Source organism: Lissotriton helveticus, chromosome 1_1 (genome assembly GCF_964261635.1).
Source record: "Lissotriton helveticus chromosome 1_1, aLisHel1.1, whole genome shotgun sequence".
In the NCBI taxonomy this organism is placed as follows: Eukaryota; Metazoa; Chordata; class Amphibia; order Caudata; family Salamandridae; genus Lissotriton; species Lissotriton helveticus.
In genome coordinates, this window is record NC_136057.1 from 1,573,622,651 (window position 1) to 1,573,694,739 (window position 72,089).

Consider the following 72,089-nt stretch of genomic DNA (forward strand, 5'->3'; position numbering starts at 1 on the left):
CTGCCTAAGGATCGGGCCGCCGCGCTGCCCGCGGTGACCCGGAAGTGACTGACCGGCCGGCCAATCCTGTCGCGGCCGGCCGGAAGTCCCGCCCCGCAGTCGGCGGGGAGAAGAAAGGAGAAGGCGCGGAAGATGGCGGCCGTTCGCGGGTCTCCTCTCGGCTGAGGGAGCCCCGAGGAGAAGAGGCGGCCGGTTGGCAGGGCTCCCGTGTGCGAGGGAGCCCTGCAGAGAGGGAGAAGTCCGGCGCGGGAGTAGCGAGGCTCCCACGTGGTCGGGAGAGCCCCGCCTTCACCCCCGCGAGAAGGGACTGCTGCCGGGAGCCTTGCTGGCTCCACCCTGAGTCCCGGTCCCGAGACGGGGGACCGGGCAAAGCGAGGAGAGTCTGCGTGGAGCAGGAGCTCCGCAGATGCCGCCGAAGCCCGCCCCCGCCGCACAGAAGCCCCGGTGAGTGAAGGGCTGCGGGGGGAGATAGCTCCGTGTGGTGCCGGCCGAGGCACTGAGGAGAAGGGCGGCCCCGAATGGCAGTGAGTCGCCCCACCGTGATTACAGGGCCCGCGAGGGGTTCTCGAGGGCCCGCACTGCTGCATGTTGGTGCCGCTTCGAGGCACTGAGAAAGGGCGGCCCCAAATGGCAGTGGGTCGCCCCACCGTGGGTGCAGAGCCTGTTGGCTACATGTGGGGCATGTGATGCCCAGAGCCTGTGTGGCTCCAACATTGGGCACGAGTAATGCCAGAGCCTGTGTGGCTCCAACGTGGACATAGGTGCGTGTAGAGCCTGTGTGGCTCCAGCGTGGCGCAGTTCGCGCCTGAGGGCCAGAGAGGGCCCTGGCGCAGTGTTGATGATTCTCCAGCTGCCCAGCAATTAGTGGGCAGCTGCACCGTTTAGGCGCAAGTTGGAGAGAGAGTCCCTGCGTGGGACAGCGAGGGCACAGTGGTGCCCGGCCTTCACAGCTGCGCAGCACTTAGTGCCAGCTGCAGCGTTTAGGCCCTTGTGAGTGTTCCCAGGGGCCCAGCAAGTAGTGGGCCCCTGCATCGTTTAGGCCCCTGACATTGAGACTCAGGGCGTTCTAGCCCCAACAAGGTCAGTTGGCCTAGGGACTGCCACAGGTGGTGGCTTATGTAGGTTTTGCGCAATTGTATGGTTCTTGCACCTCTGAATGGGATTTCTTGCATCATGTCTTATTCCTGCACCTCTGAATGTTTTTAGACATCATGTGACTATTGCGCTACCGTATTATTCTGGTACCTCTGAATGTAATTGTATTGCATCATGTGCTTTATTCTTAACACCGCTGAATGTGTAGGTTTATGCATTATGTGTTTTTCTCTACTACTCCTCTGAATGTATATTTATGCATCATGGGTAATGCGTTCTCTCTTAGACCCCTAAATGCTGTGTGATACTTAGGTGGTTTTCCTTTACTACTCCTCTGAATGTGTTTTGTACATCATGGGTAATGTGTTCTTTCTTAGACCCCTAAATGCTGTGTGATACTTAGGTGGTTGTTCTTTTAGTACAGGTGGTCCTAGTGAGGTCCTGGTCCCCTGCGTGACAGTCTCCTAAGGGGTTTAGGGTTGCGTAGGAGGTACTTACCTGTTCCCAGTAGTTACTGGATGTGACCTATAACTGTTACTTTGTGTTACAGTGAAGTTTATATACTTTTATTCTAATTTCTGACAAGTATTTCTATATCTGCAACGTGTTGATTCAGACAGGGGCCCATGTGGCCCTGTCTTGTAAATAATCCCTTGTGAATATTACCGTGCCAGTTGGCACAATGTACATGTGTGATTTCTATCAGATATGTTTTGACAATACAAAAGTTATTTTAATATAACCTTGTGTGGAGTCTCTTTTTGTGGTGTGCCTAGTATGTTGTTGCTGTCGTGCGCTGACGCAAATGCTTTACACATCGCCTCCGAGTTTAGCCTAGACTGCTCGTGCCAAGCTACCTAGAGGGTGAGCAGGGGTTATCTTGGCGTGTGACTTCCTTGCCCTGACTGGAGTGGTGGTTTCTGCCTGGCTTTGGCATCAGCCTTAGCCTACCCGAAATAGCCGGTTTCCAACATTGGTGGGTCAGCGGTGCGGATTTGGACTTGCATTTGCCCAGTGCCATAGCGACAACTGGCTACATTACAAAAACTCTGCGTTTTTCAGATAGTCACATATTTGGGATTATTGTTTTTTATTTTGTTTTTCCTCAAGAGTGTCATTTTCAGATGGTGTTCCTGCGCTTGGTTTAGTGGCAGATGAGAGAAAATGACAGGGCGGGACGCCAGTAGAGAGGGGAGGTTCCCATAGATTAGGAATCCCTTACTGGGTCCAGTGTCCAATTCCCGTTCCTGTCCCTGTGTGGGTAGATGGAAGAGAGGGAGGGTGGAGGAGAAATTGCTTGCTCAGGAGGGTGCTTATTCCCTGAGTGTAGTGTGTGTGTCTGGATTCCCCAGTACGGTAGGATCCAGTGGTGGCAGCTTAAATGTGTCCAGTGCGTGAATTCCCATTCCCAGTTCCCAGAGTATGGTGCCTGGTGCTCAGTAAGAGGGTGACAGGTTGAGAGTCAGAGGCAGTGAGGAACTGTCTCACCAGTCTGGAGGGGGAGTGTGTGGATGTGTGGTGTCTTGAACTGGAGGAGTTGGTGTGAGTTTTTTTTAAGGAGCTTGCACGTGAGGTGTACCTCTGGTGGTGGGCAGGAGATCCTGCAGAGGCATTGGACAAGAAAGGCGGATGTCTGGCGGTGTGCTAGATGTCTTGCAGAGGCATTAGGGAGTGATTCTAAAAGTAGTGGCTTGTGTATCTGATGATCCTGTGTAGGTGAAGAGGTTCATGTGTAGCCCAGCTAGGTCCCATTAGGATGGTAGGGGTGTAGGGGCTCGCGTCCTGTCTCAGTGGAGGCGGAGTGAGTGTGGGACGGTGTGTCCCACGTTGGCCCGAAACCCTGTCTCAGGGCCTGGAGGGTTCCCTAAGGGAGCGCCAGGTCTGGGGCCTAGGCTGTACTTATAAGTCATTTGAGGAGGATCTTCCTGTGTCTAGAGGACGGGGAGTGTCTGTAATCAGAACTCCGGCGGTCCTGGTGTTGGGCTGTACCGCTCCTAAGTGGAGGGTGCAGAAGTCCTGGTTCGCTGGGCATTTGACCGTCTAGAGTGCTTGACCATTTGTTTTTTTTTTGGGGGCCTCTGGAGGTTGTTCCCCGAGGAGGGGGGAGGCCAGGTTCAGGTTCAGCCTGACCTGGAGGGAAGGGCATCGGTAATCATTGTCCTGACCGGTTGTTGGCTTCCAGGGGTACCGCTCCCAGGTGGGAGGGTGCAGAACTCTGGAGGGGGGTGCAGAGGGACGGTGTCCTTACTTCTGACCCCGGTGGGAGGAGAGTGTGTCGCTGCTACGCCGCTGGCGTATGCTCTGTCTAGCCTGAGACATACTGTGCCTGTAATCATGGAACTGGAAGGGGGTGCAGAAGGACGGTGTACTTCTGACCCCGGTGCAACTTAAGGGTGTAAATCCTAGGTTGGGAGATTAGGAAACTTCTAGGTCAAGAGGAACTCCACCAAAGTGAATCAGCTGAAGAGACCGAGGGGGCTGCCCTTGCTGTGTGTTCTGAGGCCCGCCTGCAGTTTGTTGTTTCCACTAAGGTAGAGGAAAGGGGACTTTGCTGTGTGCTGTGTCCCCCCACCTGCTTGAAGAGGGACTGTGCTGTGTGCTTTGTACCTCAGAAGTGGAATCGTTTCCAGGTGGTAGACCAGTGACGGAGTGAGGTCCTGATCTGGTAGGAGAGTTGTGTTCTGGTGAGTGCTTCCCTGTGAGGGTTATTCCTTCACCCTGACTGGAAGCAAGGGTCCCTGCTTGGTCTAAGGTACTTACCTCTGCCAACTGGAGACCCCCAGTTCTAACATTGGTGGAGTAGAGGTAGGGTGGGGCATGCTTGCCCGTGACCTCTAGTCAACCTGAGGGTGTGGTCCCTAGGTTGTAGGATCAGTGGTAGTGTAGCTACCCTGAGAGAGAGAGTGGAGATTGGCTATTGTGTGCCAGGGGCTTCTGCCCCCACTCTGTGGATTGGTTAGGACCTGTGACATTTGGATGGCCTAGGGCCTGGTCCTGGCTGTGGATGACTAGTGTGTACCAGTGGGGTATCCTAGTTGTGCCAGAGAGCGTTTGTTGAGGGAAATCTATGTGGGTTCAGAGTGGCGAAAAACTGGAAGGTCCCTGCCGTGCAGGCCCGTGTCCGTGGGTTTTGTCGCCCAAAGCATTGAAGACCATCAGTGTAGTGATTGGTCTACCCTGCGTTTTGGCTGGAAGGGGGATGTGTTGGACCCGGTCCTTTGGGCAGGTTCACCCCGTGACTTTTTGCTTTTTCCTAGCCTGTTTTTGGAACCTGGGTTGGTGATTTTTAGGCCTCTGCGCACTTTTTCACTGTGGTACAGTGTAAAGTGCGTGTGCTCTCTGTGTATGGATGGTGAGCGACCTGCCCTCCCATAGGAATGAATGGGGAATATGTATGCCCATGGTAGATTCCTGATGCGTGGGGAGTGCAGGGTCGAGTTTGATATGTATGAACTCGTGAGAATGAATGCTGCATAATGGTGTATGCGGCATGGCTGTGTCTAGTCTAGGAGCACCACTTTTAGAAGTTGGCATAATTGTGTAGTGAGTCTGCTGGCACGTGATTGGCTGATGGGCCTGGCCCTGGATGCCTGGGCCTGCTGGTAAATGGACTGTCTGGAGGAGGGGGTCTGAGTCAGCCGTAGATGAAAGGCCCCCATCTGCTGTCACGGATGGGAGGGAAGAGCTCTGGTGGTGCCGTGCCGTGCCTGGCAGCCCACCCCTGATGGCTCTCCCTCCTGATGACCCACTGTCACCTCTGACCTGAGGCTGACAGGAGAGGGAAACCAGAAACACCCCGGGCTTAGGGGCTCGCTGACACAAAGACTTCAAAAGACTTCAAAGCCTTTTTTGTGTATAAGAAGGGGCTGTGTTCCCTTCCAATTTGTTCTTGTTTTCTGACTTCAATCTGCCAGGGGCGTGCTGATGCTTGGGCTCAGGGAATCCCTGAGTCCTGCCCAGCCCCTGGACTCCTGATGGACTTGCCTGGATTCCTGGGGGACCCCTCTGCCCTGCCTGGGCTGAGGGGGGGACTTGGCTTTGCCCCCCTGGGAGGTTCTGGGGCTTTTGCAGCGTGGAGGAGCTGCATTGCCCTGTGGATAGCGCTGGAACTGTATTTCTAGCGCCTGGAGGCGCTGAGCTTCCTCCCGAGCGCCTTGGAGCGCTCTGCCGGTTGTCTAGCGCTTTGGAGCGCGTCATTTTCCCCAAGCGCTTGAGGGCGCTTTATCTGGACTTTTCCTAGCGCTTAGGAGCGCTTTATGTCCGCTTATAGCGCTGGACGCGCTAAGGCATCTGGCCCGTAGGAGGAATCAGCCCCCGCCTGCCTGCCTTAGGATCGGGCCGCCGCGCTGCCCGCGGTGACCCGGAAGTGACTGACCGGCCGGCCAATCCTGTCGCGGCCGGCCGGAAGTCCCGCCCCGCAGTCGGCGGGGAGAAGAAAGGAGAAGGCGCGGAAGATGGCGGCCGTTCGCGGGTCTCCTCTCGGCTGAGGGAGCCCCGAGGAGAAGAGGCGGCCGGTTGGCAGGGCTCCCGTGTGCGAGGGAGCCCTGCAGAGAGGGAGAAGTCCGGCGCGGGAGTAGCGAGGCTCCCATGTGGTCGGGAGAGCCCCGCCTTCACCCCGCGAGAAGGGACTGCTGCCGGGAGCCTTGCTGGCTCCACCCTGAGTCCCGGTCCCGAGACGGGGGACCGGGCAAAGCGAGGAGAGTCTGCGTGGGGCAGGAGCTCCGCAGATGCCGCCGAAGCCCGCCCCCGCCGCACAGAAGCCCCGGTGAGTGAAGGGCTGCGGGGGGAGATAGCTCCGTGTGGTGCCGGCCGAGGCACTGAGGAGAAGGGCGGCCCCGAATGGCAGTGAGTCGCCCCACCGTGATTACAGGGCCCGCGAGGGGTTCTCGAGGGCCCGCACTGCTGCATGTTGGTGCCGCTTCGAGGCACTGAGAAAGGGCGGCCCCGAATGGCAGTGGGTCGCCCCACCGTGGGTGCAGAGCCTGTGTGGCTACATGTGGGGCATGTGATGCCCAGAGCCTGTGTGGCTCCAACGTTGGGCACGAGTAATGCCAGAGCCTGTGTGGCTCCAACGTGGACATAGGTGCGTGTAGAGCCTGTGTGGCTCCAGCGTGGCGCAGTTCGCGCCTGAGGGCCAGAGAGGGCCCTGGCGCAGTGTTGATGATTCTCCAGCTGCCCAGCAATTAGTGGGCAGCTGCACCGTTTAGGTGCAAGTTGGAGAGAGAGTCCCTGCGTGGGACAGCGAGGGCACAGTGGTGCCCGGCCTTCACAGCTGCGCAGCACTTAGTGCCAGCTGCAGCGTTTAGGCCCTTGTGAGTGTTCCCAGGGGCCCAGCAAGTAGTGGGCCCCTGCATCGTTTAGGCCCCTGACATTGAGACTCAGGGCGTTCTAGCCCCAACAAGGTCAGTTGGCCTAGGGACTGCCACAGGTGGTGGCTTATGTAGGTTTTGCGCAATTGTATGGTTCTTGCACCTCTGAATGTGATTTCTTGCATCATGTCTTATTCCTGCACCTCTGAATGTTTTTAGACATCATGTGACTATTGCGCTACCGTATTATTCTGGTACCTCTGAATGTAATTTTATTGCATCATGTGCTTTATTCTTAACACCGCTGAATGTGTAGGTTTATGCATTATGTGTTTTTCTCTACTACTCCTCTGAATGTATATTTATGCATCATGGGTAATGCGTTCTCTCTTAGACCCCTAAATGCTGTGTGATACTTAGGTGGTTTTCCTTTACTACTCCTCTGAATGTGTTTCGTACATCATGGGTAATGTGTTCTTTCTTAGACCCCTAAATGCTGTGTGATACTTAGGTGGTTGTTCTTTTAGTACAGGTGGTCCTAGTGAGGTCCTGGTCCCCTGCGTGACAGTCTCCTAAGGGGTTATGGGTTGCGTAGGAGGTACTTACCTGTTCCCAGTAGTTACTGGATGTGACCTATAACTGTTACTTTGTGTTACAGTGAAGTTTATATACTTTTATTCTAATTTCTGACAAGTATTTCTATATCTGCAACGTGTTGATTCAGACAGGGGCCCATGTGGCCCTGTCTTGTAAATAATCCCTTGTGAATATTACAGTGCCAGTTGGCACAATGTACATGTGTGATTTCTATCAGATATGTTTTGACAATACAAAAGTTATTTTAATAAAACCTTGTGTGGAGTCTCTTTTTGTGGTGTGCCTAGTATGTTGTTGCTGTCGTGCGCTGACGCAAATGCTTTACACATCGCCTCCGAGTTTAGCCTAGACTGCTCGTGCCAAGCTACCTAGAGGGTGAGCAGGGGTTATCTTGGCGTGTGACTTCCTTGCCCTGACTGGAGTGGTGGTTTCTGCCTGGCTTTGGCATCAGCCTTAGCCTACCCGAAATAGCCGGTTTCCAACAGTTTCATTAAAGGATTTGCGCTTTGCAGAAGGCTTTCACTAGTCAACATTGATCTTGTGGCATTGGGCAGATACCCATCAGTAGTATTCTGTGATTCCCCGTTTCCTGGATGTCTAAGTTGGTGTCAGAAATGCTGAGAGTGAATGATGTATTAGTATGTTATGTGAGGGTATAGCTAGGAGACAGACAGTTACATGAAGGATGAAGCTATGAGGGAACATATCTTCTGTTTCTGTAACCTAAGGGCCCAACATGAAATAAAGATCTTAATTAAGTGGCTCTTGTATGAAGATCCTGCCCTCTGACTAAAACGTTTTTGCAACATGCCTGAAACATAAAATACAGTAAAAATCTGTATCCTTTGTGCTCCGGTGTCACTGCACCTGCTGCCCCAAGCCTCGCCTCTGGGTAACACTAGGATGGCAGAGATGGGTCGGGCACCACGCGCCATAGTATTCTAATTCACGCGCACTAAGACACAAGCGCTCAATCGCATCTGTCTTCTACGTGGTTGTCAAAGGATCAGCAGAGGCGTCAGTTCTGAATGCTCAAACCGCGCATCTGCTTCCAGCTACTGCCAGAGCACACGACTGCAAATGCCCTGCAGTCCTGTCCGTCAGAAAAGAATGTGCAGCAGGATACAGGGTGCGGGGATAGGACCCGGAGCACGTGCACTTTGCACCAGTACAATAACACTTTGAACGAACGCTTCTCAGGACTAACTAGTGCAAAATCGATATTTGCGCGTAGTGAGCTATGCAAAATGTTTACCATACGCCAACAGTGCAAACCTATTCATTTCTAGGTCAGCTAACCTGTGCACATGCTTTGCACTGGTGTGGCGATGCAAGCCTGCAGTGTACTAGTGGTAAATTGGAGGGGGGGTGGGGGTGTCATTGTCTGCTAACAAGATCTAATCTGCCAGATTCTCGGAATACGCGGAGAATGCAGTGTTGTTGTAGGAGCAGGACACAGTGTTTACTTTGTGCAAGAAAACACTGGTTTAATTTTGGGAATCGGACTTAATTTCTCACCAGACTGATTCTGAGAAAGCGATAGAAAGGCAGAAAAGAGGAAGAACGATTAAGAGAAACCCAACATAACAGAAAGTGGGAGATAGTGATGAACGCGAACATGAATTGCATATAAAGAGGGAGTTGAGAGGTGTACGACAAAGGCATGAGGTGAAATAAAAGAATCACAACAAGTGTGTACTTATTGTCAGTGGTGTGCAAATCGAGTCGTGATTGGTTGAGTGTTTCGAAGAAGCTTTTCATTTAAACGCTCGGGCACACAGTTTTATTTATTTTGCTTAATATAACAGCTGTGTTTCAGCGCCCTGAATACTCGTGCGACTCTGCTGGCGCTGAATACTGGTGGCGCTGGTGGCTGCGGAGTGACACGACAATGACAGCTCAGCATACCCTTTTAGTCGCAAAAAGAAGGCCGGGCCAGGTGCGGTGAGCCAGGGCTATCAGCGGTCCTACATTATTGAAAAGTCAATATGAGATGTCTCACTATTGCCTGCCGCCTAGCCTACCTCTGGAGGCAACCCACTGACTCAACTCCACAGCATCAGCGTGTTCGGTGACTCCCAGGACGAGCCCTGGCCGCCTGCTCGATTTAAGGCAGGCAGTGTCATCGTCAGGCGCAGCTCTTCACAGAATGCTTCCCCGCTAAACACTCACTTCAACCATCCAAGGAGCGCTACTGAGGCTGCAGGCCTCATTAATAATGGATCCATGCCTATCAATAGATTTAGACAACTGGTATTTACGTATCGGTTCTTATTGGAGTCAACGAACTGTCGTATGCCCCCATCCCTCGTCTAGCGGCTACATAAAAAAAATTAAACAAGCTGTGAGCATGCACTCTCCCGAACTTCCAGTTTCGGGATGTGCACTCTCACGGCTGTCGTGGGGCGGGGTGTGTGTCTGCGCGTGTGTGTGTCTGCGTGTGTGTGTGTCTGCGCGTGTGTGTGTGCGTGCCTTCGGCCGGCCTGCTTAAGCGCGTCCAGAGACTTTGGTAGGCTCGTGCACCGCTCTGTCTCCCTTGAGAGACAACTCGGCAACAATAGGTCTCGAGAGCGAGACCTAAAAATGATCATATTCAGTGTTCCCTATGTTCATGGAGAAGTGGTTCCATCTCACTTACACACCATAATAACCGGCACATTCTAGATGTTTTCCAAATGTATACACTTAGAACCACTTCGCTGACAGATGGGGCTATTGTGCAATCCACAGGAACATGTAGCTGCTGCTGATGTAATATACAAGCACAGAAAGTAGCACAGCATAAACATACTTCGAAGAGAGGAGATGGTTCAGCAAACGCGAAGATTGTGCCAAAAATAAAGCAGAGAGGAAATAAGGGGCCAATTACTAATAAAAATGAAATTTTTGAAACAGTTCAGCGGGACTGGGGTTTAGATAACTCGTACCATGATAAGATTCGTCATGGTACAACGTGTTTATTTTCTTCTCTTAAGTGTTTCTTTCTTTTGCGGATTTCCCTTTTAAATGTTGAGTGAAACAGCTGGTTGTAGTACCATAGTAAAAAAATTTCGAAAAAAAAGTTAGAGAAACGAGAGGTCTACGCTTTTACTGTCATATTTGTTTTACACCTTGCATGTTTTACTTTATACAGCCACCTGGATATCTTCAATAATACTGCTATGGACAAATGCAGACAGGTACACATCTCTATGGCAAGTCTATTTAGGCTCCTGGCATTTATTTTCCCTAAACACATTTGCTATTTTTTTCGATCTGTAAGATAAGTGTAGTAAGCAGCGTGCACAACATGCAGCATAGACACTGTCAACAAAATCAGCTCCTGGCATGCACACCGAATCTTTTTGCATCTGACGCTGCACGCTATTTGCATGACGGTCAGCACACGGGCTGCCTACACAGGTCAAACTGCAGCATTTAGAAAGAAGGGGTCGGTTTTGCCGCTTGACGTTGGACTATAGGAGTTCTTCTCAGTAAACTGCAACTACGTAAACATTCACCCCAGGCCACATTGTTCGATCCCCGCGCACCTTGGGTCGACCCTGTTGTAGCATCCTGCTACAAGAAACACAGACACAAGTACTCATGTGAACTGGAGCTTTATTCACTACCTCTTACCCCTGCCTTGTCCCTACTCTAACTGTCGTGGTTCCTGTCACTGGCTCCTCCCGTTCCTGCTCCTCCCTCTTAACTCCACCCCAACCACTAGACCACATCATACAATCCGACATCTCCCCCCTTCTTAACAAAATGAACTTAATTTCCACAGTGTTCGCAATTCTTCAATCCACCACACGGGTTGGCGGACAGCTTGTTCTTCAAGCATCAGTAGTGTCGAATCCGTGGTGGTCCTGACATTGCTCAATCTTTCCGGTGTCTTAACCAAGACATCCTTGACTACGGGAGTGCACTTTTGAGAATGCAACCCATTATGTGTGGGCTGTTTATTATCCGGTTCCGCAGTTATCATGGTTCTTTCATGTTGTGTGACTGCTACTGGCTCAGCTCGGCAGTGGCAGTCTGCTTTCCTTGGTGACTCTTGTTCTGTTGACGGTTGATCTCCTTCGGGAGTGGACAATGTTCCGGTCTTCTTCCGAGCACTTGGTGACTCTTGTTCTGTTGACGGTTGATCTCCTTCGGGAGTGGACAATGTTCCGGTCTGCTTCCGAGCTCTCACCTGTAAGGTTATTTCTCTTTGTCTTGTCAGGTTGGGAGCAGCACGGTTCTTCTGTTCACCGTCAGGCATGCCAGACGTTAATGTACTATCTGAAATGGGTGTCCTGTCTTGATTCTTGGACTCGTTTGCTGCCTCTGTTTGTCTCTCCCTCTCCCACTCGTGTTTGAGACTGGCGAAACCCCTGACCATCCGGTCATGTACCTGTTTCTCTCTCATTCGGTGACAGTCGATCTCTGTCACCACTTTTGGTCCTCCTCCCAGGGTGACAGGATAATCCTTTTCCACTTGGTAGATACTGTCCCATCTCTTTGTTTTCCTTCCGTCAGTTCTTTTAGTCAGCCTCGCTGACCCCATCAGGGGTGACGGCATATTACTCATGTCTTGAAATGGCGATGACTGATGTGACATGTTGTCCTTTGGTTCTGTTGTGCGTTCGGGTGATTGATGCCATGGACGTGGTCGGGACCATGATTTTGTTGACCTGAATGATCGGACAGACATATTTTCCGACTCGGAGGAGTCGTTCGCCGATTCCTTTTGAGAACGTTCCTTTGAGGGCATCGTGACTGATAAGTTTATTGAGTCGGTGGTTTGGGATGACATGCTCCTGGAGTCGGAGCTATCTACGGAGCATTCCTTTGGGTACGTCTCTTTATGTGTCTTTTGTGTTGTTGCGATGGAGAGATTGTTTGCTAACCACACATTTACTTCTTTAGTTTGATCTCGGAGCATTTGGTCTTTACCCTTTTCACGGGACATCACTTGTCCCTTCTCCGTTTTCTCATTGACACAATTGTCTTGAGTGCACGTGCCCCTCCCTTTTCGGTGTCTGAGTGATTTACCACTCCTCATGTGGTTGGTATCTTCTTCTCGTTCGCTAGGTGTGCTGACGTCCGTGCCATTGGGGTGATATGTCTCGCTGATTGATGCTTCCTCGGACTCATCTATAGACTTTGGTGCATAGCGGGAGGATGCCCGGGGATGTTCGTGTGCCGATTTCCGGCGTTGACGGGACTGGTCCTGTCTTCTGTAGTTTGTCTTGCTTGCCCTCTTGTTGAGCAATCTGCCATCTTGTCCATGGGTGTGATCTGACCCGCTTGACACTTCATCTGCTTCATAACCATTTTCATCATCGGTTGACTGACTCCTTGAGGTTGAGTAACTCCGTGAGGTTGTATCAGTATAGTCATCTGTTGACTGACTCCTTGAGGTTGAATAACTCTGCGAGGTTGTATCAGTGTTGCTTTCGCAATCCTGATCATCCTGGTCTGTTGTGATGGTGACTTGGGGTGTTCCATGACGCTGTGTCTCTTGTTTCGTCTCGGCTCTGATTCACCCGCCTTCTTTTCAGTTTTGTTTGTTTCCTGGGCCTTGCCCCCAGACATGAGGGATGTCTCTCTCCAGACATCCATGTGTCTTGCATTCGAGTGCATGTCTTTCGACAAGTCGTTTGCTTTCATCCGCACTCCAACCTCGGCCCCTCTGATGATTCTCTTTAGCGACCACTGTTCCTGAAGAATCTTGCGCTTTGTGTCTGCGCTTGAACAGCCTTCGATTATCCGGAGCCGAACTGCTTCTTCATTTGTAAATGTATTGAAATAGCAGCAGGGTACCAGACTTAGCAACCGGGTGATGAATTTCGGCAATGGTTCTCCTGGTTCCTGCCGTGCTGTATTGAAAGCGATGCGAGCATGATCCACTTCCACCTGTGCATGGAAATGGGCACGTAACTTCACTTGGAGTCTTTCATAGCTCTCTGTGTCCCTTTTGGGAAATGTTCTGATTAAGCGTCGGCCCTCATGACCGACCAGTTGAAGGAGTAGCATCAGACATTTTCTGTCTCTTCGCTCACCAATTGCCTCAAGAAAATCGTCCAGTGATTCCAGCCACCGGTTCCATTTGAGACCCAAACTCTGACTGTCAGTCTGTTGCACTGGGGGTGGTACTTCAATGCAGGGATTGGACCGATGGGTTGCATTTGCCCCCGCCATGATGGAGGAAAGGTTTCGTCTACACGTCGCAGGATTGTTCACTTTGCCTCCAGTCTTATTTGCTGACCTTCTTCGCCTGAGATTCTGTGTCTAGTCGTCTCCTTCGATGTTAGGAAAGTTCGCCACTCCAGGGTGACTACTGTGTTCTGTCCGCCCTTAGCGCGACTGTCTCGGTAGGCTTCAATGAGCGAGGCTTGAATTTCATGATTTCGAAATTGAGTGAACTTGGACTTCTGGAGTTCAGGCGGGCTACCACTCAGCAACCTGTGCGTGACTCGTGGCTTCCTTTCTTTAGAGTCGTATGTTAGCTGCAGGTGATTGAGGGCTCTTTCACGATGACGCCTGACACATTTGGCGTCTTATTCATTCATGCATCTCTTCTGGACTAGCACAGGTCTTCCACTCCCTTTGCTGATGAGAGAAGGCTTCCTCACTGCTTGTGTTTGTCGCATTCACAGTTTGTGCAGACTTGAGCTTGTTTTCAGCGCGTTTCTTGTACTTGCCAGTGTTCGCTATGTTTGTTGACCCTTGGCTCCTTTCACGTCACGTTGCTCATTCGCATTCATTGATTACATTTGATGAGTTCTTCGCTGATTTGGAACTGTCTTCTGCAGTTCGGTCCTCCTCTGGTCGTAATCAACGTTATCTTTGTTAATCTCGGGCACTCGCTTAGGCTTATGCATCTGCTTCTTTACAATTACCAGTGTTTGGTCTTTCACATTTACTAATACTTGTTGCTTTACGTATACCAATGCTTGTTCTCTCGCATTTGCCAATGCTGGTTGTACTATTTCTCTCCTTGTCTTTATCAATGCCTGTCTTCTTAGATTGCTTCTTGCATTTGCATGTGCTTGTTTGTCGTCTTTTCAGCGCTTTATTATTCTTCACTTGCATTCGCCAATGCTTGTTTGCATGCGTCAATGCTTGTTTCTTTCAGTCGCCAATGCTTGTTTCTTTCAGTCGCCAATGCTTGTTTTCTTGACCAATGCTTGTTTTCTTTCCCAGTGCCTGACTTCAAAATGGCCGCCGTTGCATTGCACAGGGTTGTCCTTCTCAGACGCCTGACTCTAAGATGGCCGCCGTCACTGCAGGCACACACGAGGCTAGCTCTCCAGGCTCATCCACTCTGGGCATTCAGGACTCACCGGCGGTCGGCTTCTGGGGCAGTCCACGCCAGGATTCACTCCTCCACGGTCACCATGGACAACAGGTGAGATCGGGGTGAGCTCCCGGCTCGCCTCCGCAGTTCCCGGTCGTCTTCGCCGATGACCTCCCAAACCTCACGCATCGGGCGTGAGGTTTTCCGACGTCCGATGTCTCTCGGGCTCGGATTTCAGCGCTCGCAGCAGCGCTTGCTGGCGGCACGTTGTGGACGCCGTCCACACTTCAGGGACACTCTTCTCACCGCTCTGGGCACTTCACAGGGTCGGAGTAGGCTCCCGATCCCTGCACACAGGCTCTCCACACCGGGCACACGCTTCCAGCGTGAGGCTATTTTTTAGCGCGACTGCTTTACCTTCGCGCAGTTTGGCGCTCGTTTCTTCTATCTCCAGGCGGCAACCAGCAGCGTTTTCAGAGCTGCTCGGGCAGGGCGTCTTCTCAGCGCTTTGGGTGCAGTGGAGCTGGCATCTATCCCACCTTCGTCGCCAGTTGTAGCATCCTGCTACAAGAAACACAGACACAAGTACTCATGTGAACTGGAGCTTTATTCACTACCTCTTACCCCTGCCTTGTCCCTACTCTAACTGTCGTGGTTCCTGTCACTGGCTCCTCCCGTTCCTGCTCCTCCCTCTTAACTCCACCCCAACCACTAGACCACATCATACAATCCGACACCTGTGGGGACGGAGTCCACCCTCGCCCGGGGGCCAACAGAGACTCCAGTAGCGGCGGGACACGTCTGCCAGTAGGTATCACATTAATAGAACCTGTTTCAGAGCAGAGCGCTGCTGCTGTCGCCCCCACATGGCCACCATGTAAACACCAGTTGCATACCTCGCTGCTGTTAGTCGATTTCTACTCTAAAGTAACTTTTACAGGTTCTGAAGAAAGGGGGCGGGTAGTGGGGTCAGGACAAAATAACAAAAGTGCTACGAGGGGGAAATCCCCTTTGCAAAAGCTTCGCCCCTATGAAGGGATCAGTGCATGCAGTGATCGTCTGTCGAATTGTCCATCAAAGGAACACTTTGTTGTTCAACGGGACACCGCCAGCACTGTCCCCAGAACAAGACCCACAAATGTGGCTGTAAACACGATCCTATGCATCCCACTACCACTCACCTTAGGGAAGCCGCTACACTCTCGCCAGGGGGTCCTGGGCTGGTCAAACTGGCTGCGATCGAGCATCAGGTAGAGGGAGAATCTCACCACGCAGAAGATTGCGCTGCCCAGCACCGTCACCTGCCTGTTCAGCTTCATGGACCCCGTTGTCCGTGCTCGTGGGGGGTAGCGCCGGAACAAGCCTGTCCCGAGATCCGTTTCTAGAAGAGCGCTTGGGAGAAGGCGCACTCTGCCATGCTTTCCTGTCTTTAGCTCTGACTCGTTCGGCTAGTCCTTGCCCGAGACCTGTAGTGAAAGAAAATGAGCCAAGGTGGTTAGATGAATCGCGAAGGGCGCAGACAGCGGCAGCAACTGCCGCCATAGAAAACATGGGACCCCAACGCCCCCCTAAGTCCTGAAGTGAGAGAGTCGGGCAAAATGCACAGGACGCACATACAACGGGGAGGAGTTTGACAAAGCGTGACCGGGACCCGTCAAGGCTGAACTGGAGGAGGCCGCATGCGCGTTGCATAGGCAAGACCTAAAAAGATCCCAGTGTGAGCGTGAGTCTAAGGGAACTGGCTGCGTTTGTCTATTATCTATGGGTGTTACAAAGTACAGAGGTATAGGCCCTGGTGATAATATTATAGCTTTTTATATAAGTCTTATATTGTCCTTTGTGTAGAGCTATCTCGGTAGCAGTTACTAATTTAGATTGAGTCCAGTCAGGAAACCTACTGGAGCACATACAGCCATTTGATTGCAAAATCTTTAACGTTTTTTTTTTTCCTGTGCAGAACTTACAGTAAGGAAATGAGCCCTCCTAGTTGAATCTATGGATGATTTGCATTTGTACCCATGGGACCTGTTAAGCCTGGCGTCATTTTGGGGGATTTGCCCAATCATTTTGCTTCTGACCTCCTGTTTTTGTCTATGTACTGCATTTTGTTTCTGCTGGTTTTAGGCCTCTGGGCACTTTACCACTGCTGACCAGTGCTAAAGTGCAAGTGCTCCCTTTCTATATGGTGTTGGTGATTGGTTTAGCCATGATTGGCGTATTTTATGTACTAATACGTCCCTATTAAATTGCACCAGGTGTGCCCAGAGCCTGTAAATTAAATGCCACTAGTGGGCCTGCAGCACTGATTGTGTCACCCACATGAGTAGCCTTGTAAACATGTCTCAGGACTGCCACTGCAGTGTCTGTGAGTGCAGTTTTAAACTGCTCTTACGATCAGACCAGTGCGCCCACTTGGGCGGCCCGAGCCTTCACTTTTAGTACATGAGAGGCACTAAGGTAGGCCCAATGTAGCCCCATGGGCAGGGTGTAGTGGTTTTAAAAGTTAGGGCATGTATTGTTGTGTTTTACATGCACTAATAATGAAACACTGCTAATTTAGTTTTTCACAATTGCATGGCCTATCTCTCCCATAGGGTCACATGGGGATTACCTTGAAATATCTTTTAAGTGTAATTTCCCATTGGCAACAGATAGAGATTTGGAGTTAGGGGTCTCTGAACCCACAATTTAAAAATACATCTTTTGGTGAAGTTGGTTTTTTAATTGTAAATTTAAAAATGCCACCTTTAGCATTTTCCTGCTTTACCATTCTGTGCCTCTGCCTCGCTGTAGAATACACTTCTGGGTTGGCTGACAGTTAGGCATGTGTGCATTCATTGTAGACAGTCACACAAAGGTAGCTAAGGTGTGCCTTGCATAGCCTGATGGCCCATCACCAGGCTGAGCTAGAGTGGTGGGAAGAGTTGTCACTGACACCTTAATTGGGCTTTGCCTGTCCTTATACAAAGCTGTCTCCACCCACCCCCTGTGGTGTGACTGGAGCCAGGCCAGGGAAAGGCATGGTCTTGTGCACTACAGAAGCTTTCCTCTGAAGTTTGCCTACTTCAAAGGCAGAAACTGTTATTCAAAGGCAGAAACTGTTATAAGTACAGGAACTGTGTCACCATAACTTCAGAACAGGAAGAAGAGATGGATGCTGTAGGTGGCGAACTGCCACTCTGCCTGTTGTTTTGTGTGCTGGCCTGCTGCTTGCTGCTTCTGTCCTGGGAGTGAAGGGACTGGACTTTGATTTCTAAATCATGCATCCAACAGTCTCCAAGGGCTTGTGTGTGCTTGCCGCCTGTCAAGAAGTCTCAGGGCCATCAAAGACTTCATGTGCAGCCCCATAACTCCTCTGCTGAGAGTTCTGACCTTCCAAGTGGTGCCACTTTCAGTTCTGTACCCTTGGAGGTGGTTGTGTTGCAAAGAAACCAATAAAATCCATGCATCGACTCTCAGTGCCTGTTTTTCCGATGCAGCACCGCCATGAAATACAAAAACCAATGCATCGCTGTGGTGTGGCAAAGAAATCAATGCATAACCTGCTTTACGACAGGAAAATCGACGCAGCGCCTATTCTGCCACATCAACCTAGCACTTCTGTATTTTGGACGCATCACCTCTGTGCAGGAAGTTCTTCGTCGACCTGGCCCAGCAGTAAGGAACTGAGGCTGCGTGTCCGGAGATCGATGCATCACCTCCCCTCACAGTAAGGAATTAACACATCACCTCCCCTCACACTGAGGAACTGATGCATCACCTTCCCTGCACTGCAGTAGGGAACAGATGCATCACCTCCCCTGGTAGTAAGGAACTGACGCCTGGAGCTCTGACACCCTAAACTCAGAACACCTCTGGACTGAGGACATTCTGCTAGAAAGAAGAACTGGATGATGTAGGAGGGACTGCCACTCTACCTGTTGCTTTGTTGGGCTGGCCTGCTGCTTGCTGCTTTTGTCCTGGGAGTTAAAGGAATTGGCTTTGCTTCTTACATCCTGCTTTCCAAGGGCTTGCTTTGAGCTTTTCTCCTGTTAAGAAGTATGAGGGTCATTAAAGATTTCACCTGCCAGTGACTGGGATCTTCTGCTAAGAGTCCTTACTTGCCATTTGGTGCCAAATCCAGTTCCTGGGCCCGTGGAGGTGCAACCTGATGATCTTAAGGAGAAAATCCACTCATCGACTCCCAGCTTCTGTTTTATCAACACATTGCTTTCGCTTGAGGATTATAATTGGAAACTCTCTTGTGAGATATGCCATGATCTTTAAAAAATGTTTCAATCTCACTGCTAGTAAACTGCGTTCCATTATCTGATATTACCTCAGAAGGAAGGCCCTCCCGACAAAAAACATTGTTAAGGAAATCAATGACCTGCCTGGAGGTAATTCTTTCAACAATTTTGACCTCTGGCCATTTCGAAAAATAGTCTATTAAAACTAACCCGTAGACCTCCTTGCAGCCAGGCAAATTTAAAGGACCAATGATGTCAATGCCTAACCTTCTCCAAGGTCCTTCAGCATACTCAATGGGCGTGATCGAGGAGGACAGTGGTTTCACACTCTTGTCACTATTGGAACAAGATACGCAATTCCTGACCCATCTATCCACAAAGGCATCTAAAGAAGGCCACCAATAGTACTCCCTTAACCTCCTCTTGGTGGTGGACATGCCCATGTGACCCTCGTGAGCAATCTTAATTAATTTTTCCCTGACTGACAAAGGAGGAATGATTTTGTCACCCCTGGTGATAATGTTGTTAGAACACATGAGTTCATCCTTAACCTTAAAGAATGAACTTAAATCGCCCGACAACTTCCTTTAAGATAAGTATTGACCAAGCCCAAAGTATTATCCTCTGACATGGCTTCCACCCAAAGACTTTCACTGATGACCTCTGAATCATCCACATTAATGTCTTTCATGGTGTAAGCTACGTCACACTCATCAGAGTGCTCAACTTCATGATGAGGTAAAGCTAACCTTGACATGCAGTCAGCATGCACGTTGAGTCTACCGGGGATATACTCTACAGTGCATCGATACTCCTGTAGTTTGGCCGCCAATCTGGCCAAACGGGCTGTAAGAATCCTACCACCACCCGCAGCCAACATACTTACTAATGGCTTGTGGTCGGTTCTAAGCACAAATTTTGTGCCCCACAAAAATTGTCGGAAATGCTGGGCTGCCCAGGTGCACGCTAATAGCTCTTTTTCAATCGTCGAATAGTTACACTCAGCACCTTTCAATGTCCTTGAAGCATAAGAGATAATACTCTCTTCACCCATACCTTTCTGCATCAGGACTGCACCCAACCCAGTATTACACGCATCAACTGAAACAATACATTCTTGACCCACAACAAATGGTTTCAAGAAAGGAGCAGAACAAATTTCCTTTTTTAACACATCAAATTGCAGTTGCTGTTCATTTCCCCATACAAATTTTTCACTTTTTTTTAGTAACAGACGAAGTGAAGCCACTTTGGAAGCATAGTTCCTCACAAATTTGCTAAAGTATTCAGTTAAACCAAGGAAAGAAAACAATTGATCCTTATTGGTAGGAGGAGGGGCCTTTGAGATACTGGAAATATGATCAAATTTAGGTTTTATCCCTTCCTTGGAAATCTCATGTCCCAAATAATCTACCTTCTCCTGTCTGAATTTGCACTTAGCAAACTTGGGGGTCAAGCCTTTTGATTGTATCCCCCCAACACAGCTTTGAGGTTCTTATCATGTTCCAGAACGTTACTGCCAAAAACCAGCCTTCTTTAGATGCCTTTGTGGATAGATGGGTCAGGAATTGCGTATCTTGTTCCAATAGTGACAAGAGTGTGAAACCACTGTCCTCCTGGATCACGCCCATTGAGTATGCTGAAGGACCTTGGAGAAGGTTAGGCATTGACATCATTGGTCCTTTAAATTTGCCTGGCTGCAAGGAGGTCTACGGGTTAGTTTTAATAGACTATTTTTCGAAATGGCCAGAGGTCAAAATTGTTGAAAGAATTACCTCCAGGCAGGTCATTGATTTCCTTAACAATATTTTTTGTCGGGAGGGCCTTCCTTCTGAGGTAATATCAGATAATGGAACGCAGTTTACTAGCAGTGAGATTGAAACATTTTTTAAAGATCATGGCATATCTCACAAGAGAGTTTCCAATTATAATCCTCAAGCCAATGGCCAGACCGAGCGCTTTAACAGAGTGGTCAAAGAATCTATTCAGTTAGCGGTCAGGAATGATTTGAATTGGAAAAAAGCATTAAGTGCCACCTTGCTTACATATCGCACATCACCCAATTCGGTGACGGGGTGCTCCCCTTTCGAATTGTTGAGAGGTCGCAAACCTGGATGTAGGTTGCTACCTTGGTGGTTGAAATCCAATGGCCCCAGTGTGTCTGTTTTCAATGCCAAGGAAATGAGAGAACGGGTCAAGATTTATCAAGAAAAAATGGGCAAATGTTCTGTGAAAAACGTTTCACGCCACAAGGTCAAAGTTGGCGATCTGGTGCGTGTGAAATTTGGGAGTTCGTCTGCCAGGAATTGGGCTAAGTGGTCGGATCCTGTTAGAGTGGTTGAAGTATTTAGTAAGGCTGTACGTGTTGAAGGGGGGAAAATTTGGAATTTCAGACGAGTCTCTGTTGTTAGATCTGACAAATTGCTTATGAATCCTAGGAAATGTTTTTCTCACTCTTATGCTGAGGATAATGATCAATTGTTTTTGGATGATTTCAATATTTCGCAAAACTCTCAGGTGTCTCTGCCTATTAATTCTGATGTACCTGTTGTCACCACCCTTGGCCCGCAGGAGATTTTCAATGACTCAGATGGTTTGTTTGATGTCGTTGAATTGAGACCTGTGTCTCAAGATGAGTCTGTGCAAAGAGATGCAGACGTGGTACCCAGAAGGAGTGTACGTGTCTCGCGGCCACCTGCAAAAATGAAAGATTATGTTTGTTCTTAGTTTTTTTTGTTTTGTGTGTTTGGGGGGGGAGGTGTGTTGTATGCTGCTTGCGTGTGTCCCAGCACGCAAGCTTCTAGAATGTAGAATGTTCCAACGCTGCTCTGGGTCAGTTGGAGCTGGACTGTCCTTGTGGGCAGTTGGTGGTTGTCAAGCTGTTTCCCTACTTGTAATAAACCTATCTTATGAAGACTACGCTTGGTGTGGACCTCCTATGTTTTACAACAGCATCACCGCTGTCTGCCTCGAATGTGGTTCCTGCTTGACGCATTATCCATGGCTTTCACCGCAGGTCCCGGCTTGCTGTCGCAGAGTGAGTTTTGAGCCCAATGTCACTGACGTCCATGATGCCCGCTCCAACTCCGACTCCAATGCAGTACCTGCTTGGTGGCTGTGGAATCGACGCAGCGCCTGTTTTTCCGCTGTCGCATCGATAAAGCGCATCTGGATTTTTGACACCTTATCCTTGGGCACTGATTCCTCCATCGACACAGCACGCAATAAGGAACTGAGGCCGCATGTCTGGAAACCAACGTATCACCTCCCCAGCCAGTAAGAAACTCACGCATCCCCTTCCCTGCCTAGCAGTAAGGAACCCATGCATCACCTCTCCTGCATAGTAAGAAACCGACGCATCGCTTTGTTTTCCAGCACCTCACCTACCCTGAGTCTTGCCTCATCTTTGATTCTTGACGCAATTAAGGTACTTTGTGCTAAACAAATGCATCCATTTATATCTATGGACTAAACTTGCTTAATCTATTAAAAGTGATATTTTGACTTGTGTATGTTGGATTTTTGTTGTTTTGGTCTTGTTTTATTTGTATAAATATTGGCTATTTATCCAAACTGGCGTGGTGTCCTTTTGTAGTGTTTTCACTGTGTGTTTGCGCGTGTGTGTGTGTGTACACAAAAATACTTTACACATTGCCTCTGAGATAAGCCTGACTGTCGTGCCAAGCTACCAAGGGGGGAGCAAGGGGTATCTTAGCGGTGTGACTCCCTTACCCTGACTAGAGTGAGGGTCCCTACTTGGACAGGGTGCAAACCTCTGCCAACTAGTGACCCCATTTCTAACAGGACTGCGTTCTCGGATCCTCTTCAGGACGTAGTCCAGGGTTCTGTCGATTGTTAAACATAATTATAACAAGTCACTGAATGAGTGACCTTCATAATGTTAACTGATTCTGTGGCAAAGTTAATACATACGTTGTGCAAAGGTTGGGTAATCATACTTGCGGTCAATATAGGGAGACAAAATCAATCTAAGACATTAGGGCTGGTTTTACACACATAGATCAGGCTTCAGGGTCTCATTCCTAGGGTTAACAGCATGAAGATTGTGAACACATACTGCCCAGCCATACAACACATCTAACTTGCCACACAGAGCACACAACGTACCAAAAACCATGAGGGGAAAGAAAGAACCTCAGGTATGGGAAACTGCAGCATTTTAGAGGGAAGATGCTGCTAGGACCAGCCTCCTTCATTGGCAACAGCTAGATAGGCCTGGGCACCTGGACTTCGGTTAGCTTCCACCAAACCAGAAATTAAGGGTTGGTAGTCACCCCTTGATGACGGTCAGGCCAGAAAAAGTCAAACACTGTAGACTTTGCTTTCTTCGGCACATGAGAAATTTGGAGGTCTGGCTATTTTGCCTTCTAAAAAAGCAGAAGTATGAAGAATGTTTTGGAAGTTAGCGCATCCAAAGCAGACCCTTAATATATAGGGGTTGTGTACAGGAAGAACTTAATTTGTAAAGAGACAGTTGCACTTTCTCAGATACTGCTGGTGAATATTTTGTAGAAAATAACAACATTTGCAGCCAGCAGAGTCAGATTACTTTGGAGACACTCACAATTTGTATACAGTGACAGAGTTGATGTAACATATATAAATTAATAATTCAGTAGAAAATAAATAAACTCTGCCTGATGTAGATATGCCACATTTATGAGCCATGTTGGCTGCAATTGCATCCTCTGCTAATTTTTGCAATTATATATATGTGTTCCTCTGCAATTCAAAGTTTTAAAATAAAGAAACTGGTGAGGAGATGTAACCAAGGTGTGTGCCTGATTTATAATGTCTAAAAACTACCCTTTGACTTGTCTATGGACCAGACATAATTATGCATCTATTTCTGCAAAACATTAAATCATGGCTTTTCCCATCATTGTGAAGACAAGATGTAGACTATGATCTACACAAAATGATAAGTATGTGCGACTGGACCTACTCTCACGCTTTCTGCAACACTTTATATGTATGTGCAGCACCACGCCCTGTTTGAAGCATGTCTATGAACATCATTCTCCCCAACGAACAACTTGCACACAGGAAATATTACATTCATTACTCTTCCAGCCGCACACTTCCAAAATGGTGCTCAGGAACCAATAAAAATCAAAGAACTACGTGGTCAAGTTGTATGAGAAAATACCAAGGATAAAAATATCCACAAGCAAAAATATTGTGGCCAAAATATCGACTACAGCCCCTGTGTGGGCTCTAATGCAAGCACAAATGTGGGTTACATGACCCTGATCTGCCTGTGATCCTAGAGTACCCTGCTTTCTTCCAGGGCACTCTCGGATATCATTAAAACACTACCTGCTGCCAATCACCAGTCAAAAACGGGGGGCTACTTGGAATAGAGGTGCTTAATAGGATCATGATAAGTCTCATACAAGCCTAGGTTTCTGGGTTTACTTGTTACCAACTTTACGAGTTCGGGCATTATAATCCTTGCACCCTCCCTTTCTACCCATGAGGGCAGTCTCAGGTAGCTGGAAAGCACATAATGCTTAAGATGTAGGGCCATATGTACAAAACCAACTTTGAGGTCGTTTTCAACAGCAAAAAAGTTTTTTAAAATGTACACAAGCCAAATTGCAATTCCGTAACCTTTTACCAAATCGCAATTTGGATTTTTCGATTCGGTATTTTGAAGGTGCATGTTTAGGGCTTCTCTTCCTAATACTGAATCGCAGTGAATGACGGTCACAAAACATTCCATTTTTACTGACACCTCAAGGGTGGTGGTAACCATTTTCAAATGGGAAGAGGTCCCCAGGGGACCCCTCCCCCTGTGTGAATATTGAAACAAACATGTTTTAAGAGTAGGCAATGGTCCAAGGCTGCTATTCTTAAAAATGAAACTTCAAAGTTACATTTTTCTTTTTAAACAGACCCCATTCTCCTTGAAGGAAAATGGTCTGCATTTTAAAAAAAAATGTGCTTTATTATAAAGTAATCACAGATATGGTGGTCTGCTGACACCCACAGGCCACCATCCCTTTGATGGCCACGGTTCCTAATGTGTCACAAATTGCAACCTACCTAATTAATATTAATGAGGGAGGTCAATTGTAACCCCATTAGGAATCACGAAATGAAACTTAATGGGGTTCATACATTAGGAGTTGCATAAAGAATCACAATTAGGAAATCACAATCACAAACATTTGTACATATGGCCCATAATTTCTGAAGGAAGGTCTCTTCTGAAGAAGCTGACAGAACTTTAAGTTCTGTCACCCTGCTTGCAACTCATCACACTCTTCTCCTCTGAGAATACAATGTTAACCAGCCTCAGCATCTTTTGTGACTCACAGGCCCTTGTCTGCGTGCCTGGGCCCCATGATCAGTTTACTGACCAGGATGATTCAGCTTACTCATACACAGTCATACTCTCCGAAAAGAAAAGAAAGAAATGTAAGTACAGATCAGCTGTGACCTAAAAAACATAAACCATAACTTGGAAAATCCCCTGGTTATAGACAGATAGGGTAGAAAAATGTAAATCCACAATATAAGGTTATGACCGTGCATCAGGTACTCCTTTGAGGAGAAAAGGGATAGATATGTGAAAGCCTAAGCAGAGCTGGATAGGCATTCTGATGCTATTTCAGGTTCAAGCACATGATTTGTGATGGTATTTTTATCAGCAGAAGAATAATAATGTACCTGGGTGATGAATTCTGCTTATCCATCTAAAGTGTAATGCCACAAATTCTACTTTTTCAAACCAACAGGAGAAAGGCTGTTCTGCAAGTGGTGCCGAGTTCTGATGATGCTGCCAATATGGCATAAGGAACTAAAAAAAATGAAAAGGGAAACTTGAAAAGTTAACAAGAAAAAATAATGTTTAGTGCATACATACTTCATAAGGTTGTGATTGGCAATGTTCCATAGACCAGATTCATAGAATTGACTGGTGTGCAACCGCAAAAAAGCATTTTGTACTGTACAAAATCCAAATTGCGATTCACTAACTTGGAAGGGGCATTGTTTGAAATGGGGTCTCTAGTTGACAGTGTTTGACACCTTGTCCAAGTTGAGACCCTCACTCTAGTCAGAGTAAGGGAGTCACACATCCAAGATAACCCCTGCTGACCTCCTTGGCAGCTTGCCATGAGCAGTTAGGCTTATCTTATAGGCAATATGTAAAGTATTTGTACACACACACAGTAACACAGTGAAAACACTTCAAAAGGAGTCCACACCAGTTTAGTAAAATAGTCAATGTGTATCTGAAAAAAACAAGACCAACAAGACAAACTCCAACATACATAAGTCAAACTATCACTTTGATAAGGTTCGAAATAGTTCAGTCCATAGGAAACTATGGATGCGTCACTTTTATCACAAGGACCAAGTATGCGTCAAAATCAAAGACGAAAACAGGCATAGGGGAGCTGAGGCACCGGAAAAGCAAAGCAATGTGTCGATTCCTTACTCCCAGAGGAGGTGATGTGCTGGTCTCTTACTGGCAGGGGAGGTGATGCATCGGTTCCTTGCTGCATGGGAGGTGATGCATCACTTCCTTACTGTCATAGGAGGTGAGTAGTCGATTCCTTACTGTGAGTGATGCATCGATCTCTGGATATGCAGCTTCAGGTCCTTACTACTGGTCCACGTTGATGAAGAACTTGGCAGACAGAGATGATGCCTCAAAAATCCAGACGTGCGGGGTTGATGCGGCATAATAGGTGCTTTCTCGATTTCCCAGCAGCGAAGCAGGTGATGGGTCAATTACGTAAGCCACACAGAGGGGCCTGCGCCAGAGTTGGAGCGTGCGTCACGGACAGCGGTGACATGGTACTCGGGATGCGGTGATCTTTCATCTGCACAGCAGGCGCTGCATCGATTCTACAGCCGCATTGCGGCGATGCGTTTGTTTTTGTACCACACTGTGGTGCTGCATCGGAAAAACAGGCGTTGAGAGTTGATGCATGGATTTTTTTGGTTTCTGAGCAGCACAATCACCTCCAAGGACCCAGAACCGGAATTGGCACCACTTGGCAGGTCAGAACTCCCAGCAGACGAGTTCAGGGGCTGCAGATGAAGTTTTTGATGGCCCGGAGACTTCTTAACAGGCGGCAAGTTCACACAAGCCCTTGGAGAATTTTGGTAGCAGGATGTACAACGTAAAGTACAGTCCTTTCACACCCAGGACAGACGCAGCAAGCATTAGGCCAGCACTGTCAACTTCACGTCCACTCCTTAGGTTCCGGATGATGCACAAAGGGGTCCGCCTCCAAACTTCCCCAACTCTGGATAATACAACGCAGAGTAGTAAGGTAGTCAGGTGAGGGAAAATAGGAATTAGGGAAGGAACAGCGGGGAGCGGGAGACCTGCAACAAAAGAATACAGAGTTAACACTTGTTATCCACATGTGCTACTCTCATATGATCTCACTAGGACTAACTAATACTTTAAGACTGGTCAGGGAAAGATCCGCGTATTTCAGTACACCAATAACTCAGAGATGCTTCTCTCCTAATCATTAGGCATACCTACAACAAGAAATCAGAACAGATTAGAAGACCCTTCTCACCTCTCACCCCTTGTAAATGCTGATACCACTACACCATACATACCAGTGCAACTATCATCAGCATGTTAACATCAGATCTGCATACAACCAGTGCTTCCTTCCCCTTAGAAATCAGAAACAGGAATATTCGGATATCAGAGTCACTTAACTCTCTTGCTCCAGAGATGATAAGTGTTCAGGATACAAAATAATAAACTCAAGGTCCATAGCAAATCAAGAGCTCTCCGTGGGACCGAAAGTCAGGGAATACAGTTCCAAGAGAATAGGTAAATAACCACCTCCTTAATCCTAAAGAGGCAAACTTGCGCTTACCTTCAGCGCGAAAGACTGACCAGAAAAAATTGTGAACAGTGGCAAAGCGCTTCCTTCAGCGCTGCTATACTCCAAATGAACTCCCCTGGAATCCAGAGCAGTCCGATGTCGCTTTCCCCAAACCAACTCCAATTAAATGCAGGTGGCAAGATAAGGTCTCCAGGCTGCCTCACCACATACGCGGCTTGCCGGATCCACAGCGTTTCCTTAAGCGCGGTTCCACAGCAAGCAGCGTTAACATCAAGGCCAAAACGAGAAACGAAGATTAGGTATCCGCGCTTGCTTCAGCGCGATACCCGGGAAAACAGCGCTTCACACAGAGCAAGCAATCCAAAGGCACAACGAGTCTCCAAGTTCCAAACTTCCAAGAACAGACTCCGAGCAAGAGAACTTCAGACACAGCAATCCACAGGATGGCAGAATAACAGAATTACGCGCACTTCCTTTGGCGAGTAGCTGGCCAATATAGATGTGGCTCCTCCCCAGTTGCTGAGACTTCTGGGAGTCGTAGTTTGTTCCGATAACGAATCTGTAGGCGCGATGGCTCAGCGCCAGACAAGCACAACAAAGCAGCAAGCAGAATGACAGTTCCCCTCCTACAGCATCCAGCTCTTCTTTCCGGCAGAATGTCCTCTTATTCCAGAAGTATTGTGAAGTTATGGTGTCACAGCTCCAGTACTTATATCAGTTTCTCCCTTGAAGTAGGCACACTTCAAAGCAAAGTCTTTGTAGAGCACAAGACCCTGACCTGGCTCCAGACACACTACAGGGGGGTGGAGACAGCTTTGTGTGAGGACAGTCACAGCCCTATTCACGTGTCAGTGACAACTCCATCCACCACCCTAGCTCAGAAAGACCCATAAGCCTGGTGATGAGCCATCAAGATATGCAAGGCACACCTCAGCTACCTTTGTGTGACTGTCTAGAGTGAATGCAGAAGAGCCCAACTGTCAGCCAACCCAGAAGTGTAATCTACAGACAGTCATAAACACAGAATGGTCAAGCCAGAACATGCCGAACTTCCTAAAAGTGGCATGATGAAACGTACAATTCAAAAACCAACTTCAGTAAAAGATGTATTTTTAAATTGTGAGTTCAGAGACCCCAAACTCCAAATGTCTATCTGCTCCCAATGGGAAAGTATACTTAAAAGAAATTTCAAGGCAATTCCCATGTTACCCTATGACAAGATAGGCTTTGCAGGAGTGAAAAACTACATTATTAATATTTCACAGAACATGTCCTACCTTTCAAATACACCCAACCCTGCCCATGGGGCTACCTTTGGCCTACCTTAGGGGTAACTTGTATGTAGTAAAAGGGAAGGTTTGGACCTGACAAGTGAGTGCAATTGCCAGGTCGATATGGCAGTTTAAAACCGCACACACAGACACTGCAGTAACAGGTCTGAGACATGGTTGCCAGCTTACTCATGTGGGTGGCACAATCAGTGCAGCAGGCCCACTAGTAGCATTTGATTTACCCACCCTGGGTACAACTGGTGCACTTTATTAGGGACTTACTAGTAAACCAAATATACCAATCATGGATAACCAACTACAGATACAATTTACACGAGGAGCACTTGCACTTTAGCACTAATCAGCAGTGGTAAAGTGCTCAGAGTTCAAAAACCATAAAAAACGAAATGCAGCACACATTCAAAACCAAAGTGGGGAGAACTACCCAACCTGATGGGAGCTCTCTTCACTAAGGGGGAAGAACCTGGACAACCATCAGCATTGGCGGGTACTATGCCAGGGCGGTGTTCCACCATAAAGTCCATTCTCTGTATTTAGATGGACCACCTCAACAGTTGTGAGTTCTCATCCCTCATTTGCATTAACCATCTGTGGGGCCTGTAGTCTTTCTGAACCCAAAAGTGAGTCCCAAACAAGTAGGGCCTTAGCTTCTTTAGCGCCCATCCACAGTAAAAGCTTCCCTTACAATTGCACTCCACCTCTGTTCCCGGGAAAGTAGTCTCCTGCTAATGAAAACTACGGGTTGATCTAAGCCCTATTACTTCAGCTGAGAAAGCACAGTTCTCACGCCATGCTCTGAGGCATCAGCCTGCACCACAAACTCCTTGGAGAAGTCAGGAGCCTTGAGTAGGGGCACCATGCACATGTACTCCCTTCAGGGTTTCAAAAGGAGTCTGGCATGCCTCAGTCCAAATCACCTGATGGGGCAGCTTCCATGAAGTCAGCTCAGTCAAGGGGGCAACAATGGTGCCATACCCCTTGACAAATATGTAGCACTACCAGGTGAGACCTAAGAAGGCTCTCACCTCTGTCTGTGTCTTGGGGGATGCCCAACCAGAATAGTGTCAATCTTGGGCTGTCGGGGTGCCGCCTGGCTGCTTTCTTTCTGGTGTATCAAGTACTCCACAGACCCCTGCCGTATCTGGCACTTACTGGCCTTGATAGTGAGGCCTGCCTTCTGCAGGGCCTTCAACACTTCCCAGCGGTGGTGCAATTGGTCCTCTCAACCGTAGCTGAAAATAGCAATGTCGGCAAGGTAGGCGGCATTGAAGTTCTCAAGCCCAGCCAGGACCTGATTGACCAACCTCGGAAAGGTGGAAAGGGCATTCTTCAACCCAAAGAGCATGACCCAGAACTGGTAGTGCCCTTCTGGTTTTGAGAAAGCTGACCTCTCCTGTGCCCCCTTGGTCAAGGCACTCTGCCAGTGCCCAGACAATAGATCAAATGTACTTAGGAACTTGGCAGCTCCCAGCTGATCAATGAGTTCATCAGCTTGGGGGATGGGGTGTGCATCAGTCTTAGTGACATTATTGAGCCCACGGTAGTCCATGCAGAACCACAGTTTTGGGGCGATACCTGGTGCACCAGCTTTGGGAACCAAGACCAATGGGCTGGACCAACGCCTTCTGGGGGACTCAAACACCCCTAAAGCTAACATCTTGGACATCTTCTCTTGATGCTTGCCTTCACTTTATCAGTCAACCTGTAAATCTTGTGCTTCACAGGTGGACTGTCCCTAGTGTCAATGTCATGAGTGCACAAATGGTTGACTCCTCAGGTGAATGAGAACAGAGTGGCAAACGGATCCAGCAACTGGTGACAGCCACTCTGCTGCTCTAGGGCCAGTGTAGGGGAGAGGATCGCACCTTCTACTGACTCATCCTGCTGCTTGGCAGACAGGAGTTCGGGGAGAGGTTCACTCTCCTCTTCCACCCCGTCATCAGTAGCCAAGAGCATGGTCAACTCAGACCTCTCAAAGTGGAGTTTCAAGCGGTTCATGTGCAGGACACTCAAGGGGTTCCTAGGAGTCTGCAAGCCCACCAGCTAAGTGACAACACTCTTGTGCTGCTTCACCTCATATGGGCCAGCACACTTGTCTTGTGGAGCACATGTTGCTTTTACTGGCTCCATCACCCACATCTTCTTACAAGGCTAAAACTGAACCAGAGTGGTATTATGATCATACCAGCATTTCATGTCCTCCTTGCTTGCTTCTAGGTTCACCTGAGTGAGTTTCCTGAAGATGGCTGTCTGGTTTCGGAAGGACAGCATGTCAATTAATACATCCTAAGGTGGCTTACTAAGAGCTTGCTCCCAGCCCTCCTTGACCAAACTGAGAAGCCCTCTCACAGGGTTCCCGTACAACAGCTCAAAGGAGCTAAAGTCAACCCCCTTCTGCGGTTACCTTCCTGTAGGTGAAGAGAAGCCATTGCAAGTGGATAGCTCACTTATGCCTCATGGGTTCTGCCAGATCCCCAAACCTGCCTTTCAGGGTACGGTTGAATCTCTCAACCAACCCATTACTCTGGGGTTGGTAAGGAGTGGTGAATTTGTAATTCACTCCACACTCCTGCCACAGGGCCTTAATGTACAGTTACATGAAGATGGTACTCCAGTCAGATACCACCTCCTTGGGGAAACCCACATGGGTAAAGGTCCCCAAAAGTGCCAGAGCCACGACGGGGGCCCTCACTGTACTGAGAGGGATAGCTTCCGGGTACCGGGTGGCAGGATCAACCAAGACCGGGATGGACATGTTGCCCATGGCTGTCTTGGGATCCAGAGACCCCGCAATGTCAAAGCCCAGCCACTTGAAATGGGTCCCCATGGCAGGAAATGGCTGGAGGGGAGCTTTACATCTCCCCTACTCTTGCCACATGCCTGGCAAGTCTGACAAGACTTACACAAAGCATCTGATTGCCTTTGCATTTGGGGCCAGTAAAAGTGGATGACAAACCTGTCAAAAGTCTTGCCCGGCCCCAAATGTCCTGCCACCAGCCTACAGGCTGCCCCTGGCTCAACTAACCTTAGGCTCACTATACAGGAGCCCATTCTCCCAGAAGATCAAATGTGATTTGGACTCTTTGCCAGCTGCATGGTCCTCGGCCTGCTGCCTAAGACCCACAAGGGTAGGGCACTCCTTCTGCGCAGCGCAGAGCTCCTCCCTGGTGAGACCACCTTCCTGCTGCCAATGGGTCAGGTCAGGCAGGTTCCCCAGTTCGGCCACTTCTTCCCCTGTAGGTTCCGGGACTTCCCCCTCAGGTTCATCTGGGAGTGTGTGAATTTCTGAAGCAGGTTTCCCACATCCCTTGCCCCTTCTCTTCTAGGCAGCCACTGGGCTGCTGTTTCAGGCTCAAGGTCCTTCTGTTTACCCTGGGCTGCCATGGACCGTGTTGTCAGGCAAGCCCACTCAGGCAATCCCAACATCTCCAAGTGAGATCTGTATTTCACCTCCCTTCAGGCGGTTTGTTCCAGGTCATTCCCCAGCAGACACATCACAGGCATGGACAGGCTTACAGCTACTCTCACGGAACCTGAGAAACACCACCCTCAAAGGGAACTTGAGCCAATTTACACTAGTGCTCACTGTTGTCTACAGCCACAGCTTGGTGAAGTAGGTTAGGGACTTCTTGCTCCTCAGGCACCAGGTGACACCGGACAGTAGTCCCACGGGCTCCTGTGTCTCTCAGAGCCTATACCCTCTGTCAATTAATGGTCACCCACTGCCTGTATTTCTTAGAGTTATCAGGCATAAGGTTTCTCTGGACCATCTCACTGTCCCCTAGTGAGACAAGGGTCATGATCTCAGCTGGGTCCCCACACCCTCCATAAGCCAACCCCTCCCCAAGTGCTACACTAGCCATCAGTGGGGGGATGTGCCTGCTTGGGACATTTGGGGTCCCCTCTTATGTGACCCTCCTGATCATAAGCATAACATTTCATGGGTCCCCTCTTTACAGGTTTAGCTGAAGAGACCCATGGTTTCTTATCAACCGGGGGGACTGGAATCCTTACCCTGGAAATTAGATTGAGGCCCTTTAGAAACTCCTGTTTACCCTCGACACCCCCCACTCTTCTGATGGGGACCCTGCCTATTCTTGGGGGAGTCTCACCATATAGCCTTTTTTGAATCCGGGTGCTAAGCCGGGGGTTCACCTCCATGGCAAGCTACCCGGTGTTAGTAAGCTTACTGTCAATCAAGTTCTGGCGCAGCTCTGAAAGACACAGATCAAATAAGTGCTTCCAAGCCATTAAATTGTAAAGCTCTTGAAAATCTGTTACCCCGCTGCCCTTCGCCCAACCTCTGCAAAAAGTATTAGAACACTCCAGCCATGTCTGGGAATAAAGTTTCTTGCTTTCCCTAAACTTGACCCTGTACTTCTCAGGAGTACAGCCATATCTCGTGATCAGGACTTCTTTCATATCTGTGTAAGTAAGCGCCTCTGGTGACCCTAGTGCAAACAAAGGACTCTGTTCCTCCTATGCAAAATGCTTCCACAGACCTGCCCTCCAATCTCTCTCAGGGACCCAGTGAATGTGTAAGGCAGCACATAACCCTTAAACTACAGATCTGTGTATATCTCCTGGCTGTAATCCTGTGTCAGGATCTTAGGAATGTGCCCTTAGTGCTCCAACTGGAATGAATTAACACTGCCACCATCTGTGCTGGACTCTACCTGCTTGACTTTTAAATCCAACCAATTTAAATTCATCTCTTGATCTAAAACCATCTTTTTCTCTTCTATATTTTAGCCTGGCCAGCTCCAACCGAAGCTTCTCCTGCTGCATTTTGTAACTTTCTAGCTCCATCTCATGCCTCCTGGCCTCACGCCTGTCCTCCAGCTCCTCTGGGGACAGACATATAGATGAGACACTGCTACCTGCCCTGAGGTGCACCTACCTCCCCCCGCAGATCGTGAACCATCAGTACATACTCACAGACGTTTTGCTGCTCAATCTCTCCAAAAGGATCCTCAAAGTGCCCACTGACATTTCTGGCAGCTACCCAGGCCCTCAGCACCTTTTGCAGATCCTCTTTTCTGGTGAGGGCTTTAAACTGAACTTTGAAGTCCCTGAAGATTTGCTTGAGTTATTGCACATTGTAGGAATCCAACCTTTCCTCTTCAAATACCAAATCTGCAGGTGTAACTGATGACTCTCTAGACTGAGACATGCTTTTAGTAGTAAGCTCAAAAAGTATTCAAACTTAAGAAGGTAAAAAGACAAAAACAGTGTGTGGTTGTGAAGTGGTCTGCGATATGGAGTAGTGTACATCAATTACTGTATGCAAAGTACAAACACAAATACTATCCTCCCCACTGACCACCAAGGTTAGAAATGGAGGTCTCGGGGGGGGGGGAGGGGGGGGGGCTTGCGCGCCAGCTGGTGTGGACGGCTCCCCTGTGAGCTCCGCTACGGACTTCAATCGCGGATGCCGTGAGAGCTGTTTTTCCCGTCTTCGTGACAAACTGAGACGGCTGCAGTTACGGCGGAACATCTAGTGACCCTGAAGATGATGTTTTCGGCTGATTTGCTGCAACGGGGAGCTTCCAATTGCCAACGGTAACTTCTCTCTTCCCTGAGATGCAGGCGGCCGCCATTTTGGCCGCTGAGCTCGCGTCTGTGTTTTTTCCAGCTTTGACTCTGCTGCTTGATGAGAAGTACCTAAATTCGGCAATGCACAATCGCGCTGCCCTTCATTGTTGCCTGTCTCTAATTTTACTGCATGAACGGCGCAGAATGCTGTCCATTACTCTGTTTTTCACTTCATCTGTGAATGCCTGACAGGAATGTTTACCACCATTTTGGAAACACTTGCAATACTGGATTTGCAATGTCTACTTGATTCTCCACTCACGCAACAGTATCTTTGCTAATGTTGTTCTACCTATTTGGATAATACCTTGAATGTGCTAACTCCTATGATACACCCTATGGAGGCGGACAATTTCTATTAATGCCTTATTCTGACTTCTCCTTGTGACTTCTCCTCAAAGTCCTTTTCCAGCTGGGCATGTGTTTTGCGACCTTTTCTTTTAACCTCTGCTGTTTCTGCTGCTCGACTTAATTGCCATTATTGATCGCCTTTAAGTGACTTTCTGCCCTCATTCTTGGCTCGTACTAATCTGAGCAGTGTCCACCTTGCCTGTCCAGCCTGTGTGGTACCCTTTGTCTTATTTCTCATTACAAACATGGCTAATGACTCTCATACTTCAAAAATGTCTCAAACGGGTACTAAACCTAAAAGACCTAAAAATGATCCGCCTTCTCCCATAAAATCTTCATCAAACCCGGTGCTGGACTCCATCCTTGAGGAAGTTCGAGGTCTCCAACCATTTATGACCGCTACTAATGAACGTCTTAAACAGATTGAGGATCGTTGGGTTCTTATGGAGAGCAAGGTCTTAAACTTGGAGCAGAGAGTTAGCGATATTCAAGATGCCTCAGTCAAAATTCCATTATTAGAGCAGGAAATCCATAAGCTCAAGCTCCACACGGAGGATTTGGAAAATCGCAACCATAGGAACAATCTACGCGTTTATGGTATTCCAGAAAATTTGGAAGGTCCTGACATAGTGTCTTTCATGCGTAAATTTTTACAGGAACTTTTGGACCTCCAACCTGCGTCACACCCTCTTAACATCCAGAGGGCTCATCGCCTGGGCCGCATAAACTCTAACTCTACCAAACCCCGTGGTATTATTATGCTTTTCCTAGAATTCACGGAGTTAATGTCTGTCCTGAAAGCCGCCAGGCTTAAACGACGTCTTCAATGGTCTGGTCATAATATCTTTATCTCACAAGATCTTTCTTCTTCCACGAATGCCCGACGCAAGGAATTTCTGAATCTCCGTCCTCTCATGCGACAGCTCAACATTCAATATGGCATCCTACATCCTTGTTTCTGCAAGATCACACATAATGGTCGCACCACTTCATTTGATGATCCTCAGAAGCTCCACACATACCTACAGAGTGTCTCGCCTTCAACTATGGACACTGCTAACTAATGTTCCTCAATGCTGAATTTTCTACTGTTGCTCTTCTCTTCTTCTCTGTAGCTCTTCTCATCTTCATTTTGTCCTCTCTCGACTATTCCTTTTAGTCTTTGTTCTTATTCTTGAGGTTTCGCTCTTACATTCTTTTCTCCTTTTCTATATATGTCCTTTGTTGGTTGCTCGTGGGGACATGTCCCCTATCTGGGGTGTCCATGCCTCCTATGTTTCGGTTGTTCTCTTTTTCTCCGATCAGGCTCCTGTGCCTTGATCTGCTTACTCTTCTCTCTCTTCTTTTTGCTCTATTTCTTCCCTCCCCCCTTCTTTCTATTTCTCTTCCTTTTTATCCTTTTCCTGATTGTTTTTTCTTCCTTTCATATATTTTTTGTTCCTCTTTTCCTAAGCAGTCGTTACCTTGAATGTTCTTCTTCATGGTGTGCTTTTTGAATCGTAGTCGAGTGTGTTTTTGTGCCGGGAGTGTTCTGGGAGCCCCCAACTCATGTGTTTTTTGTCTTTGTTGTTCCCCTTTCCATAGTTATTCCCTTACCTTGTGTTCACTTCACGTGTCGCCCATCACCTCTCCCCTCCATGGTGTGTAATTTTGTTTCCTGGAACGTACGAGGTCTTGGTCATCCTGTCAAGCGTCAAAAGATATTGTCTCATTTATCTAAACTTAATTCACAGGTTGTTTTCCTTCAAGAAACGCATTGTTCTGATGTAGAATCTCTTAAGCTGAAAAGGCAGTGGGTGGGCCAAGTTGTATTTTCTCCTGCTGTCCTTAAAAAAAGGGGGGGTCGCTATTTTATTTCACAAAGCTTTAAATGTACAGATTATTTCTACTCAAAATGACGATGGAGGACGTTGGGCAATGGCTAAGGTGATTATTCAGAATAAGACACTGGTTTTGCTAAATATTTATGGTCCGGTACGTCCTGACCCTAAATTTTGGAATGATAATAAAACCCTGATTTCCTCCATTGATTGCCCTGATTTTATTATTGCCGGTGATTTTAACCAATGGTTAGACCCTTTCTCAGATAGATTATCTTCCAGTAAATTTCAGCCCGATAAGTCTCATAAGAGTTTTCAATCTGCCATTGCCTCGCGTCCTTTATTTGATTCCTGGAAATTGTATAACCCTGATGTGTTGGAATATACCTTTTTCTCTAATGTTCATCACACCCGCTCTAGGATTGACTACATTATGGTTAGTAAATCATTAATCCCTTCCCTTAAAAATTCTGTAATAGGCTCCATTTTTATTTCCGACCATGCTCCTGTTTCTACTACGCTTGACCTCTCCCTTATTTCATCCAAATTTAGTCGTTGGAAATTTAACTCCTTTCTTTTATCTGACTCGGTTTTTATGAAGGAAAGTGTGGAGTTTTTTAACGAATTCTTTGCCTTTAATAATCCCTCTGACACTTCCATTCCTAACAACTGGGATGCCTTTAAGGCTGCTTTTAGAGCGTTTACTATTTCATATGTTGCTAAGAAAAAGAAACTTAATAGGAAAAAATGTGAGGAACAACTTCAGAAAATCAAAAACCTTGAACATATGTATTTCTCCTCTAAATCCTCCTCCTCCCTTCAAGATTTGATTTCTGCCAAAACTGAACTAAATACGGTTATTACTAATGAAGCATGTAACACTCTCCTTAAAATTAAGTCCAAATTTCATGGTGGCCAAAATAAAGCGGGGAAGATGCTAGCAAACTACTTGAAAGTAAAGTCAGAACGTAAAAATGTTGGTCCAATTTTTAACGATTCTCTAAATAAATTAGTTTAGTCGGATGAAGATATTGCCGAAGTATTTCATAATTATTACAAATCCTTATACACTGATGACATGCATCCCTCTAATGTTAATTTAACGTCCTTTTTTGAAGGCCTTCCTTCTCCACCATCCATTCCGGATGAATTTGCTCTCTTGGAAAAGGAAATTACCCTCCAAGAAGTAACTCGGGCCATTAACTCGCTTAAAAAATCAAAAGCACTGGGTCCGGATGGCCTTCCCGTGGAATTTTATTCCTCTTTCCATGCCTTTTTTGCTCCGAAACTCTTACAACTCTTTAATTCGTTTATTTTGGATGCGAAGGCTTCTGGATCCTTTTTGGATGCGTTAATCATTATCATTCCCAAACCTGACAAAGATCATTCCCAGTGTAAAAATTATCGCCCTATATCTTTAATTAATTATGACTGTAAAATTTTTGCAAAAATTCTAGCTTTACGCCTTGATTCCCTTATCCCTTGTCTAATCAAAACTGATCAGGTAGGCTTTGTAAAAGGTAGACTTGCTGCGGATAATGCTTGTATGTTTTCCAATGTCATTTCACACAGTAACAAACTTAAAATCCCTCTGGCAGCGCTTTCCCTAGATGCGAAAAAAGCGTTTGACCGTATCAACTGGCAATTCCTGTTCCATACCTTACAATGGTTTGGCTTTGGTCCCTCTTTTATCTCAATGGTCAAGCTTCTTTATTCCTCACCTCGTGCCAGTATTTTTGTTAACAATCAATTTTCAAGGTTTTTTTCCTTATCTAGAGGTACTCGACAAGGATGCCCCCTGTCTCCCCTAATATTTATTTTGTGTCTTGAACCTTTTTTAGAAAGAATTCGTTCTAATCCCAAGATTTCTGGTTTTAAATTGCCTTCTACTGAAACTAAATTATCGGCTTATGCAGATGATGTGCTAGTATATATGTCCGACCCTGAATCCTCCCTTCCACATTTTTTGGAGGAAGTCCAATTGTATTCCTCTATATCGGGTTATAAATTGAATCTCTCCAAAACGGAAGTCCTCCCACTCAACGCGTTATGTTATCAATACATGTTTAATAATACTGACTTTGCATGGTGTCCCACCAAAATTAAATACCTCGGTATTTGGTTTGCACCTTCCTTGAAGGAAACCCTTAAACTTACTTTTGATTCTCTCATAAAGAAAATCCATTCCCTTCTTCAAAGTTGGTCTCCCTTATTTCTCTCATGGTGGGGTCGATTGGACACAAATAAAATGATGATTACTCCTCAGGTTTTATATACTGTCTCTATGCTTCCTTTTAAAATTCCCTTTTCATCCTTCTCCCGCATAAATGCTCTTTGCTCCAAATTCCTATGGAATAATAAACACCCTCGTATAGCTCTGCATAAACTGATGCGCCCTAAATCTGAGGGTGGCATTCGATTCCCCAATTTTAAGACTGATCACTTAGCCTTCCTGATTAAACAAGCCTTTTCTTTGGCTTATGACTTTAATGTTGCTCCTGTACCTACCTGGGTTCTCCTTGAACACTCTCTGCTGAAGGACTTTTCCTTTCAACATATTGTTTTTATGTCAAATTGTTCTTTTTTGACTAAATTCCCTATCTTAAAATACTCCCAAACAGTCCTATCTAATGTATTTTCTTCTGACCTATCCCCTTTGCAATGTTTTTTAGCATCAGTTCTGTGGTATAACAAATTCCTTCGATATAAAGGTAAAACATTTTATTTCAAACACTGGAAAGAAAAGAATATTGTATTTGTTTATCAGTTTTTTGTTGATGGCTCTGTCCTTCCATTTTTGGAATTGCAAAAGTTATTTAACTTGTCTCCTTCATCTATAAATGAATACACCATTATTACGTCTGCCATTCAATTTCACTTAGCCTCTCTCTCATTACCCGATGTTTTTCCATCTTTTCTTCCTACCACACCTCTATACCCTTTATTCTCCAGTCATCAACCTAAAGCTGCCCTTGTTTATACAATGTTGACTTCAAATACTAAAGATCGTCCTAAATCAACTGTTGAGACTGCATGGGAAAGTGACCTGGATACTAACTTCTCTGTTTTGTTGTGGGATCGTATATGGTCCAAACTGTTTAAGACATCTATTGCTGCTCGTATTACTCAATCTTTATTTTTTATTTATCATTGAGTCATTATTACACCTGTTAATGTTCATAAGATTTCCCAAACTTCCTCTGCACTATGTTGGTCATGTTCTAACGATACTGGGACACTTAAACACCTACTATATGAATGTCCCCATGTCCTTTCATTTTGGAAGGAAGTTTGGAGGTCTTGTATGCGCATATTTTCCTGTTCCGCTCCGTTATCTTTACAGAATGTTTTTCTAGGATCTTTATCCACTGATGTTGATATTATATCTTCTTCTGCAAGATTGTTGGACCTGTTGATTTCTCTTGCATTTAAAGTCATTTTATCGTGTTGGAAAGATAATTCTAAGATTTCTGTTCATACTTGGTGGAACTTTGTCTGCGATGAACATAGGATCTCTATTGCTGCATCTTCTTCTACTCCCCTAAAAATTAAGTCTGATCTATTTTGGCTTCCTTTCACCTCCTATCTTTCTTCCAACTCTTCTTCTTAAGTGCTTTCTATTTATTCCCACGTGATCTCATTTTCTCCTCTCTTCCTTCTTCCCTCCCCTTTTGCTTTCCTTCTCTTCCTTCTTTCTTTCTTGTTTTCTCTCTGTTATTTTTCCTATTTCTCCCTCCCTCCTTTCTTTATATCCTTCTTATCATTCTGATTATTGCTTAATGCATATGTTATGTACCACTTATATATTTTGCTTGTTTCTTATAACTTTATAACATATGTATTGTTATTTTATTTAAAATATTTAATAAAAATGTCTTAAACCAAAAAAAAAATGGAGGTCTCTAGTTGGCAGAGGTTTGCTCCCTGTCTAAGTAGGGAACCTTGTTCTAGTCAGGGTAAGGGAGTCACACAGCTAAAATAACCCCTGGTCATCCCTTTGGTAGCTTGGCATAAGCAGTCAACCTATCTCAGAGGCAATGTGTAAAGCATTTGTACATCCACACACAGTAACACAGTATAAATGCTACAAAATGAGTCCACAGTAGTGTAGAAAGATAACCAATATTTATCTGAATAAAACACGACCAAAACAACAAAAACCCAACATACACAAATCAAGATATCACTTTAAAAAGTTTCAAAATATTTCAGCGCATAAGAAACTATGGATATGTCACTTTTATCACACAGTACCAGGGATACGTCAAAATCAAAGACAAAAACAGGTGCAGGGGAGGAGAGTTGCTGGAAAATCAAAGCGGTGCTTACATTCCTTACTCCGGGGGGGTGGGATTTCAAGGGCTGCAGAAGAAGTCTTTGATATGCTTAAGACTCCTCAACAGGAGGCAAGAACACATCAGCCCTTGGTGAATGTTGGAAGAAGAATGTAGAAAGCAAAGTCCAGTCCATTCACTCCCAGGGCAGAAGGAGCAAGCAGCAGGCCAGAACAAAGCAACATGCAGAGTGTGAGTCCCTCCTACAGCATACAGCTCTTATTCCTTGCAGAATGTCATCATCCAGTCCATTTCTGATTTTGGGGCATCTGAGGTCCAATACTTATACAATTTTCTGCCTTTGAAGTAGGCAAACTTCAAAGGAAAGTCTTTGTAGTGCACAAGACCCTGCCTTTTCCTGACCTGGCTCCAGACACACTAACGGAGGGTGGAGACAGCTTTGTGTGAGGACAGGCATACCCACATTCAGGTGTCAGTGGCAACTCCTCTAACCACTCTAGCTCAGGAAGAACTGGTGATGGGCCATCAGGATATGCAAGACACACCTCAGCTCCCTTTGTGTGACTGTCTAGAGTGAATGCACAAGAGCCCAACTGTCAGCCAATCCAAACGTGTATTCTACAAACTGGCAGAGTCACAGAATGGTTAAGCAAGAAAATTACCACTTTCTAAAAGTGGAATTTTCAAACACACAATTTAAAAACCAATTTCACCAAATGATGTATTAATTTATTTTTTTTTACTTTATTTTTAATTTTGCAACAATAAAAACAAAACGTCAACGATACAGCATATAGGGTCACACCTTCATGTTTGTTGTTGATGTTGCCTCCCCTCTCTGTGGAATCCTCATGTGATGTCACTTCACAGAATGTTGGGAGTCAAATAGCCACATTTGGCTGGGCTGGGATGTATGACCTTACAACGCATGCTTTTACCACGCATGCCTTTACAACGCAGGTTTTACAACGCAAGTCGTTACAACGACTTGCGTTGGGGGGCACTGGATAGTGAATAGTTTAATTTACTATTCCAACTCCAGTCCCCGTGGATAGTAGGGAAGGTGTTGGATAGTAAATTAAACTATTCCCTATCCTAGAGCGCCCCCAGCGCAATGTGTTGTAATAACTTGCGTTGTAAAAGTTGCGTCGTAATGGTAGTGCGTTGTAAAAGTTGCGTTGTAAAGGATGTTCCCCGCTGGGCTGAGCAGCATGCTGGTTGCTCCTGGTGGGGTCTCCCTGTGGTCTTGTTCCTATCTACTTATCATCTTGTAACTATCCTGAAATAAACCATCTTTAAACTACATGATCACTTGTGGACTTGATCATTACAATTTGGCGACAATCTTTAAAAGAACCTACATCTGTCACCTCTTCAAGCAAGTTAAAATACAGAATCTCCTGCAACTTAAGTCAAGTTAGCCCAACTGGCAGCCTGACCCCACCAGTGACGTTGTATCTTGACTCCCATGTTATGCCTCCCCTCTCTGTGGAATCCTCATGTGATGTTACTTCACAGAATGTTGGGAGTCAAATAGCCACAGTTGGCTGGGCTGAGCAGCATGCTGGTTGCTCCTGGTGGGGTCTCCCTGTGGTCTTGTTCCTATCTACTTATCATCTTGTAACTATCCTGAAATAAACCATCTTTAAACTACATGATCACTTGTAGACTTGATCATTACACATTCCCATTTCTTTAAAGGGGGCCAATGTCCAGATATGTAACTCCCTATGGAATGGTGCTTTCCCTAAGACCCTCTCAATGAACCGCTGACACATATCAGCTGTGTGTCTCACAACGTAGGGGAGAGTCGCCGCCGCCCCCCTGCATTAGCACAGTTTGAAGTGTCAGGGTATCCACCCTGCCGGTCAGAAGGCATTTTTCCCAGTTGTCTGCATCCGTCAGACAGTGGGCCGCAGGTTGCAATTGAGCCGCGTAGCAATATAGGTCAAAGCGTGGAGCTTCCAAGCCACCCTCTTCATAGCTGCGTATAATAGTATTTAGGGCTACTCTACTCCACCTTCTGGCCCATAGCAGTGATGTGAGAATCATATTCAGGGTTTTACAGATATGCACCAGTAGCAGGCATAGCGAGTTCTGTAATACATATAGGGTCCTTGGGAGCATCACCATCTTGGAGATGGCCAGCCTGCCCATCAATGGCAGTGGAAGGGTATTTGAAAATGTCACTGAGTGCTGTAGGGACATGAGTCCCTCAATATTCCTGGCCAGCACTTGTGTATCGGACGACACAACCTGTAACCCCAGGTATCGGAAACCTGCCTGCTCCCATCTAATTCCCAGGTCCGGGAGATCTTCTAGGGGCACCGAAGCTAGTCCCGCCAACAGAAAGATCAATGATTTATTACGGTTCAGTCCCAGCCAAGATACCTCTCCAAACCTATCCAATTGACGCAGCAGTTTAAAAGATGTGTTATTAAATTGTGAATTCAGAGACCCCAAAATCAAAATCTCTATCTGCTCCCAATGGGAAATTACTTTTAAAAGCTATTTCAAGGCAATCCCAATGTAGCCCTATGAGAGAGATGGTCCTTGCAATAGTGAATAACAAAATTAGTAGTATTTCACTATTAAGACATGTAAAACCTTAAGGGTGGCATACATGTAGTAAAAAAAGAGAAGATTTGGGCGTGGCAAGTGGGTGCACTTGTTAGGTCAAAATGGCAGTTTAAAACTGCACACACAGACACTGCAGTGGCAGGCCTTAGACATGTTTCCAGGGCTACTCATGTGGGAGGCACAATCAGTGCTGTAGGCCCACTATTAGCATTTGATTTACAGGCCCTGGGCAAACCTGGTGCACTTTACTAGGGGCTTACTAGTATATCATATATGCCAATCATGGATAAACCAATCACCAATACAATTTAGATAGAGGGCATATGCACTTTAGCACTGGTGAGCAGTGGTAAGGAGCCCAGAGTCCTAAAGTCAACAAAAGCAGGTCAGAAAAAATAGGAGGAAGAAGGCAAAAGGTTTAGAACGAACCCTGCAAAAAGGGCCATATCCAACAGGCGTTTTTAGGGTGTCCTTCCGAATACCAGGTGTTGTATAGCGTTTTAGGACCCTAGCGTAGTTTTCCCGTTTCATGCCCTTTTATAGGTATAAAGTACTGTATCCTTATATAGGCATAGAAATCATAACCATATTAAGACATAGTTCAAGTAGTCCTAATACGGCTTGGCTACTTCCACTAGTTCCAAAAATCTACAACGATTTCTTGGAAAAACCCGCCTTCAGCAGTCAGGGACTTCCCCCTGCATGAATATTAATTTATCCAAGAACTCATAGAGTTTTCAGAGAATTTGGGGGCATATGTAGGTAATTTCCATTTTGCGATTCCCAAATAGCGATTTTTAAGGAATTGCTATTCGAGAATAGCAAAATGGAATGTAGGTAAAAATTCGCAATTTTTTTGCGAATCTCTAACATTTCTTAATTGCGATTAGCAAATTGCGAATCGCAATTAAGGAATGAGTGTCCAATTAATTCCTATGGGCTAAGAGGCCCATAGGAATGAATAGGGATACATTCTCAAATTGCCATTTTCTATGAGAAAATCGCAATTTGAGAATCGCAATTCCAAGGGTGCCAGGGTGTCCAAAGGACACCTGTTGCACCCCTGGAATGTGCCTCTAAGTACATGTGGTGCACATACATGCCCTAAGGGCATGTCTGTGCGCCACATGGCAATTTGATTTTTCAAAAAAATGCATTTTGAAAGGAAATCGCAAAATACCATCTACTTGGAGTAGGTGGTATTTTGCGATTCCTTAAGCCAAAATCGCATTTTAAAATGCACTCCTACATAGCATTTAAGGAATCGCAAAATTGCGATTCCTTAAATGCTTGAGCAAAATAAGGAATCGCAATTTTTGCGATTCCTTATTTTTGCTAAGTGCCACCTACATACCAAAGGGGCGTTTGCGATTCGCAAAGGCGGAAATTAGACGAATTTCGGCGTTTGCGGATCGCAAACGCCTACCTACATATGCCCCTAAGTCTCTAATTATGTTATTATGTCCAATCTTACGTCAAACTCGGCACCTTCAAGGTATAAATATGCCCACACTTGTCCAAACAAACACACTGTGGTTTGGAGCAGTTCGACTATCTACTTGCCCGATGCGCCCTGCTGCAGCAAGTGCCGAAGGAAGCCGACCCTCCAGCTGACGCACTGAGAGACGCTGTACTTTCTCCAGCCGAGAAATCCAGCTCCGGTGTTTCCAGGCTACCCTTGCGGGTTAATGGGAAATCGAGTCCTGAGAGAGAGATACCAGACCTCCTACATTCTAAAACCGGTGTACAGTCAAAATATCAAATTTTTAATATCGAGTAGCAATAATATCGAGTAAAAAATATAGAATAGACATAATATCGACTAGACAGAATATAGACTACCAAAATATCGAATAGAATAGTATTAATATCGAATAGAATAGCATTAATGTCGATTTAAAAGTTAATATTATTTTTAATTTTTGTGTAATATAATTCTGTAGCGGGTTGTGGGTTTATAGGGGAATAGGGTGGGAAGTAATTTAATTATATTTAATTAAATATGTTATTTTATTTATTGGTATTTGTTTTGAGTTAATTGTTAATTAATTATTAATTGGTAATTAATTAAAATATAATTGGTAATTATTTTTAATTGATTAATTGTTAAATATGTTAATGTTAGTAATTTATTTTCTGTAGCGGGTTGTGGGTTTATAGGGGAATAGGGTGGGAAGTAATTTAATTATAATTAATTAAATATGTTAATTTATTTATTGGTATATATTTTGAATTAATTGGTAAATAATTAAAATATAATTGGTAATTAATTTTAATTGATTAATTGATAAATATGTTATTTTTTGTAATGTATTTTCTGTAGCGGGTTGTGGGTTTAGAGGGGAATAGGGTGGGGAGTAATTTAATTATAATTAGTTAAGTATGTTAATTTAGTTATTGGTATTTATTTTGAATTAATTGGTAATTATTAATTGGTAATTAATTAAAATATAATTGTTAATTAATTTTAAATAATTGATTAATTGATAATTATGTTTATTTAATTAATTTATTTTCTGTAGTGGGTTGTGGGTTTATAGGGGAATTGGGTGGGAAGTAACTTAATTGTAAGTAATTACATTTTTTAAATTTTTATTTTTTGATCTAATTTTTAATTATTTTAATTTGGTAAATAATGTATTGTTAATTGATAAATAATTTGTATTAGTAGGTAATTATTAATAAAAAAAATGTTTTATTTGTATTTATAATTGATTAATTAATATAATATATAACAATGTTAATTATTTAGATTCATTTGTAATTGGTAATAATATTTATATTATTTTTATTTCTATATGAAGTATTTACTTTCCCTACTGTTGCACTCACTGGAGTGGGAATAGTAATTTTTACCCTCCCACTATCCAACGCATTCCCTACTGTTGCACTATCTGGAGTGGGAATAGTAATTTAAACCCCTACGCTATCCAACGCTTTTACTACTGTTGCACTCACTGGAGTGGGAATAGTAATTTAAACCCCTACGCTATCCAACGCTTTCCATACTGTCGCACTCACTGGAGTGGAAATAGTCATTTTTCCCCTACGCTATCCAACGCTTTCCCTACTGTTGCACTCACTGGAGTGGGAATAGTAATTTAAACCCCTACGCTATCCAACGTTTTCCCTACTATTGCACTCACTGGAGTGGAAATAGTAATTTTTACCCCTATGCTATCCAACGATTTCACTACTGTTGCACTCTCTGGAGTGGGAATAGTCATTTTTACCCCTACGCTATCCAACGCTTTCCCTACTGTTGCACTCACTGGAGTGGGAATAGTAATTTTTACCCCTACGCTATCCAACGCTTTCCCTACTGTTGCACTCACTGGAGTGGTAATAGTAAATTTAACCCTCTCGCTATCCTACGGTAAAAATATTGTATATGTTTTGGTAATAATACGTATATATATATATATATATATATATATATATATATATATATATATATATATATATATATATATATATATATATATATATATATATATATGTATTAAAATTATTATTATTATTATTTAAGATTCATTAATTATTTATTTATATAAAGTGTATTTAAGTATGTTTAAATTAATTATATTTATTATTATATTAATTTTAAATTACTTTTAAGACATTTAAAAAATTCGATATTTTGACTGTCTATATTTTTTACAATCGATATTTTGGAGTCGATATTTTTGTACTTACCTGTTTGTAGATAGGAAGTCGATATTCTGGCATTCTATATTTTCTCCACGATATTTTGGCAGGTCGATATTTTGCTCCTCGATATTCTGTCAGTGATCCTCTAAAACTAAGGTACGGAGCTGATTAGACCCTAAGAGAATTCTTGGATTACATTCTTGGCAAAGAATACTGAAAATAAGCTACACCTCACTTACTTCTTCCCTTGTACTAGACCTAGGTTAGGTACACCGGGGTAGGCGTATTTTTAGAAGCACCAGTTGAGTACTTTTAGTCATTATTTATCAATATATGTATTTTATGTACTATATGGCTTAGAAACCATATCATGCTTTTACAGTATTATTTTATAATACTCTTCGTACTGTACGCATTGTACTTTACAACAAGTATTACGATTGTAGCAGGTCATTTCTTATGCTTGAGAAAGAAGACTGTTCAATAAATACCTTTTATTGAAAACGCCCGTCTCTCTATTTCTCTGCACCTCTGGTGAAACGAAGCATGGACGATTGACTGAGTGAAATAACTATCTATTGTTTCCGCGACTCTAGAGATATATTTCTTATTCTTGGGGAACAAAGTTGTCATGTTTTAAGCGGTTGTCAAAAACGAATCCCTTCTTGTTCATTCGAGAAAGTTTCTAGTGACCTCTGAGCTAGCTGGCACATACATAATTAAGTCTAGTATATTCGGTAGAGACCTAGTCAACCTCAGTCCTACGTCTAAACTACAGGATATACTATTCCAATGCGCAGGGCCTATTACACTACACAGGGACCGCTGCCTACTCTTGAAAAATTAAACTTAAAAGTGTAATTTTCTTTAATTAAAACACGTCCTGGTTTCATTAAGGTAAATGGACTGCATAAAAAAATGCTGTATTTAAAAGCAATTACAGACATTGTGGTCTACTGACCCCAGCAGACTATCATCACAATGATAGCTACCATTCCTAATGGGTCGCAATCTGAAGCCTACCTCACTAATTTTCATGAGGTCATTCAATTTGAAACCCGTTAAGAATCCCCATTTAATAGGTTACTTTTTTTACATTAGGAATTGTGATTTCCTAATTATGATTTGGAAAGAAACGCAATTTGGAAATCAGAATGACAAATTTCTGTAAATCTGGCCCCATGTTCCTAGACTGTGGGCCAGTACTTGAGAAGTTCTATCTAGCCTCTGCTCTAACAAGCTGATAGCGTGAAACTTTAACCTATGGGGAGCAAAGACCAAGGGCCACATCTATGAACCTATTTTGTATTTGCAAACGGTTTGAATCGCTAAATTTGACTATTTGCAAATGCAAAATAGCTTTTCAAGATGTATGAAAGGCTTTTGCAGTGCCTTTTAGGTCCTCGCAATTTTTTGCGATTCCCTTAAAATTGCAATTAGAAATGGGGAATCACAATTTCTGATTCTCTAAGCACATATTCCAAGCATTTTTTAATGCAAACTGTGCATTTACGAAATGCTATTACCATTGACTCCAAGACGATGGTAACATATGCAGTGTTTAAAAATGCACAAAAAGTGCATTTTTAAAAGTGCTTTGCAGCATACACATCCCCTATGCTTTAGGCCCTCGCGCACCCTTGGTTTTGCATTACCTAATTTGTGATTACCAATTAGGTCAAAGCAAATTAGGTACTGCAAAACCATTCGCACCTATGGGCCTGGCCCATAAGTACGACTGGAGTAGTACAATTAATAGCGATTACCTATTGTATTGTATTGTATTGTATTGTTGTTTTTATAAAGCGCAGCTTACACTCCACGGAGCATCTTGGCGCTAAGCATTCGTGTCACAGAGAGATGGACATCAGTGAGCAAAGGGGAACTCAGTGGGGAAGCATCTTATATGCCTGGAAAGAGGGGATTTAAATTAGAGAAAAACAGAAGGTGTCAGTGTTTTTAAAGATCCATGTTTTAAGCGCTTTTCGAAAAAGATTCTCTGACGGGATCTGACGCAGTTGAGGTGGAAGTTTGTTCCAAGCTCTAGCTCCTAGTACTCCAAGGGATTTTCCTCCTTTTGTAGTGAGTCTGAATTTGGGAGTCATCAATAGGTTAAGGTTGGAAGATCTAAGTGAACGAGAGGGTGCGTATCTCCCAAACCTTTTGGACAGATAGGTGGGACCCAACTGGTGGTAGGCCCTAAAGGTGATCACTAAGATTTTAAATAATACCCTCTTGTGAATGGGTAGCCAGTGCAATATCTTGAGTGCTGCTGAGGCAGAAGATTTCCTAGGCCATCTCAGCACAAGACGGGCGGTGGCGTTCTGGACAATCTGCAGTTTATGCAGTGCAGCCTTGCTGGAACCTGCATAAAGACTGTTGCAGTAGTCCAGACGAGATGTGATAAGAGCCACCGCTACGGTCTTCCTGGCTGTCAGAGGGAGAAGGTCAAAAAACCTTCTAAGGCCTTTGATTATATTAACACAGGATCCTGCCACAGTGCCTGCTTGTTGTCTGAAAGATAGTGCCTCATCGAGCCGTATCCCGAGGTTACGGACAGTTGTGATGGTATTCGGGGGGACTTCCGCATCCTGAGGCCACCAGTCTTTGGGGGAAAAGAGATTTTTTTGGCCAAAAGGGAGAATTTCAGTCTTGCCTGAATTGCATTTGAGATGGTGATTTCTCATCCATTCAAAAGTTGCGGTCAGACAGTCTCTCAAGTTTTCCTCTGCCTTAGTGGTGTTATTGTCCAGGATGAGGATGAGCTGAGTATCATCAGCATAGGATACTGTGCTGATGTGGAAGGATGAAATCAGCTCTATCAAAGGGGTCATGTAAAGGTTAAAAAGTATTGGACTCAGGCTGGAGCCCTGTGGTACCCCTGTTTTTAACGCTTTTTCATCTGAGCAGTGGCTTCCTAGTATTGTTACTTGCTTCCTATGGCTGAGAAATTTTTTCAGCCTATCTGCGATTGCGACTCTGTAGGAATCGCTATTAGGTATCACTATTTTCCTACATATCATTTTGCATTCCTTAAATAGTGATTACCTAAAATTCACTATATAGGGAATGCAAAATGGATTTTTGATACATGTGGCCCTAAGTCTTGGCTGAGCTGCAGGGGATCACTTTGCGAGAAAGAAAGGTTACTTTGCTGGTGCTTCCCGTTTAGTGACTCAGGGACTGGTTTCAACTATTACAGTATGACGTTTGAAGTGAAACACTCATGCAGTAGTTTTGGTTCAGGAAGCTGACACTATACTTGAAATTTTAAAGTAAACTTCATTCTGCTTTCATTAAACACCTTACAATCCCACAAGGGAGCGCTCTAATACAAGGATTTGTCCGAAATTAACTTCAATAGAAGAACCCCCAGCGTGTATCTTTTTCTTATGTTAACTTTTAAAGTAGCATCATTTTGATATTTACTGAAAGCTTTATTTTGCGCGAAGCCTCTGGTCTGGAAAGACTTGCCCATGGCTGCTTTTACTCCGTTGGTGGAGCATGATCATGGCAAAGGCGTGGTTCAAACGTTATATAATGTAAAATATGGCTTTATTTTAGCTGTTTCCCGCCTGTCATTGCCTCTTTTTCAACAGAGGTTAATGGCGCAAATACATTCCCACAATTTATTTTTCAAAATCTCCCACTTTCCTATTCTTTAATGATTATCATAGCTGCCAAGGTTTCAGATTGCCATGTGTGACATTTCCATAATATCTGTGTAATTATGAGTGACATTTCAAAGACTATGAGTGACACTTTTTCACAAGCAAAATGAAGCAGTGAAGACGAGGGAAACATATATATATTAGAAATTACACCGGAGAGTGAGGCTGAGGAACGCATAGGTAACAGCCAGGCTGTGTTTTATTATGTAATACAAGTTTAGCAGCATCAATTCCAGGGGTTTAAGTGGGATGAAAAAACTTGGGGGCGGGTGTCTCTCAAATGTAATTAAGGGTGTAGATTATAAACACGCAATGAGAAAAACTGTGTTGGCATATTGTGCCGCCCGACTAGTATTTTGCGGCTTCTGTCATTGCATCCAGATATATATTACAACAAGTAACATTACTGCTACAACAAGTCAGGACTATTTAGCTTTGTCAATGCTTATTAGTTGCACAGGATAAATAAGCAACAACTACAGCTTTGTTGTAAATAACATTGAAAATGCTTCCGTTGTGACATGGTGAGACTGTGAAAGAAAGAAACATAGCGAGTATCTTTGATGTTACATCAATGTCAGTGAAGGGGGTTATTGCTGTAGAATTAAGATTTTTTTTCCTGCTGACGGTAAGGGCAAAAATGGAGAGCCCGATAGAAACCCATCTCGGCATCTGCTTTTCGTTTCGATAACTTTATTTCGGTCACAAAGTACCATAAAAGTGCAGATAAAATATATACATTACACAAGGTAAATGAATTAAATAACATATATAAAGTGCAAATTCAATCCCCATCATATATGTACACATTAGTCACAAGGTTAAAGCTAAGAAGTAATGCATCATAAAAACGAATTAAACAATGATTAGTTATTGAAAAAGTTAAAACACTGTTTAGGCGAATATTCCTGTTGACAATTAAATTATTCAAGAAATTTCCTACAACTATGCCACATACTATTTAAAAAACGCGAGACAGCAAAGGTAATGGGGGTATGGGTGTCATACCTTAGAACTCTAAAGGCTTGAGCACACTGTCTGAAACCTAGGTTTCTACAGATCGGAGTCAGCCAGTACTTCCATGTGGCCTGATAAGCTGGACAAAAGAAGAAGACATGAGTGTCATCTTCAAGACTGTGTTTGCATGCAGGGCATTCAGTATTCTTCATACTATCCCATCTACTAGTAAATGCCCTAAGCGGAAGACTACCAATCCTGAACTGCATATAGAGTTTCCTCGCCAGTGGTGGATAGATCAAGTCTAGAAAATCCTCCTGTCTGTAATCTACTTTTACCTGAAGGAACTCTATTGTTAATCTTCCCATTGTAGAACTCGCATGCAAGGACAATAGGTTATATTGCCTGAAGTTATAGACCAGATCAGCCCTAGATATTCCTGGGCAAGTTGCATCTGGAGTTTCCCAGGGCTCATACAGGCCAATCCTGGTACAGATTGCCTTGATTTGTACTAGCCACGGAATTATCTTTGTTCTTAGTGCAGCCCAGACCTCACAGAATTCATTTTTGTAGAAAGCTAGGTCAGGAACTGACCATAATCTTCTCCAGTATGTCGGTGTCCGTAAAGCTGCTTCCTCCTCAATCGGAGATAACCCTAGGTCCATACGGACAGGCACTAGCGGTGTACTCACTGGAAGGCCCAGTATGTTCCTCATAAACGTGTGTTCTGCCTTCATGAGGTTAGATGGCCTACGGTGTCCCCAAAGTTCCGCCCCATACATAGTAGCCGCTCTAGCCTGAAGTTTGTAGATTTCTATAACAGGGGCAGCTGGTTTCAATTCAGAAACTCTATGCACTTTCAGGAACCCCCCCCGCCACTTGTGCTAATCTAAGTGCAGTTTTTGCTAACTGGGCATCCCAATCAAAGTGTTCCATGAGGGCAATACCTAGGTACTCGAACGTTTTTACTCGTTCAAGTGGGATTCCCTCCAGAAGTGGATTTGGCCGAGTCTGCCTAGAAGGATTGAAAATCACAAATTTAGTCTTAGCTAAATTTATTTCTAGACCTCTCGAAACACAAAAATCAGCAAAGCCGTCCAGGGTTCGTTGGATGCCTGTTGATGTTTTGGACAACAACAAAGTGTCGTCCGCAAACATCAATGCAGGCACCCTACCAGAGACCAGCCTTGGTGCATCAGTATACTCAACTCTAAGTAGGTGGTCTATAAGCCTATTTATATATAGACTGAATAGGGTAGGGGCCAGGACGCACCCCTGGCGCACCCCTTTTTTCACTGGGAAGCGGGCTCTCAATTCTCCGTGCTTCCCACAACTAACTTGTGCATAGGTGTCAGTGTGAAGCCTAATAAGCACATCCAATAGGTAGGTTGGCAGGCCTAAGTCAAGCAGTACCCTCAACAACTTATCCCTCGGGACCAGATCAAATGCTGACCGTAGGTCAACAAAGATGAGGTAGAGTCTGCCAACCTCCACATTCACCGTTTTCCAGTACAAAACCTGGAGTCTAAATATCTGGTCCAAGGTCGAGATACTCGTTCTAAAGCCGGCCTGGAGGGGATCTCGTTTTCCTCTATCCAGACCTGAAGTCTATCTAAAAGAATCCGTCCCATCAGTTGTTTTTTTTTGGTTTTTTTTTTGTTTTGTTTTTTAAATCTTTTTATTGAAAGTAATAAACAAACAAGGCAAAAAAATACAGTACAATAGGATATCAGTCCGAGCGAGGAAGGAGGAGCAAAAAGAACTATACAGTAAATTATAGAATTCCTGTCAGGGAGGGGAAGCAGGGGAGAGACAAAATCCAGATCAGTTACATACATTACATTACAGGGAATGGTGGGTCAGGGGGAAAGTGGAAGTTCAGGGACATCCAAAAGGGGGGGGGTGCAAATGTCTCCACGGTAAGTGTTCCATTGACCCCAGACCTTACCCCACTTCCTGGGTCTCCCCCGTGCCACATAGACCGTCTTCTCCCGAAACATGCACCAATCCATGTTCTCCATCCAAGCCTCGACCGTGGGTGGCCTCAGGGAGCCCCACAGCTGTGCAATGTCTCTCTTAGCCACCATATTTCCCAGGGTTGCCCACTGGGTCTGTGCGACATTATAGTCAGTTGGTTCCCAAACATTCAGGAGACAACGTCTAGCCTCAGGCTGTAGAGCAACACCGGTAGCCTCCCCCATCTTATTGTGTACCCCACTCCAGAAGGCAGCAACTATGGGACATTCCCAAATTATATGCAGAAAAGTCCTGAGCAGCCCACAACCACGCTTACAAAGGCCATCCTCTGAATAACCCATTTTAATCAAACGGGGGCCAGTCACATAGACTCTGTGCAGAATTTTAAGTTGCACCAGCCGGAGAAGGGCTTGAATCGCGACCTCCTTAGGAGATGAGATCGCGGACTGCCAATCCTCATCGTCTAATTCAAGACCATCTCGGGTCCATGCGCCCCGGAGGAGCACCAACAAGTCAGTCCTGTCATTTATTAGCTTTTTGTAGATCAAGGAGATAGTACTGTCCGGCATATGACCGTCCAGTATTCTATCCTCAAGCGGAGAGGACTCAGGAATGGCTGCACTCTAGGAAAAAAACGACCGCAAGGCATGACGGACCTTGGCATATCGAAAATATTCCCTGTCACTCAGTTGGAACTCGACTTGCAATTCCTCAAAAGTTTTAAACTTGCCTTTGACCCAGAGGTCACTCACCTTACTAATCCCAATCATATCCCATTTCTCAAATCCTTTTAATTTCCACAAGCTACCCCGCTTCTCGGAAGCAAAAAGCGGAGTCGCCCGAGTCAGTCGATCTTTCCAACCCATTGCACTGTTTGCGCAGTTCCATATACGTACCGCAATCTTTGTGGGCCCCGAGAGTTTCCCTCCATCTAGTCTGGAATAAAGCGCTCTATAATAATCGCCCCCCGGCAACAACCACCTATACATTGCAAACGTAGGGTTCAATCCGGGGCCATACATACCATGATTAATGGCCCCCAACTGAGACGCCCAGTAATACCGTTTGATGTCAGGGAGAGCGATACCACCATCATACTATGGAAGCGTCAACTTGGCGAGGGCGATACGCGAACGCCCATCCCAAATCAACCTCCTCTGGAGACCTTCAATAGCCCGAAAATAGCTCGCGGGGATTACATCAAAGGTGTTCTGAAGAGCATATAAAAAGCGTGGCAATGACATCACCTTAAAAAGCGCCGCACGGCCGAGTGGCGAAAGCGGAAGCTTGCGCCAGCGTCCCACGTCCAGCTTCAACCGGTTTAGTGGCGGGAGCAAATTCTGTTTATGTCAGACAGTCGGGTTCAACGATATATACACCCCAAGATACTTAAAACCTGTATGTGTAACCTGGATGGGACAACCGCGCGGCAAAAGAGGGACATCACCCGAGAGGACATATAAGTAAGATTTCATCCAGTTGATGACTAGGCCTGAATTTCTACCAAAGAATGTGAGGACATCAGACAAAACAATTAACGACTTCCTGGGCGACGTCAGGTACAACAATATATCGTCCGCATAGAGCGAAATACGATCTTCAAAGTCTGGGGCCCACTGAATACCCTTCATCGACGGTTCCCATCTAATCCACGCAGCAAGGGGCTCAAGAGCAAGGGCAAATAAAAGCGGAGACAATGGACAACCCTGTCTCGTACCTCTTCCAAGAACGAAGGGCTTAGAGACTTGACCATTTACCACAACCTGAGCCAACGGATCCTCATAGAGTAGCTTGACCCAGCTAATAAAGCCAGGACAAAACCAAACTTGGCCAATACAGCCCACAAATATGGCCACTCCACAGTATCAAAAGCCATAGTGGCATCCAAGGAGGCCAAGATGGCCGGTTCACTCAATGACGAAGTCCTCGCGAAAACGCCATGCAAGCGCCGCAGATTCAGGGCCGTATTCCGATGAGGGATGAAACCGGATTGATCAGGATGAATCAAGTTACTAATCACCTTTATTAAACGATTAGCCAACAATTTAGCGAGAATATCGGCCTATAAGAGGCACAGCGGTCCCTCGGCTTCCCTTCCTTATGAATCACCACTATGGTCGCAAGACGCTGATCAAGGGGGAGGGAGCCTATATCTCGCGACTCCAGGAACATGTCACGAAGATACGGGGCTACTGTATCGGGGCGTAGTTTATAAAGTTCAATGGGGAGACCATTAGGGCCCATTGCCTTTCCCGAACGAATAGAACGAATAGCAAGAGCTACCTCATCCGCTGTTATTACGGCATCCAGCGACTCTCTATCCGAGTCAGACATTGTTCCTAAAATTAATTATTCTACAGTCCCCCATAATATTTTTTTTGTGGCCCCACCCAATCCACTCGTCTTGCGAACAAAATGTCGCCTGATACCTGAGTGGGAAGAGGCCTGTTGTGGTTGAGCCAATGAATACACTTGTTTTTAAGCTCACTGTATACCTCCCTTTTTCCCTGACCCAACACTGGAACCCCAGCAAGCACCACCACATAGGGTACAGACTCTGGAGGGAGATCCATACATAATTGTCCTTTTGTTGTTACATCACAATGCATATTACTGATTACTCGAGGTTGTTGGTTCTCAGCCCCGCTACCACCCCCATTCTCCACACTTCTACTCGTTACTATATTATTAGTCGCAGCCATGACACTAGGTGGAGGTAGGGGAACGTTAGGTAGTGCAGAGGGGGGAGGTAAGTCAACTATGTTATTCGTGGTGGACGTGGCAATGTATTGGCCATCTTCATTGGTTGGCCTGGAGAGCCTCTCTTGATTTCCATTGCCCCCTTTGTCCCTGTTTCCATCCTGTGACTGGGCAGGAACAGACAGTAGTTCAAGGCGCGAAAGTCTATTTTCTATCGGATTGAGTCTATCGTACAGGGGGAGGCATGTCTTAGTAAAAATAAGTTCCAATTTGGACCAAAAATCTATTCCAAACTCAGTAGGACACACAACACTAGGGCTTGGTGTGGGTACAATCGCTTGGGCACTAGGCTGGCATGTGGCGGGGCTATTTGGAATTCTTGTTGTTGAATTTTCCCCCACGTTGCTACATTTCTGTATTTTCGCTTTCCTGCTTTTCAGCAGGGCTCCTCCATGCTTCATTTTAGGGATTCGATCTACTGCAGGAGGAATAGCACCCTCTTTAGAACTGTGAGCAGATCGCGTTTTCGGTCTCGGGATTGCTGGTCCACGGTGCTCACCGTTATGGTCAGGGACACAGCGGGCAACTGGTGTAAGATCCGTAGTAGCAGAGGAAACGGGCGAGCCTTCATCGACTTGTAATAACTGGCTCCCCTCTCCGTTGCCCCTAGTAAGGCAGCATTTGTGACTTGTTGGTTGTTAGGGGATGGCGCCTGGGCCAACCTGCCCATAGACGACCGTTTATCAAATGCAGGATCCAGGGATAACCTCCTTTCAGTCAGTTCTATTTCGAATGCCAACACAGAAGAGGCCCTCGTAAGAAATTGGTCCAAAGTGCACGCTATTGACCCTCCAGTGGTAGTCTTCCTGCCCTTCCCTGCCTTTCAAAGTGGCTATCACTGCAAGGATTTGAAGAACAGTTGCACCTTTACTCACTTGCAGTAGTATTAACAAAAAGGATGAAATTTAGAAATGGCGGACTTTCATTCAGGTACTAACCTTTGTTTTGCAGATGTAAAGAGGGGGGCCCCGTCCCGTCCTCAATCGTCCTCGAACGGGCTCAAACGGGCTCGCCCGGCGCGTGCCCGCACGTGTTCCGCAAGTTGGGTGTGAGGGTCAGTCATATACAAACAAGGGGAGTGGCCAAATATGCCTCAGGGGTCCCAGGCGCAGGGCTGCTGGGACACGTAGTCCTCGCGGCGATCTGGCAGGCGGGGAACAATGTGCCAGTATCCCTCAATTTTCTCAGTTCGTTCAATCCTCATTGTTCTCACAGAAAGCAGGGCTGCATGGAATACAGCGCAGCAGTGACCCACGATGGTTTCCTCTGAACGAAGTGGCACCCGCGAAGTGGCATCCGCGAAGCGGCACCCGCGAAGTGGGTGCGGCGAGAGGTTAAGAGCCTGCAGTGCTAATGTGCCTCAGGTGTCCCAGGCGCAGGGCTGCTGGGACACGTAGTCCTCCCGGCGATCCGGCAGGCGGGGAACAATGTGGCAGTTTCCCTCAGTTTGCCCAGTTCGTTTAATCCTCGTTGTCCTCACAGAAAGCAGGGCTGCATGGAATACAGCGCAGCAGTGACCCACGATGGTTTCCTCTCAACGAAGCGGCACCCGTGAAGCGGGTGTGGTGAGAGGTTAAGAGCCTACAGTGCTAATGTGCCTTAGGTGTCCCAGGCGCAGGGCTGCTGGGACACGTAGTCCTCGCGGCGATCCGGCAGGCGGGGAACAATGTGGCAGTTTCCCTCAGTTTGCCCAGTTCGTTCAATCCTCGTTGTCCTCACAGAAAGCAGGGCTGCATGGAATACAGCGCAGCAGTGACCCACGATGGTTTCCTCTCAACGAAGCGGCACCCGTGAAGCGGGTGTGGCGAGAGGTAAAGAGTCTGCAGTGCTAATGTGTCTCAGGTGTCCCAGGCGCAGGGCTGCTGGGACACGTAGTACTCGCGGCGATCCAGCAGGCGGAGAACAATGTGGCAGTTTCCCTCAGTTTGCCCAGTTCGTTCAATCCTCGTTGTCCTCACAGAAAGCAGGGCCGCATGGAATACATAATGGTTTCCTCTCAACGAAGCGGCACAATTTGTGATTCTCTAAGCACATGTTCCAAGCATTTTTTAATACAAACTGTGCATTTAGGAAATGCTATTACCATTGACTCCAAGACGATGGTAACATATGCAGTGTTTAAAAATGCACAAAGAGGGCATTTTTAAAAGTGCTTTGCAGGATAAACATCACCCTATGCTTTAGGCCCTCGCGTACCCTTGGTTTTGCATTACCTAATTTGTGATTACCAATTAGGTCAAAGCAAATTAGGTACTGCAAAACCATTCGCACCCATGGGCCTGGCCCATAAGTACGACTGGAGTTGTATAATTAATAGCGATTACCTATCCGCGATTGCGACTCTGTAGGAATCGCTATTAGGTCTTCACTATTTTCCTACATATCATTTTGCATTCCTTAAATAGTGATTACCTAAAATTCACTATTTAGGGAATGCAAAATGGATTTTTGATACATGTGGCCCCAAGTCTTGGCTGAACTGCAGGGGATCACTTTGCGAGAAAGAAAGGTTGGCGCTGCATTATAAAAGGTTCATTTGCTGGTGCTTCCCGTTTAGTGACTCAGGGACTGGTTTCAACTCTTACAGTATGACGTTTGAACTGAAACACTCATGCAGTAGTTTTGGATCAGGAAGCTGACACTTCATTGTATGCTTCATTTTGTTCTATACTTGAAATTATAAAAGTAAACTTCAATCGGCTTTCATGAAACACCTTACAATCGCACAAGGGGGCGCTCTAATACAAGGATTTGTCCAGAATTTACTTTAATAGAAGAACCTACAGCGTGTATCTTTTTCTTATGTTAACTTTTAAAGTAGCATTATTTTGATATTTACTGAACGCTTTATTTTCAGCGCCAAGCCTCTGGTCGGGAAAGACTTGCCCATGGCTGCTTTTACTCCGTTGGTGGAGCATGGTCATGGCAAAGGCGTGGTTCAAACGTTATAGATGCCATCAAACCGGTTCGGGAAGGAGAAACTTTCTAATGTGAAATATGGCTTTATTTGAGCTGTTTCCCGCCTGTCATTGCCTCTTTTTCAACAGAGGTTAATGGCGCAAATACATTCCCCCAATTTATTTTTCAAAATCTCCCACTTTCCTATTCTATAATGATTATGCCATGCGTGACATTTCCATAATTTCAGTGTAATTATGAGTGACATTTCAAAGATTATAAGTGACACTTTTTCACAAGCAAAATGAAGCAGTGAAGACGAGGGAAACATATATATATATATTAGAAATTATACCGGAGAGTGAGGCTGAGGAACGCATAGGTAACAGCCAGGCTGTGTTTTAATATGTAATACAAGTTTAGCAGCCTCAATTCCAGGGGTTTAAGTGGGATGAAAAAACTTGGGGGCGGGTGTCTCTCAAATGTAATTAAGGGTGTAGATTATAAACACGCAATGAGAAAAACTGTGTTGGCATATTGTGCCGCCCGACTAGTATTTTGCGGCTTCTGTCATTGCATCCAGATATATAATACAACAAGTAACATTACTGCTACAACAAGTCAGGACTATTTAGCTTTGTCAATGCTTATTAGTTGCACAGGATAAATAAACAACAACTACAGCTTTGTTGTAAATAACATTGAAAATGTTTCCGTTGTGACATGGTGAGACTGTGAAAGAAACATAGCGAGTATCTTTGATGTTACATCAATGTCAGTGAAGGGTGTTATTGCTGTAGAGTTAAGATTTTTTTCCTGCTGACGGTAAGGGCAATAATGGAGAGCCCGATAGTGACTCATCTCGGCATCTGCTTTTCGTTTCGATAACTTTATTTCGGTCACAAAGTACCATAAAAGTGCAGATAAAATATATACATTACACAAGGTAAATTAATTAAATAACATATATAAAGTGCAAGTTCAATCCCCATCATATATGTACACATTAGCCACAAGGTTAAAACTAAGAAGTAATGCATCATAAAAACGAATTAAACAATGATTAGTTATCGAAAAAGTTAAAACACTGTTTAGGCGAATATTCCTGTTGACAATTAAATTATTCAAGAAATTTCCTACGACTATGCCACATACTATTTAAAAAACGCGAGACAGCAAAGGTAATGGGGGATGGGTGTCATACCTTAGAACTCTAAAGGCTTGAGCACACTGTCTGAAGCCTAGGTTTCTACAGATCGGAGTCAGCCAGTACTTCCGTGTGGGCTGATAAGCTGGACAAAAGAAGAAGACATGAGTGTCATCTTCAAGACTGTGTTTGCATGCAGGTCATTCAGTATTCTTCATACTATCCCATCTACTAGTAAATGCCCTAAGCGGAAGACTACCAATCCTGAACTGCATATAGTGTTTCCTCGCCAGTGGTGGATAGATCAAGTCTAGAAAATCCTCCTGTCTGTAATCTACTTTTACCTGAAGGAACTCTATTGTTAATCTTCCCATTGTAGAACTCGCATGCAAGGACAATAGGTTATATTGCCTGAAGTGATAGACCAGATCAGCCCTAGATATTACTGGGCAAGTTGCATCTGGAGTTTCCAAGAGCTCATACTTGCGAATCCTGGTACAGATTGCCTTGATTTGTACTAGTCACGGAATTTTCTTTGTTCTTAGTGCAGCCCAGACCTCACAGAATTCATTTTTGTAGGAAGCTAGTTCAGGAACTGACCATAATCTTCTCCAGTATGTCAGTGTCCGTAAAGCTGCTTCCTCCTCGATCGGAGATAACCCTAGGTCCATACAGACAGGCACTAGCGGTGTACTCACTGGAAGGCCCAGTATGTTCTTCATAAACGTGTGTTCTGCCTTCATGAGGTTAGATCGCCTACGGTGTCCCCAAAGTTCCGCCCCATACATAGTAGCCGCTCTAGCTTGAAGTTTGTAGATTTCTATAACAGGGGCAGCTGGTTTAATTTCAGTAACTCTATGCACTTTCAGGATCCCTCCGCCACTTGTGCTAATCTAAGTGCAGTTTTTGCTAACTGGGCATCCCAATCAAAGTGTTCCATGAGGGCAATACCTAGGTACTCAAACGTTTTTACTCGTTCAAGTGGGAGTCCCTCCAGGAGTGGATTTGGCCGAGTCTGCCTAGGAGGATTGAAAATCACAAATTTAGTCTTAGCTAAATTTATTTCTAGACCTCTCGAAACACAAAAATCAGCAAAGCCGTCCAGGGTTCGTTGGATGCCTGTTGAAGTTTTGGACAACAACAAAGTGTCGTCCGCAAACATCAATGCAGGCACCCTACCAGAGACCAGCCTCGGTGCATCAGTATCCTCAACTCTAAGAAGGTGGTCTATAAGCCCATTTATATATAGACTGAATAGGATAGGGGCAGGACGCACCCCTGGCGCACCCCCTGTTTCACTGGGAAGCGGGCTGTCAATTCTCCGTGCTTCCCACACCTAACTCCATAGGTGTCAGTGTGAAGCCTAATCAGCACATCCAATAGGTAGGTTGGCAGGCCTAAGTCAAGCAGTACCCTCCACAACTTATCCCTCGGGACCAAATCAAATGCTGACCGTTGGTCAACAAAGATGAGGTAGAGTCTGCCAACCTCCACATTCACCGTTTTCCAGTAAAAAACCTGGAGTCTAAATATCTGGTCCAAGGTCGAGATACTCGTTCTAAAGCCGGCCTGGAGGGGATCTCGTTTTCCTCTATCCAGACCTGAAGTCTATCTAAAAGAATCCGTCCCATCAGTTTTTGAGTAGTATCTATCAAACTGATGGTTGTATGTCAATACAACGTGGTGTTTACACCGCACTACCATTACAACGCTGGTTTTACAACGCAAGTCGTTACCACGACTTGTGCTGTAGGGTGCTGGACTTAAGAATAGTAAGATTTACTATTCCAACACCAGCCTACGTACAGTAGGGAAGGTGTTGGAATAGTAAATCTACTATTCCTTAGCCTAGAGCGCCCTCCAGCGCAAGTCGTGGTAACGACTTGCGTTGTAAAACCAGCATTGTAATGGTAGTGCGGTGTAAACACCACGTCGTAATGGATGTTCCCCAAACTGATAGGCCTGTAGTTTGACGGCACAAGGGGACAAACTTTTTTGTGGATGGGGACTATTTCTGCTCCACGCCAGGTATCCGGTGGGTCCATGCCCTTTAATATGGTATTAAAGAGAACACCCAGGTATATTGCCCACATTTTCAGTTCAGACCGAAATAGGTCCCCCGGGAGCTTGTCTAGACTGGTGCCTTACTGGGTAAAAGTTTAGCAATGGCGGCTTCGACCTCAGATGCAGTAATATCCCAGGCCCCCTCCAATCGATGCTCATGGGGGAGGCTGGGGATTTGGGTTGAGGAACTGTCTGAGTATGCATACAAGGCTCCGAAATGGTCTTCCCAGACGATTGCGGCTATATTGGGTTCAATCGCTCATCTGCCTTCACTCCCCCCAGAACTAACGATTGCCCAAAAGGATTTCGAGCACTTACACTTAAGTGCAATTCTAAGATCCTCCCATTTATTGGCTTCCCCATTCTTTCTTTCCCCTTTGAATAGCCTGTTCAAATCTATGCCGCCATTGCTTGGTCCTTATCTGGTCCTTTGCTTTTACAGCGAGTAACAAATCTTTTTTAGCATTCCGGCAACTGGGGTCGAACCAGGGATGGGTGGGGACAGGTCTTGCCTTTTTACTTCCTTCCAGATAAAACACATCAAACAGTTTAGAGACCAACTGTTTGTGTATTTCCAGGGGCTTATCATCCAATCCGAGTGGCATATCCCTAGCCCCAACCTAGCCAATTTCTCTTAGATGTGGTATTACCTGTTGATATATAAATGCAAGTCTTTTTGGGGTACCCTGTATATGTGGCCATTTGGATCTCCGCCAGTTGTTGGTTAACGAAAGGGGATATTGTACTGGGTTGGTCACCATTGCCGGGTTAGACAGGCCCAGACTCCCTGGTTTAAGTGTCATAACCAGGGCATTGTGATCACTGTCTTTCCTTGGGTGTATTTGGAAATCCAGAACCATATCCCAGGTTCTGGGTTCAATTAAAATCTAGACTATGAGGGAATTTTGCCCATCTCTATTAAAAGTTGGTCGGCCTGATCTATCCGATTTTGTCGTACCGTTGCACGCCCTCAAGGAAGATGAAAGGGTGAACGAGTTTATTTGGAGGACCAACGGCGTCCATGCTCTAACTGGAGAGATCTGTGGTTCGGGAATACGCCAATACTGGTCCTCGTCAGATAAGCCATCTATACTTGCGTTGGTAAGGGGCTCGAACTGACATTTAAAGTCACCACCCACTATTAGAACAACTGCTGGCTCAAGGGTCGTAATGAACTGCCTCAGTTGGTCGATTACTCCAGATTCATGCCCACTCTGCGTAGGCCTCGAGTAGATGTTAAATAGGGCGATTTGTGTAGAATCTGGAAGCGTTAGGAGGACACATTGTACGTCAGGGGAGTTGGTTGGTATTTGGGCTGCTTTAGTACCCAGATGAGTGCCTACCCATATACTAAGACCCCCCGATGGTCTGCCCCTGCCCTTCGTTGTAGTAAGTATACTGAAAGTGGCAAAACCACCCCTCAAGTTCTCTTCCAATGCCCAGGTCTCCTGCATTAGGCAAATGTCACATTTCTCTACAAACCCCATTCTGGGCATGCTAATTTACTTTTAATCCCAGCCGAATTCCAGGAGCGAATTTTTATATTATCACTATTCTCCCCCCCCCCCCAAAGATTCCCCCTGTGCCCCAGTGCAACCGTTTTCCCCCGCAAATGGGCCTACGAGGAATTTCTCCCCCCCCCCCGCCGCAGTTTTGCGCCTTATCCCCCATATCTCTGTCGTGGGCCCTTCTTGTTTCCAGCAGGACTATACCACAGCTATCCTTCTCCTGAATTGCTGGAGTCAGGACTGCATGCAGTGCACCCCCAAGTTTGCCTCCCCTGGCCCCCATTGTCGTTACCCCTGGTTACCTCCAGTTGGCACATACCCCCTGGTGACTAGGTGTAAGGGTAGGGCGGTCATTTGCGTCAAAAACTTTTCCAACTACTAACGGGCCCTGGTCATCAGCGAGCAGAAAAAAGGACAAATAGCTCCTTGGCCATCAATCAATTTCGTCCAGAACACTGTATCTGTTGTGTTGGGGGAACATTGCCAATATGAGGGTATGAATGTTGCCTCCCTTCCAATTTGCAGGCCCAACATGCGCACTAGAACCAAAAGTATCCCGAAACCCCCGGAGTGATCTCCTCTGTGCGAACTAAAATCCGTATGTGTAGCAGGATAAAAGTAGGTATGGGGAAGGGAACGAATTAGCGTTTCTGAGCGTGCTGGAACCCAATTACAAATGTGTTCAACAGCCCAACTGTTCCTAAAATTAATTATTATACAGTCCCCCATAATATTTTTTTTTCGTGGCCCCACACAATCCACTCGTCTTGCGAACAAAATTTTGCCTGATACCTGAGTGGGAAGAGGCCTGTTGTGGTTGAGCCAATGAATACACTTGTTTTTAAGCTCACTGTATACCTTCCTTTTTTCCTGAACCAACACTGGAACCCCAGCAAGCACCACCACATACGGTACAGACTCTGGAGGAAGATCTATACATAATAGTCCTTTTGTTGTTACATCACAATGCATATTACTGATTACTCGAGGTGATTGGTTCTCAGCCCCACTACCATCCCCATTCTCCACACTTCTACTCATTACTATATTAATAGTCGCAGCCATGACACTAGGTGGAGGTAGGGGAACGTTAGGTAGTGCAGAGGGGGGAGGTAAGCCAACTATGTTATTCATGGTGGACGTGGCAATGTATTGGCCATCTTCATTGGCTGGCCTGGTCAGCCTCTCTTGATTTCCATTGCCCCCTTTGTCCCTGTTTCCATCCTGTGACTGGGCAGGAACAGACAGTAGTTCAAGGCGCGAAAGTCTATTCTCTATCGAATTGAGTCTATCGTACAGAGGGAGGCATGTCTTAGTAAACATAAGTTACAATTTGGACCACAAATCTATTCCAAACTCAGTAGGACACACAACACTAGGGCTTGGTGTGGGTACAATCGCTTGGGCACTAGGCTGGCATGTGGCGGGGCTATTTGGAATTCTTGTTGTTGAATTTTCCCCCACGAATGCTACATTTCTGGATTTTTGCTTTCCTGCTTTTCAGCGGGGCTCCTCCACGCTTCCTTTTAAGGATTCGATCTACTGCAGGAGGTATAGCACCCTCTTTAGAACTGTGAGCAGATCGTGTTTTCGGTCTCGGGGTTGCTGGTCCACGGTGCTCACCGTTATGGTCAGGGACACAGCGGGCAACTGGTGTAAGGTCCGTAGTAGCAGAGGAAACGGGCGAGCCTTCATCGACTTGTAATAACTGGCTCCCCTCTCCGTTGCTCCCTAGTAAGGCAGCATTTGTGACTTGTTGGTTGTTAGGCGACGGCGCCTGGGCCTACCTGCCCGTAGACGACCGTTTATCAAATGCAGGATCCAGGGATAACCTCCTGTCAGTCAGTTCTATTTCGAATGCCAACACAGAAGAGCCCCTCGTAAGAAATTGGTCCAAAGTGCCCGCTATTGACCCTCCAGTAGTAGTCTTCCTGCCCTTCCCTGCCTTAAAAGTGGCCATCACTGCAAGGATTTGAAGAACAGTTGCACCTTTAGTCACTTGCAGTAGTATTAACAAAAAGGATGAAATTTAGAAATGGCGGACTTTCATCCAGGTACTAACCTTTGTTTTGCAAATGTGAAGAAGGGGGCCCTGTCCCGTCCTCAATCGTCCTCGAACGGGCTCAAACGAGCCCGCCCTTGGCCCGGCGCGCACCCGCGCGCGTTCCGCGAGGCGGGTGTGAGGGTCAGTCATATACAAACAAGGGGAGTGGCAAAATATGCCTCAGGTGTCCCAGGCGCAGGGCTGCTGGGACACGTAGTCCTCGCGGCGATCCGGCAGGCGTTGAACAATGTGGCGGTTCCCCTCAGTTTGCCCAGTTCGTTCAATTCTCCTTGTCTTCGCAGAAAGCAGGGCTGCATGGAATACAGTGCAGCAGTGACCCACGATGGTTTCCTCTCAATGAGGTGCGGCGAGAGGTTAAAAGCCTGCAGTGCTAATGTGCCTCAGGTGTCCCAGGCGCAGGGCTGCTGGGACACGTAGTCCTCGCGGCGATCCGGCAGGCGGGGAACAATGTGGCAGTTTCCCTCAGTTTGCCCAGTTCGTTCAATCCTCGTTGTCCTCACAGAAAGCAGGGCTGCGTGGAATACAGCGCAGCAGTGACCCACGATGGTTTCCTCTCAACGAAGCGTCACCCGCGAAGCGTTACCCACGAAGCGGGTGCGGCGAGAGGTTAAGAGCCTGCAGTGCTAATGCGCCTCAGGTGTCCCAGGTGCAGGGCTGGTGGTACACGTAGTCCTTGTGGCGATCCGGCAGGCAGGGAACAATGTGGCAGTTTCCCTCAGTTTGCCCAGTTCGTTCAATCCTCGTTGTCCTCACAGAAAGCAGCGCTGCATGGAATAAAGCGCTTCAGAAAAGGGGGTGGTGATGAACAGAGTGTCTGAATTAAGCAGACCACTCTTACCCAGTCCAAAGATCAGGGCTTGATCCATCACCGTTATTTAGCTCACTGCCCCATCCCAGCTCAGAACCTGGCTATATGCAAATTAGTCTGTCCCTGGCCCAGTGCATCATGGGAACAGGGCAGACCAAACTACCAAGCCAATTCTTCACCAGAAAGGAGACAAGCTTCCGGGGACCGGTTTCTGCCATTTCAGGCGTCGTCGGCCCGGCTTGCTTGAATCCTGATGGAGCAGTGAGCAAGGGACTCATGTCTGAGCATACCCTTCCACGCTTATGGTGGACAAAATGATTCAGAAAAGGGGGTGGTGATGAACAGAGTGTCTGAATTAAGCAGACCACTCTTACCCAGTCCAAAGATCAGGGCTTGATCCATCACCGTTATTTAGCTCACTGCCCCATCCCAGCTCAGAACCTGGCTATATGCAAATTAGTCTGTCCCTGGCCCAGTGCATCATGGGAACAGGGCAGACCAAACTACCAAGCCAATTCTTCACCAGAAAGGAGACAAGCTTCCGGGGACCGGTTTCTGCCATTTCAGGCGTCGTCGGCCCGGCTTGCTTGAATCCTGATGGAGCAGTGAGCAAGGGACTCATGTCTGAGCATACCCTTCCACGCTTATGGTGGACAAAATGATTCAGAAAAGGGGGTGGTGATGAACAGAGTGTCTGAATTAAGTCTGCTTAATTCAGGCACTCTGTTCATCACCACCCCCTTTTCTGAATCATTTTGTCCACCATAAGCGTGGAAGGGTATACTCAGATGTGAGTCCCTTGCTCATTGCACCATCAGGATTCAAGCAAGCCGGGCCGACGACGCCTGAAATGGCAGAAACCGGTCCCCGGAAGCTTGTTTCCTTCCCAGTATAAGAATTGGCTTGGTAGTTTGGTTTGCCCTGTTCCCATCATGCACTGGGACAGGAACAGACTAATTTGCATATAGCCAAGTTCTGAGCTGGGATGGTGCAGTGAGCTAAAAAACGGTGATTGATCAAGCCCTGATCTTTGGACTGGGTAAGAGTGGTCTGCTTAATTCAGGCACTCTGTTCATCACCACCCCCTTTTCTGAATCATTTTGTCCACCATAAGCGTGGAAGGGTATACTCAGATGTGAGTCCCTTGCTCATTGCACCATCAGGATTCAAGCAAGCCGGGCCGACGACGCCTGAAATGGCAGAAACCGGTCCCCGGAAGCTTGTTTCCTTCCCAGTATAAGAATTGGCTTGGTAGTTTGGTTTGCCCTGTTCCCATCATGCACTGGGACAGGAACAGACTAATTTGCATATAGCCAAGTTCTGAGCTGGGATGGTGCAGTGAGCTAAAAAACGGTGATTGATCAAGCCCTGATCTTTGGACTGGGTAAGAGTGGTCTGCTTAATTCAGGCACTCTGTTCATCACCACCCCCTTTTCTGGAATAAAGCGCAGCAGTGACCCATGATGGTTTCCTCTCAACGAAGCGGCACCCAGGAAGCTTTACCCACGAAGCCGGTGCGGTGAGAGGTTAAGAGCCTGCAGTGCTAATGTGCCTCAGGTGTCCAAAGCGCAGGGCTGCTGGGACACGTAGTCCTCGCGGCGATCGGGCAGGCGGGAAACAATGTGGCAGCTTCCCTCAGTTTGCCCAGTTCGTTCAATCCTCGTTGTCCTCACAGAAAGCAGGGCTGCATCGAATACAGCGAAGCAGTGACCCACGATGGTTTCCTCTCAATGAAGCGGCACAATTTCTGATTCTCTAAGCACATGTTCCAAGCATATTTTAATGCAAACTGTGCATTTAGGAAATGCTATTACCATTGACTCCAAGACGATGGTAACATACGCAGTGTTTAAAAATGCACAAAAAGTGCATTTTTAAAAGTGCTTAGCGGCATACACATCCCCCTATGCTTTAGGCCCTCGCGCACCCTTAGTTTTGCATTACCTAATTTGTGATTACCAATTAGGTCAAAGCAAATTAGGTACTGCAAAACCATTCGCACCTATGGGCCTGGCCCATAAGTACGACTGGAGTAGTATAATTAATAGCGATTACCTATCTGCGATTGCGACTCTGTAGGAATCGCTATTAGGTCTTCACTATTTTCCTACATATCATTTTGCATTCCTTAAATAGTGATTACCTAAAATTCACTATTTAGGGAATGCAAAATGGATTTTTGATACATGTGGCCCTAAGTCTTGGCTGAGCTGCAGGGGATCACTTTGCGAGAAAGAAAGGTTGGTGCTGCATTATGAAAGGTTAATTTGCTGGTGCTTCCCGTTTAGTGACTCAGGGACTGGTTTCAACTCTTACAGTATGACTTTTGAAGTGAAACACTCATGCAGTAGTTTTGGATCATTAAGCTGACACTATACTTGAAATTATAAAAGTAAACTTCAATCTGCTTTCATTAAACACCTTACAATCCTACAAGGGGGCGCTCTAATACAAGGATTTTTCTAGAATTTCCTTTAATAGAAGAACATACGGCGTGTATCTTTTTCTTATGTTAACTTTTAAAGTAGCATCATTTTGCTATTTACTGAAAGCTTTATTTTGCGCGAAGCCTCTGGTCTGGAAAGACTTGCCCATGGCTGCTTTTACTCCGTTGGTGGAGCATGATCATGGCAAAGGCGTTGTTTAAACGTTATAGATGCCATCAAACCGGTTCGGGAAGGAGAAACTTTCTAATGTGAAATATGGCTTTATTTTAGGTGTTTCCCGCCTGTCATTGCCTCTTTTTCAAAAGAAGTTAATGGCGCAAATACATTCCCCCACTTTATTTTTCAAAATCTCCCACTTCCCTATTCTATAATGATTATCATAGCTGCCAAGGTTTCAGATTGCCATGTGTGACATTGCCATAATTTCAGTGTAATTATGAATGACATTTCAAAGACTATGAGTGACACTTTTTCACAAGCAAAATGAAGCAGTGAAGACGAGGGAAACATATATATATATTAGAAATTACACCGGAGAGTGAGGCTGAGGAACGCATAGGTAACAGCCAGGCTGTGTTTTAATATGTAATACAAGTTTAGCAGCCTCAATTCCAGGGGTTTAAGTGGGATAAAAAACTTGGGGCGGGTGTCTCTCAAATGTAATTAAGGGTGTAGGTTAAAAACACGCAATGAGAAAAACTGTGTTGGCATATTGTGCCGCCCGACTAGTATTTTGCGGCTTCTGTCATTGCATCCAGATATATAATACAACAAGTAACATTACTGCTACAACAAGTCAGGACTATTTAGCTTTGTCAATGCTTATTAGTTGCACAGGATAAATAAACAACAACTACAGCTTCATTGTAAATAACATTGAAAATGCTTCCGTTGTGACATGGTGAGACTGTGAAAGAAACATAGCGAGTATCTTTGATGTTACATCAATGTCAGTGAAGGGGGTTATTGCTGTAGAGTTAAGATTTTTTTCCTGCTGACGGTAAGGGCAACAAGCATTTGCAATGCAATAGGCCTCGCATTAGGAACGTTTGAGCTATTGGTATTGTAAATGACACATTTTGTATTTATGTGTTGGTTTTGAAAATAGCTAAATTAATAGCTTTGTCATTTACAATGCCAATAGTTTTAACTTTCGCAAATGTGACACCTGTAGCATTAGTGATGCAATATGTGTTGTATTTACGTGACTTAGATGTATCGATATTACAAATAACAATGGCTTCTTATTTTTTTTAATAATTAATACTTAAATAAAAGTTATTGTAATTTATAATGGCAATAGCTTAAACTTTTGTAAATAACTTGTGTGAAGATTATGTTCAGTGTATTTTATTGTGATGAAAATCCAAGAACAGAAGGGAAATATTAACATCTTTTTGTGACATTTGTAATAAAGCTTGAAACATTGAGGGAACATATTTGAACAAGTTGTTGTTGAATGATTGCACAGATTGATGCAGTGGTGGCGCTGAGTGATGTTGTGGTGGTGACAAGTGATGCTGTGGCGTTCAGTGATGCTGTGGTAGCGCATAGTGATGTTGTGGTGCCCCTGAGTGATGCTGTGGTGCCCCTGAGTGATGTTGTTGTTGTGCGATAGATAGATAGAGTGAGGGCGATAGATAGCTAGAGGGAGGGGGAAAGATAGATAGAGTGAGAGCGATAGAGTGAGGGTGATAGATAGAGTGAGGGCGATAGATCTATAGAGTGAGGGCGATAGATCTATAGAGTGAGGCGATAGATCTATAGAGTGAGGGCGATGGATAGAGTGAGGGCGATAGATAGAGTGAGGGCGATAGAGAGAGTGAGGGCGATAGAGAGTGAGGGCGATAGATAGAGTGAGGGCAATAGATAGAGTGAGGGCGATAGATACAGTGAGGGCGATAGAGTGAGGGCGATAGAGTGAGGGCGATAGATAGATAGATAGAGTGAGGGCGATAGATAGATAGATAGAGTGAGGGTGATAGATAGAGTGAGGGCGATAGATGTGTGTGGTTGTATGTGTGTTGTTGTATGTGTGTGTGTGCGTGGTTGTATGTATGTGTGTGTGCGGTTACAGAAGGATGTATGTGGAAGAGAGCAGCAGATCAGCATATTATAAGAGAACAGGGAGTTAAAGAAGGATGCGTATTGAAGAGATCAGCAGATCAGCACAGGAGAAGAGAACAGGGAGTTAGAGAAGTAGGCGGTGGAAGGGAACAGCAGATCAGCACGGGAGAAGAGAACATTGTTTTGGAGAAGGGGGTGGGGTGGAAGAGAGCAGCAGATCGGGATGGGAGAACAGAACAGGGAGTTAAAGAAGGAGGTGTTGTTGAAGAGAGCAACAGAACAGGACGGGAGAAGAGAACAGGGAGGTAGAGAAGGAGGCGGGTGGAAGAGAGCAGCAGATCAGCTGTGGAGAAGAGAAGTGAACAGGGAGTTAGAGAAGTAGGTGGGTGGAAGAGAGCAGCAGATCAGCACAGGAGAATAGAACAGGGAGTTCGAGAAAGAGGCGAGTGGAAGAGAACAGCAGATTAGCGTAGGAGAAGAAAACAGGGAGTTAAAGAAGGAGGCGGGTTGGAAGAGAGCAGCAGTTCAGCACATGAGAAGAGAAGAGAACAGGGAGTTAGAGAAGGATGTGGAGTGGAAGAGAACAGCAGATCAGCACGGGAGAAGAGAACAGGGATTTAAAGAAGGAGGTGGGGTGGAAGAGAACAGCAGATCAGCATGAGAGAAGAGAAAAGGGAGTTAGAGAAGGAGGCTGGTGAAAGAGAACAGCAGATCAGCACATGAGAAGAGAAAAGGGAGTTAGAGAAGGAGGTGGGGTGGAAGAGAACAGCAGATCGGCACAGGAGAA